We start from the raw sequence: 72,089 nt of genomic DNA, 5'->3' as shown, positions 1-72,089 counted from the left end.
TTTTGAATCCTTGGCTTAACCTGAACAAAAGTGTATACCACAAATTTTTGCTCTACGACGCACCGTTTTCCCGCTACATCGCGATTTATCCGAAACCTACTTTTACGAACTAGTCCTAGGTTTTTCACTCAATCTAAACCAAACCCGCTCTCAAATGTTCTCTGGACACTGAATATCAATAATTATCAAAAAAAAGTTGACATTTTTATTCTCACTCGAAACAGTACACAACAATGTTCAATGCTAATTGAAGCTAAATGCTAATTGGAGCTATAACTTTTGAACGGAATGAGATATCATCACCAAACTTGGTACACACATGTATAAGCTTAATTTGAGGTGACAGTGCAAAAACAGCGGACTTTGGCCACATGGTGGCGCTATAAAGCTTAAAAACCATAAAATGACCCTAACCTTACAACCGTTAGTCCGATCAGCTTGAAATTTGGCATGCAGTGTCTTTGACCAGTTTGCCATGACATATTATAAGGACAATGACACATCTCAAAAAACATGGCCGCCATTAGCCAATTAAAATTGTGCAGCCATTTAGCAAGGTTAACAAGCAGCGATCGGAACGAAACTCGCTGGGTATGTTCGACTTATGGACCTAGAGGTCTGTAAGAATTTTGAAAGAAATCGGCCTCTAGGGGGCGATTTTACGCAATTTTAAGGTGTAATGGGTTGTGTATCACACAACCTTTTGCGCAACCACACAAAATACATATCATATGATAGGCCTGCTCATACCGAACAGTTTGACACTAAAACCACTGCTGTCAGTCACACCGTTCGTTAAATATGCATCAATATAGGAAAAACCTACTTTTGCGAACTAGTCCCTGGTTTTTCACTCAATTGCAACAAAACGAGTGTTGTTAGAATCTCTGGACTGTGTAGATCAATAATTATCAAAAAAAAGTTGAACTTTTCACTTTGGCTAGCTGTAACAGGCTAATTTACAAAAGGGGCGTGTCCACACGAATCTACATGCCTGTAAACCAATAAGGAAAACTCATAACATCACAGAAATTGGTGAGCACATGTGCCATATCAATGAAAAGTAACTTGCAAAGTTTTGTGAAGATCAAACCATAGGTGGCGCTATAATAGCAAAAATAGTCTTAAAAACATGCCAAATGGCTTAAAAATAAAGTAAATGTGCTTCATTTAAACACTATTTCACAAAAACACTTAATCTACATATCAAATGATAGGTCTGCTCATACTGAACAGTTTGACACTAAACCCACTGCTGTCACTCACACCGATCATTAAAAAAACCATCAATATAAACAAAACCTACTTTTGCGAACTAGTCCCTGGTTTTTAGTTCAATCGCAACGAAACCAGTGTTGTTAGAATCTCTGGACTGAGTAGATCAATAATTATCAAAAAAAAGATGAACTTTCCATTTTAGATAGCTGTAACAGGCTCATTTACAAAAGGAGCGTGTCTACACGAACCTACATGCCTGTAAACCAATAAGAAAAACCCAAAACATCGCAGAAATTGATGAGCTCATGTGGCATATCAATGCGAATAAACATGCAAAATTTTGTGGTGATCGGGCAATAGGTGGCGCTATAATAGTAGAAATGGTTCTAAAAACATCATAAAATGGCTTAAAAATGCAGTAAATGTGCTTCATTTACACACCTATCACTGAAATGATTTATAAGTTGTTGTTTTTTTTGCCCATCTTGGATGTTTAAAGGTCTCAAAAACACATATTTTCAATATTCTATCATTTTAGCCACTATAACACAGACTTTTAACTGTCACCTACCATTTCTAACCACTAGATGTCACAACAACACCACTTATTTATTGTTCATAATATTTGCATACCTTTGTTGTTCTACATTTTTTTGAGTTTAAAGTCAGGGAAATTGCATTTAGGATCATTCTGAATCACATTTTGACCTGATATAAACACTGTTATGCATTAAACATCTAATTTGGTCACAGTTAACCTCTTCATAATAATTCTAATAGGTAAAACTGGTTCTATAATTAAACACCTTGTTTTAAAACATATGTAAAGAAAATCACAACTGTGGCAACTAGATGGCAGTAACAGACCACTTATTGTTTATTTTACTGCTCTATAGCACAGAATGTGATGTAATGTTATGTTATGTAATGCATTCTGAATCCCAAATTGACATGAACTGAACACAGTTAATGCATTTAAGATTAAATTTTGTCAAAGCTTGTCACACCTTTTACTCTGTAGATTTTTAAATTCTTTTAATAAAACACAAAATTATTAGTTTATATAGTTATATAGTTTTGTCATTTTTGTTGGGAAGAGCTAAAATAGCCATAACTCATGAATGGATTGAAATATCTACACCAAACTTGTCACACATATGCAAGAGGTTAATCAGAGGTCATAGCATGAAATTCGCAGACATTAGCCACAAGATGGCGCTATACATTGTAAAATCACTGTATCTGAGTAACCATTTATCTGATTAACTTAAAATTTGACATGTCGTGTCTTTGTCTAAGGTGCAATGACTCGATCTACACATTATATCACAGGGCTGCTTATACTGGTCACTTTGACATAAAAGCGGTCACTCGAAATGTTCATTAAAAATTTGTCAATATGTAAAAATCGAAGTTGCTTCTCTGGAGTGTTTAATCAAACGTTTGTTAGCTCAATCTATAAACTTTAACACTCTAATCGTATATTTCGTTGTCGAATAAACTACTTACAGGCGTCCTAACTGCTATATGACCTTACCCTGCTAAACTGCTTGACCCCCGTTAATTGCTGCTTGCAGCTATATTTATTATTATTATTATTATTATTCTGCCGAAGTCACTATTGCCCAGACCAAACCGTAAGGCCGAGAGAGCTGAAACTTGGCCAGATGGTAGTACCCCGGTACACTACGTTCTGGCCAAAGATCAGCCAAATCAGACCATAGGTGGCGCTATGGCGCCAAAAAAACACTTTTTTGACATTTTTGGCCGCTTATCGTTCACCGTTTGTCGTAGACTCAAAAACTTTACATTTTTTGAATCCTTGGGTTAACCTGAACAAAAGTGTATAGCAGAAATTTTTGCTCTACGACGCACCGTTTTCGCGCTACATCGCGATTTATCCGAAACCTACTTTTACGAACTAGTCCTAGGTTTTTCACTCAATCTAAACCAAACCAGCTCTCAAATGTTCTCTGGACACTGAATATCAATAATTATCAAAAAAAAGTTGACATTTTTATTCTCACTCGAAACAGTACACAACAATGTTCGATGCTAATTGAAGCTAAATGCTAATTGGAGCTATAACTTTTGAACGGAATGAGATATCATCACCAAACTTGGTACACACATGCATAAGCTCAATTTGATGTGACAGTGCAAAAACAGCGGACTTTAGCCACATGGTGGCGCTATAAAGCTTAAAAACCATAAAATGACCCTAACCTTACAACCGTTAGTCCGATCAGCTTGAAATTTGGCATGCAGTGTCTTTGACCAGTTTGCCATGACATATTATAAGGACAATGACACATCTCAAAAAACATGGCCGCCATTAGCCAATTAAAATTGTGCAGCCATTTAGCAAGGTTAACGATGAGCAATCGGAACGAAACTCGCTGGGTATGTTCGACTTATGGACCTAGAGATCTGTCAGAATTTTGAAAGAAATCGGCCACTAGGGGGCGATTTTACGCAATTTTAAGGTGTAATGGGTTGTGTATCACAAAACCTTTTGCAAAACCACACAAAATACATGTCATATGATAGGCCTGCTCATACCGAACAGTTTGACACTAAAACCACTGCTGTCAGTTGCACCGTTCGTTAAATATGCATCAATATAGACAAAACCTACTTTTGCGAACTAGTCCCTGGTTTTTAGTTCAATCGCGACGAAACCAGTGTTGTTGGAATCTCTGGACTGTGTAGATCAATAATTATCAAAAAAAAGTTGAACTTTTTACTTTGGCTAGCTGTAACAGGCTAATTTACCAAAGGGGCGTGTCCACACGAACTTACATGCCTGTAAACCAATAAGGAAAGCCCAAAACATCACAGAAATTGGTGAGCACATGTGGCATATCAACGAGATGAAACTTGCAAAATTTTGTGAAGATGAAACCATAGGTGGCGCTATAATAGCAAAAATAGTCTTAAAAACATGCCAAATGGCTTAAAAATAAAGTAAATGTGCTTCATTTAAACACTATTTCACAAATACACTTATTCTACATATCATATGACAGGTCTGCTCATACTGAACAGTTTGACACTAAAACCACTGCTGTTACTCAAACTGTTGTTTAAAAAACCATCAATACAAACAAAACCTACTTTTGCGAACTAGTCCCTGGTTTTTCACTCAATCGCAACGAAACCAGTGTTGTTAGAATCTCTGGACTATCTAGATCAATAATTATCAAAAAAAAAGTGGAACTTTTCACTTTGGCTAGCTGTAACAGGCTCATTTACAAAAGGGGCGTGTCTACACGAACCTACATGCCTGTAAACCAATAAGGAAGAGGCAAAACATCACAAAAATTAGTGAGCACATGTCGCATATCAATGCGAATAAACATGCAAAATTTTGTGGAGATTGGGCAATAGGTGGCGCTATAATAGTAGAAATGGTTCTAAAAACATCATAAAATGGCTTAAAACTGCAGAAAAAGTGCTTCATTTACACACCTATCACTGAAATGATTTACAAATTTGTTTGTTTTTTGCCCATTTTCGATGTTTAAAGGTCTCAAAAAGACATATTTTCAATATTCTATCATTTTAGCCACTATAACACAGACTTTTAACTGTCACCTACCATTTCTAACCACTAGATGTCACAACAAGACCACTTATTTATTGTTTATAACATTTGTATACCTTTGTTGTTTTACATTTTTTTGAGTTTAAAGTCAGGGAAATTGCATTTAGGATCATTCTGAATCACATTTTGACCTGATATAAACACTGTTATATATTAAACATCTAATTTGGTCACAGTTAACCTCTGTGTAATAATTCTAATAGGCAAAACTGGTTCTATAATTAAACACCTTGTTTTAAAACATTTGTAAAGAAAATCACAATTGTGGCCACTAGATGGCAGTAACAGACCACTTATAGTTTATAGTTTATTTTACTGCTCTGTAGCAAAGAATGTGATGTAATGTTATGTTATGTAATGCATTCTGAATCCCAAATTGACATGAACTGAACACAGTTAATGCATTTAAGATTAAATTTTGTCAAAGCTTGTCACACCTTTTACTCTGTAGATTTTTAAATTCTTTTAATAAAACACAAAATTATTAGTTTATGTAGTTATATAGTTTTGTCATTTTTGTTGGGAAGAGCTAAAATAGCCATAACTCGTATATGGATTGAAATATCTACATCAAACTTGGTACACATATGCAAGAGGTTAATCAGAGGTCATAGCATGAAATTCGTAGACATTGGCCACATGGTAGCGCTATACATTGTAAAATCACTGTATCTGAGTAACCATTTATCTAATTATCTAGAAATTTGACATGCCGTGTCTTTGTCTAAGGTGCCATGACTCGATCTACACATTATATCATAGGGCTGCTTATACTGGTCACTTTGACATAAAAGCGGTCACTCAAAATGTTCATTAAAAGTTTGTCAATATGTAAAAACCGAAATTGCTTCTCTGGAGTGTTTAATCAAACATTTGTTAGCTCAATCTATAAACTCTAACACTCTAATCGTATATTTCATTGTCGAATAAACTACTTACAGGCGTCCTAACTGCTATATGACCCTACCCTACTAAACTGCTTGACCCCCGTTAATTGCTGCTTGCAGCTATATTTATTAGGGGGTCAAGCGCGAAGCGCTGAAACCCTATTGTTTTTGTTAAGATTTTTATTATTATTATTATTATTATTATTATTATTATTCTGCCGAAGTCACTATTGCCCAGACCAAACCGTAAGGCCGAGAGAGCTGAAACTTGGCCAGATAGTAGTACCCCGGTACACTACGTTCTGGCCAAAGATCAGCCAAATCAGACCATAGGTGGCGCTATTGCGCCAAAAACCCACTTTTTGGACATTTTTGTCCGCTATACGTTCACCGTTTGTCGTAGATTTAAAAACTTTACATTTTTTGAATCCTTGGATTAACCCGAACAAAAGTGTATAGCAGAAATTTTTGCTCTACGACGCACCGTTTTCGTGCTACATCGCAATTTGTCCGAAACCTACTTTTGCGAACTAGTCCTAGGTTTTTCACTCAATCTAAACCAAACCAGCTCTCAAATGTTCTCTGGACACTGAATATCAATAATTATCAAAAAAAAGTTGACATTTTTATTCTCACTCGAAACAGTACACAACAATATTCGATGCTAATTGAAGCTAAATGCTAATTGCAGCTATAACTTTTGAACGGAATGAGATATAATCACCAAACTTGGTACACACATGTATAAGCTCAATTTGAGGTCACAGTGCAAAATCAGCGGACTTTGGCCACATGGTGGCGCTATAAAGCTTAAAAATCAAAAAATGACCCTAACCTTACAACCGTTAGTCCGATCAGCTTGAAATTTGGCATGCAGTGTCTTTGACCAGTTTTCCATAACATATTATAAGGACATTGGCACATCTCCAAAAACATGGCCGCCATTAGCCAATTAAAATTGTGCAGCCATTTAGCAAAGTTAACGATCAGCGATCGAAACGAAACTCGCTGGGTATGTTCGACTTATGGACCTAGAGGTCTGTAAGAATTTTGAAAAAAATCGGCCACTAGGGGGCGATTTTACGCAATTTTAAGGTGTAACGGGTTGTGTATCACACAATCTTTTGCAAAACCACACAAAATACATATCATATGATAGGCCTGCTTATACCGAACAGTTTGACACTAAAACCACTGCTGTCACTCGCACTGTTCATTAAATATTCATCAACATCTGAAAAACCTACTTTTGCGAACTAGTCCCTGGTTTTTCACTCAATCGCAGCGAAACCAGTGTTGTTGGAATCTCTGGACTGTGTAGATCAATAATTATCAAAAAAAAGTTGAACTTTTCACTTTAGGTAGCTGTAACAGGCTAATTTACAAAAGGGGCGTGTCCACACGAACCTACATGCCTGTAAACCAATAAGGAAAACTCAAAACATCACAGAAATTGGTGAGCACATGTGGCATATCAATGAGAAGAAACATGCAAAATTTTGTGAAGATCAAACCATAGGTGGCGCTATAATAGCAAAAATAGTCCTAAAAACATGCCAAATGGCTTAAAAATAAAGTAAATATGCTTCATTTAAACACTATTTCACAAATACACTTAATCTACATGTCATGTGATAGGTCTGCTCATACCGAACAGTTTGACACTAAAACCACTGCTGTTACTCAAACTGTTCATTAAAAAACCATTAATATGTACAAAACGTACTTTTGCGAACTAGTCCCTGGTTTTTAGCTCAATTGCAACGAAACCAGTGTTGTATGAACCTCTGGACTGAGTAGATCAATAATTATCAAAAAAATGTTGAACTTTTCACTTCTGATAGCTGTAACAGGCTCATTAACAAAAGGGGCGTGTCTACACAAACCTACATGCCTGGAAACCAATAAGGAAGAGCCAAAACATCACAGAAATTGGTGAGCACATGTGACATGTCAATGTGAATAAACATGCAAAATTTTGTAAAGATCGGTCTATAGGTGGCGCTATAATAGTGGAAATGGTTCTAAAAACATGCTAAAATGGCTTAAAAATGAAGTAAATGTGCTTCATTTACACTTTTATCACTGAAATGATTTATAAGTTATTTTTTTGTCCATCTTGGATGTTTAAAGGTCTCAAAAACACATATTTTCAATATTCTATCATTTTAGCCACTATAACACAGACTTTTAACTGTCACCTACCATTTCTAACCACTAGATGTCACAACAAGACCACTTATTTATTGTTCAAAACATTTGCATACCTTTGTTGTTTTACATTTTTTGAGTTTAAAGTCAGAGAAATTGCATTTAGGATCATTCTGAATCACATTTTGACCTGATGTAAACACTGTTATGCATTAAACATCTAATTTGGTCCCAGTTAACCTCTTCATAATAATTCTAATTGGTAAAACTGGTTCACACCTTGTTTTAAAAAATATGTAAAGAAAATCACAACTGTGGCTTCTAGATGGCAGTAACAGACCACTTATTGTTTATTTTACTGCTCTATAGCAAAGAATGTAATTCTGAATCCCAAACTGACATGGCATGAACACAGTTAATCCATTTAAGATCAAATTTAGTTAAAGCTTTTCACACTTTTTACTCTGTAGATTTATAAATATTTTAATAAAATACAAATTTTTCATTTTATACTGTTAGAACATGCTCAATTATAGAAGGGATATGTTTATGCACACCTAAATGGCTGTAATCACATAAATAAATTACACCGTGGCCACTAGATGGAAGTAGGAGATCACTAATAGCTTATTCACTGCTCTTTTTTCATTTTTATTAAGAAGAGCTAAAATAGCCATAACTCATGAAGGAATTAAAATATCTTCACCAAACTTGTTACACATATGCAAGAGGTCAGTCTAAGGTCAAAGCATAAAACTCGTAGACAATGGCCACATGATGGCGCTATATATTGTAAAATCACTTTATCTGAGTAACCATTTATCTGATTAACTTAAAATTTGACATGTCGTGTCTTTGTCTAAGGTGCCATGACTCGATCTACAAATTATATCATATGGCTGCTTATACTGAATACTTTGACATAATTATGGTCAATCAAAATGTTCATGCTCAATCTATAAACTCTAACATTCTGATCATATATTTAATTGTCGAATAAACTACTTACAGGCGTCCTAACTGCTATTTAAACTTACCCTGCTAAACTGCTTGACCCCCGTTAATTGCTGCTTGCAGCTATATTTATTATTAGGGGTTCGAGCGCGAAGCGCTGAAACCCTATTGTTTTTGTAAGAATTTTTATTATTATTATTATTATTATTATTATTTTACTTCTGCCATAATCACTATTGCCCAGGCCAAACCGTAAGGCCTATTGGCTTCAAACTTGGTCAGATGGTAGTACTCCTCACCGCTACTCAGATCCAAAGGCTCGTCAAAATCGGGCCATAGGTGGCGCTACAGCGCTAAAAACAAAAAAAATTTAGTAATTTGGCCGCCATTTCTAAACCGTTTGTCGTAGGCTCAAAAACTTTACATATTTGGAATCCTTGCGTCAGCACGAACAAAAGTGGAGTCACTCAGATTTTCTCTACGACGCACCGTTTTTCCGCTACATCGCGACTTGTCCGACACCTACTTATGCGAACTAGTCCTAGGGTTTTCACCCAATCTGAACCAAACCAGTGTAGAAATGTTCTCTGGACACTGAATAGCAAAAGTTATTGAAAGAAAGTTGAAATGTTGATTTCACGCGAAACCGTACGCAAAAAAGTAACATGCTAATGTAATCTAAAAGCTAATTGTAGCTGTAACTTTTGAACGGATTGAGATATCTTCATCAAAGTTGGTACACACATGTATAAGGTCAATTTGAGGTCACAGTGCAAAACCCGCAAACTTTGGCCTCAAGGTGGCGCTATAAAGCCTAAAAAACTTAAAAATGACTCTAACCTCACAACCATTAGTCCAATCAGCTTGAAATTTGGCATGCAGTGTCTTTGTCTAACGTGTCATGACATACTATAAGGACATTGGCATATCTCAAAAAACATGGCCGCCATTAGCCAATTAAGATTAAACAGCCATTAAACTAGGTTAACGATGAGTGATCAAAACGAAACTCGGTGGGCATGTTCGACTCATGGTCCTAGAGGTCTGTAAGAATTTTAAAAGAAATCCGCCACTAGGGGGCGATTTTGTGTTTTTTGAAGTTGTAATTGATTGGTTATTACACAAAGTTTTGCACAGCCACACAAGATACATATCATATGATAGGGCTGCTCATACCGAACAGTCTGACACTAAAACCACTGATGTCACTCAATCTATTCATTAAATATTAATTAATATATGAAAAAACTACTTTTGCGAACTAGTCCCTGGTTTTTCGCTCAATCACCACGAAACCAGTGTTGTATGAATCTCTGAACTGAGCAGATCAATAGTTATTGAAATGAGTTGAACTTTCCTCTTTTGGGAGCTATAAATGGCTCATTTACAAAAGGGGTGTGTCTTATATTGACCTAAATGCATGTAAATGCATAAGGAAAACTGAAAACTTCGTGAAATCAGGTATGCACATCTGAGATGTGATTCTTAACAAGCATGCAAAATTTTGTGAAGATAGGTCAATAGGTGGCGCTATAACAGTAGAAAAGGTCTCAAAAACACTCATTTCCATTGCTATTTGACCATAATTTGTATAATATGTGTTTATTGTAGACAGCTTTTCACAAATATACTTGATCTGAGATATTATATGACAGGCCTGCACATTCTGATCACTTTGGCATGAAATCCACTGCTGTAACTCAGACCATCCATTTATTATTCACCATTATTTCAAACAATACTTTTATGAACTCGTCCCTGCTTTTTTGCTCAAATTGAACAAAATCATTGTTGTATAAATGTCTGGACTGTCTAAATCAGTAATTATGAAAAACAATTGAACTTTTGTGCATAAATGAGCTTGATATATTTATTTAAAGAGCAGAGTGTGTTCATATGCTTCCACAAAGGATATAAACATGCATTACTAATATAAACCACTAGATGACAGCTCAACACCTCATAATGTTGGTTTAAAGTCACTAAATTTCCATTAAAGATCATTCTGAATCACATCTTGACATGGCATAAACTCTGTTATTGCATTTAAAAGCAGATTTAGTACCAGGTCACCACTTCATTTATGTAGGCTTTATATTTTTACCATTTATTACATTACATCATGGATTTCTTTAGGGTCAGCCTTAAATGTTGGGTTGTCCTACATCTAAATTGCCTAAATGGCTATTAGGTTGCCAAATGCTCGAACCCCGTTAATCGCCGCTTGCGGCTATATTTATTATTATTATTCTGCCGAAGTCACTATTGCCCAGACCAAACCGTAAGGCCGAGAGAGCTGAAACTTGGCCAGATGGTAGTACTCCGGTACACTACGTTCTCACCAAAGATCAACCAAATCGGACCATAGGTGGCGCTATGGCGCCAAAAACCAAGATTTTGGACATTTTTGACCGCTATACCTTCACCGTTTGTCGTAGACTCAAAAACTTTACATTTTTTCAATCCTTGGGTTAGCCCCAACAAAAGTGCACAGCTGAACTTTTTGCTCTACGACGCACCGTTTTCCCGCTACATCGCGATTTGTCCGAAACCTACTTTTGCGAACTAGTCCTAGGTTTTACACTCAATCTAAACCAAACCACCTCTCAAATGTTCTCTAGACACTGAATATCAATAATTATCAAAAAAAAGTTGACATTTTTATTCTCACTCGAAACAGTACACAACAACGTTCGACGCTAATTGAAGCTAAATGCTAATTGGAGCTATAACTTTTGAACTAAATGAGACATCATCACCAAACTTGGTACACACATCCATAAGTTCAATCTGAGGTGACACTGCAAAACCCGCAGACTTTGGCCACATGGTGGCGCTATAAAGCTGAAAAAACATATAAATTACTCTAACCTTACAGCCATTAGTCCGATCAGCTTGAAATTTGGCATGCAGTGTCTTTGACCAACTTGTCATAACATACTATAAGGACATTGGCATATCTCAAAAAACATGGCCGCCATTGGCCAATTAAAATTGAGCAGCCATTTAACAAGGTTAACGATGAGTGATCGAAACGAAACTCGCTGGGCATGTTCGACTCATGGTCCTAGAGGTCTGTAAGAATTTTGAAAGAAATCGGCCACTAGGGGGCGATTTTACGTATTTTTAGTGTGTAATGGGTTGTGTATCACACAACATTTTGCGCAACCACACAAAATACATATCATATGATAGGCCTGCTCATACCGAACAGTTTGACACTCAAACCACTGCTGTCACTTACATCGTTCGTTAAATATTCATCAATATAGGAAAAACCTACTTTTGCGAACTAGTCCCTGGTTTTTAGTTCAATCGCGACGAAACCAGTGTTGTTGGAATCTCTGGACTGTGTAGATCAATAATTATCAAAAAAAAGTTGAACTTTTCACTTTGGCTAGCTGTAACAGGCTAACTTACAAAAGGGGCGTGTCCACACGAACCTACATGCCTGTAAACCAATAAGGAAAGCCCAAAACAACACAGAAATTGGTGAGCACATGTGGCATATCAACGAGATGAAACTTGCAAAATTTTGTAAAGATCAAACCATAGGTGGCGCTATAATAGCAAAAACAGTCTTTAAATAATGCTAAATCGCTTAAAAATGAAGTAAATGTGCTTCATTTACACACTATTTCACAAAAAACACTCAATCTACATATCATATGATAGGTCTGCTCATACTGAACAGTTTGAGACTAAAACCACTGCTGTTACTCAAACTGTTCATTAAAAAACCATCAATATAAACAAAACCTACTTTTGCGAACTAGTCCCTGGTTTTTAACTCAATCGCAATGAAACCAGTGTTGTATGAACCTCTGGACTGAGTAGATCAATAATTATCAAAAAAAAGTTGAACTTTTCACTTTGGCTAGCTGTAACAGGCTAATTTACAAAAGGGGCGTGTCCACACGAACCTACATGCCTCTAAACCAATAAGGAAAACTCACAACATCACAGAAATTGGTGAGCACATGTGCCATATCAATGAGAAGAAACTTGCAAAATTTTGTGAAGATCAAACCATAGGTGGCGCTATAATAGCAAAAATAGTCTTAAAAACATGCCAAATGGCTTAAAAATAAAGTAAATGTGCTTCATTTAAACACTATTTCACAAATACACTTAATCTACATATCATATGATAGGTCTGCTCATACTGAACAGTTTGAGACTAAAACCACTGCTGTCACTCACACCGTTCATTAAAAAAACATCAATATAAACAAAACCTACTTTTGCGAACTAGTCCCTGGTTTTTAACTCGATCGCAACGAAACTAGTGTTGTATGAACCTCTGGACTGAGTAGATCAATAATTATCAAAAAAAAGTTGAACTTTCCATTTTAGATAGCTGTAACAGGCTCATTTACAAAAGGGGCGTGTCTACACGAACCTACATGCCTGTTAAACAATAAGAAAAACCCAAAACATCACAGAAATTGATGAGCACATGTGGCATATCAATGCGAATAAACATGCAAAATTTTGTGGTGATCGGGCAATAGGTGGCGCTATAATAGTAGAAATGGTTCTAAAAACATCATAAAATGGCTTAAAAATGCAGTAAATGTGCTTCATTTACAAACCTATCACTGAAATGATTTACAAGTTGTTGTTTTTTTTGCCCATCTTGGATGTTTAAATGTCTTAAAAACACATATTTTCAGTATTCTATCATTTTAGCCACTATAACACAGACTTTTAACTGTCACCTACCATTTCTAACCACTAGATGTCACAACAAGACCACTTATTCATTGTTCATAACATTTGCATACCTTTGTTGTTTTACATTTTTTTGAGTTTAAAGTCAGGGAAATTGCATTTAGGATCATTCTGAATCACAGTTTGACATGATGTAAACACTGTTATGCATTAAACATCTAATTTGGTCACAGTTAACATCTGTGTAATAATTCTACTAGGTAAAACTGGTTCTATAATTAAACACCTAGTTTTAAAACATTTGTAAAGAAAATCACAACTGTGTCCACTAGATGGCAGTAACAGACCACTTATAGTTTATAGTTTATTTTACTGCTCTGTAGCAAAGAATGTAATGTAATGTAATGCATTCTGAATCCCAAATTGACATGAACTGAACACAATTAATGCATTTAAGATTAAATTTTGTCAAAGCTTGTCACACCTTTTACTCTGTAGATTTTTAAATTCTTTTAATAAAACACAAAATTATTAGTTCATATAGTTATATAGTTTTGTCATTTTTGTTGGGAAGAGCTAAAATAGCCAAAACTCATGAATGGATTGAAATATCTACACCAAACTTGTTACACATATGCAGGAGGTTAATCAGAGGTCATAGCATGAAACTCGTAGACATTGGCCACATGGTGGCGCTATACATTGTAAAATCACTGTATCTGAGTAACCATTTATCTGATTAACTAGAAATTTGACATGCCGTGTCTTTGTCTAAGGTGCCATGACTCGATCTACACATTTTATCTTAGGGCTGCTTATACTGGTCACTTTGACATAAAAGCGGTCACTCGAAATGTTCATAAGAAATTTGTCATTATGTAAAAACTGATGTTGCATTTCTGGAGTGTTTAATCAAACGTTTGTTAGCTCAATCTATAAACTCTAACACTGTAATCGTATATTTCATTGTCAAATAAACTACTTACAGGCGTCCTAACTGCTATATGACCTTACCCTGCTAAACTGCTTGACCCCCGTTAATTGCTGCTTGCAGCTATATTTAGGGGGTCAAGCGCGTAGCGCTGAAACCCTATTGTATTTGTTAGGATTTTTATTATTATTATTATTCTGCCGAAGTCACTATTGCCCAGACCAAACCGTAAGGCCGAGAGAGCTGAAACTTGGCCAGATCGTAGTACCCCGGTACACTACATTCTCACCAAAGATCAGCCAAATCGGACCATAGGTGGCGCTACAGCGCCAAAAACCAACATTTTGGACATTTTTGGCCGCTATACGTTCACCGTTTGTCGTAGACTCAAAAACTTTACATTTTTTGAATCCTTGGGTTAGCCCTAACAAAAGTGCACAACTGCACTTTTTGCTCTACGACGCACCGTTTTCCCGCTACATCGCGTTTTGTCCGAAACCTACTTTTGCGAACTAGTCCTAGGTTTTTCACTCAATCTAAACCAAACCACCTCTCAAATGTTCTCTGGACACTGAATATCAATAATTATCAAAAAAAAGTTGACATTTTTATTCTCACTCGAAACAGTACACAACAATGTTTGATGCTAATTGAAGCTAAATGCTAATTGGAGCTATAACTTTTGAACAGAATGAGATATCATCACCAAACTTGGTACACACATGTATAAGCTCAATTTGAGGTGACACTGCAAAACCCGCAGACTTTAGCCACATGGTGGCGCTATAAAGCTTAAAAACCATAAAATGACCCTAACCTTACAACCGTTAGTCCGATCAGCTTGAAATTTGGCATGCAGTGTCTTTGACCAGTTTGCCATGAAATATTATAAGGACATTGGCACATCTCAAAAAACATGGCCGCCATTGGCCAATAAAGATTGAGCAGCCATTTAACAAGGTTAACGATCAGCGATCGGAACGAAACTCGCTGGGTATGTTCGACTCACGGTCCTAGAGGTCTGTAAGAATTTTGAAAGAAATCGGCCACTAGGGGGCGATTTTACGCATTTTTAAGGTGTAATGGGTTGTGTATCACACAACCTTTTGCGTAACCACACAAACTACATATCATATGATAGGCCTGCTCATACCGAACAGTTTGACACTCAAACCATTGCTGTCACTTACACCGTTCGTTAAATATTCATCAATATAGGAAAAACCTACTTTTGCGAACTAGTCCCTGGTTTTTCACTCAATCGCAACGAAACCAATGTTGTTAGAATCTCTGGACTGTGTAGATCAATAATTATCAAAAAAAAGTTGAACTTTTCACTTTGGCTTGCTGTAACAGGCTAATTTATAAAAGGGGCGTGTCCAGACGAACCTACATGCCTGTAAACCAATAAGGAAAGCCCAAAACAACACAGAAATTGGTGAGCACATGTGGCATATCAACGAGATGAAACTTGCAAAATGTTGTGAAGATCAAACCATAGGTGGCGCTATAATAGCAAAAATAGTCTTTAAATAATGCTAAACCGCTTAAAAATAAAGTAAATTTGCTTCATTTACATACTATTTCACAAAAAACACTTAATCTACATATCATATGATAGCTCTGCTCAAACTGAACAGTTTGAGACTAAAACCACTGCTGTCACTCAAATTGTTCATTAAAAAAACATCAATATAAACAAAACCTACTTTTGCAAACTAGTCCCTGGTTTTTAACTCAATCGCAACGAAACCAGTGTTGTATAAACCTCTGGACTGAGTAGATCAATAATTATCAAAAAAAAGTTGAACTTTCTATTTTAGATAGCTGTAAGAGGCTCATTAACAAAAGGGGCGTGTCTACACGAACCTACATGCCTGTAAACCAATAATGAAAACCGAAAACATCACAGAAATTGGTGAGCAGATGTGGCAAATCAATGTGAATAAACATGCAAAATTTTGTGGAGATTGGGCAATAGGTGGCGCTATAATAGTAGAAATGGTCCTAAAAACATGCTAAAATGGCTTGCAAATGCAGTAAATGTGCTTCAATTACACACTTATCACTGAAATGATTTACAAGTTAATTTTTTTGCCCATCTTGGATGTTTAAAGGTGTCAAAAACACATATTTTCAGTATTCTATCATTTTAGCCACTATAACACAGACTTTTAACTGTCACCTACCATTTCTAACCACTAGATGTCACAACAAGACCACTTATTTATTGTTCAAAACATTTGCATACCTTTGTTGTTTTACATTTTTTTGAGTTTAAAGTCAGGGAAATTGCATTTAGGATCATTCTGAATCACATTTTGACCTGATGTAAACACTGTTATGCATTAAACATCTAATTTGGTCCCAGTTAACCTCTTCATAATAATTCTAATTGGCAAAACTGGTTCTATGATTAAACACCTTGTTTTAAAACATGTAAAGAAAATCACAACTGTGGCTTCTAGATGGCAGTAACAGACCACTTATTGTTTATTTTACTGCTCTGTAGCAAAGAATGTAATGTAATGTTATGTAATGCATTCTGAATCCCAAACTGACATGGCATGAACACAGTTAATCCATTTAAGATCAAATTTAGTCAAAGCTTTTCACACTTTTTATCTGTAGATTTTTAATTATTTTAATAAATTACAAATTTTTCATTTTATATAGTTAGAACATGCTCAATTATAGAAGGGATATGTTTATGCACACCTAAATGGCTGTAATCACATAAATAAATTACACCGTGGCCACTAGATGGCAGTAGGAGATCACTAATAGCTTATTCACTGCTCTTTTGTCATTTTTATTAAGAAGAGCTAAAATAGCCATAACTCATGAATGAATTAAAATATCTTCACCAAACTTGTTACACATATGCAAAAGGTCAGTCTAAGGTCATAGCATAAAACTCGTAGACATTGGCCACATGATGGCGCTATACATTGTAAAATCACTGTATCTGAGTAACCGTTTATTGATTAACTAGAAATTTGACATGTCGTGTCTCTGTCTAAGGTGCCATGACTTGATCTACACATTATATCATAGGGCTGCTTATACTGGTCACTTTGACATAAAAGCGGTCACTCGAAATGTTCATTAAAAATTTGTCAATATGTAAAAACTGATGTTGCATTTCTGGAGTGTTTGATCAAACGTTTGTTAGCTCAATCTATAAACTCCAACACTCTTATCGTATATTTCATTGTCGAATAAACTACTTACAGGCGTCCTAACTGCTATATAACCGTATCCTGCTAAACTGCTTGACCCCCGTTAATTGCTGCTTGCAGCTATATTTTTTATTATTATTATTATTATTCTGCCGAAATCACTATTGCCCAGACCAAACCGTAAGTCCGAGAGAGCTGAAACTTGGCCAGATTGTAGTACTCCGGTACACTACATCCTCACCAAAGATCAGCCAAATCGGACCATAGGTGGCGCTATGGCGCCAAAAACCAATATTTTGGACATTTTTGACCGCTGTTCGTTCACCGTTTGTCGTAGACTCAAAAACTTTACATTTTTTCAATCCTTGGGTTAGCCCGAACAAAAGTGTATACCAGAAATTTTTGCTCTACGACGCATCGTTTTCCCGCTACATCGCCATTTGTCCGAAACCTACTTTTACGAACTAGTCCTAGGTTTTTCACTCAATCTCAACCAAACCAGCTCTCAAATGTTCTCTGGACACTGAATATCAATAATTATCAAAAAAAAGTTGAAATTTTTATTCTCGCGCGAAAGAGTACACAAAAATGTTCGATGCTAATTGAAGCTAAATGCTAATTGCAGCTATAACTTTTGAATGGAATAAGATATCATCACCAAACTTGTAACACATATGTATAACGTCAACTTGAGGTCACAGTGCAAAACTCGCATACTTTAACCACATGGTGGCGCTATAAAGCTAAAAAAACATAAAAATTGCTCTAACCTTACAGCCATTAGTCCAATCAGCTTGAAATTTGGCATGCAGTGTCTTTGACCAAGTTGTCATAACATACTATAAGGACATTGGCATACCTCAAAAAACATGGCCGCCATTGGCCAATTAAAATTGAGCAGCCATTTAACAGGGTTAACGATGGGTGATCGGAACGAAACTTGCTGGGCATGTTCAACTCACGGTCCTAGAGATCTGTAAGAATTTAGAAAGAAATCGGCCACTAGGGGGCGATATTACATATTTTTACTGTGTAATAGGTTGTGCATTACACAACCTTTTTCGCAACCACACAAAATACATATCATATGATAGGCCTGCTCATACCGAACAGTTTGACACTAAAACCACTGCTGTCACTTACACCGTTTAATAAATATTCATCAACATATGAAAAACCTACTTTTGCGAACTAGTCCCTGGTTTTTCACTCAATCGCAACGAAACCAGTGTTGTTAGAATCTCTGGACTGAGTAGATCAATAATTATCAAAAAAATGTTGAACTTTTCACTTTGGCTAGTTGTAACAGGCTAATTTACAAAAAGGGCGTGTCCACACGAACCTACATGCCTGTAAACCAATAAGGAAAGCCCAAAACATCACAGAAATTGGTAAGCACATGTGCCATATCAATGAGAAGAAACTTGCAAAATTTTGTGAAGATCAAACCATAGGTGGCGCTATAATAGCAAAAATAGTCTTAAAAACATGCCAAATGGCTTAAAAATAAAGTAAATGTGCTTCATTTAAACACTATTTCACAAATACACTTAATCTACATATCATATGATAGGTCTGCTCATACAGAACAGTTTGACACTAAAACCACTGCTGTCACTCACACTGTTCATTAAAAAAACATCAATATAAACAAAACCTACTTTTGCGAACTAGTCCCTGGTTTTTAGTTCAATCGCAACGAAACCACTGTTGTATGAACCTCTGGACTGAGCAGATCAATAATTATCAAAAAAAAGTTGAACTTTCCATTTTAATTAGCTGTAACAGGCTCATTTACAAAGCGGGCGTGTCTACACGAACCTACATACCTGTGAACCAATAAGGAAAACCCAAAACATCACAGAAATTGATGAGCACATGTGGCATATCAATGTGATGAAACCTGCAACATTTTGTGGAGATCGGGCAATAGGTGGCGCTATAATAGTAGAAATGGTCCTAAAAACTTGCTAAAATGGCTTAAAAATGCAGTAAATGTGCTTCATTTACACACTATCACAAGTCTGATACAAGCCTATTACTAAAATTATTTACATGTTAAGTTTTTGTCCTTTTTGGATGTTTTAGAGGTCTCAAAACAAATTTTCAATATTCTATCATTTCAGCCACTATAACAGATTTTAAAGGTCACCTACCAAATTGAACCACTAGAAGTCAGCACAAGACCACTTATTTATTGTTCATAACATTTGCATACCTTTGTTTTTTGAGTTTAAAGTCAGAAAAATTGCATTTAGGATAATTCTGAATCACATTTTGACCTGATGTAAACACTGTTATGCATTAAACATCATATTTAGTCCCAGTTAACCTCTTCATAATAATTCTAATATGTAAAACTGCTTCTATAATTAAACACCTTGTTTTAAAACACGTGTAAAGAAAATCACAACTGTGGCCACTAAATGGCAGTAACAGACCACTTGTTGATTATTTTACTGCTCTGTAGCAAAGAATGTAATGTAATGTTATGTAATGCATTCTGAATCCCAAACTGACATGACATGAACACAGTTAATGCATTTAAGATCAAATTTAGTCAAAGCTTGTCACACATTTTACTCTGTAGATTTTTAATTATTTTAATAAAATACAAAATTTTTATTTTATATAGTTAGAACATGCTCAATCATAGAAGGGATATGTTTATTCACACCTAAATGGCTGTAATCACATAAATAAATTACACTGTGGCCACTAGATGAGATCACTAGAGATCACTAATAGCTTATTCGCTGCTCTTTTGTCATTTTTATTAAGAAGAGCTAAAATAGCCATAACTCATGAATGAATTAAAATATCTTCACCAAACTTGTTACACATATGCAAGAGGTCAGTCTAAGCTCATAGCATGAAACTCATAGACATTGGCCACATGCTGGCGCTATACATTGTAAAATCACTGAATCTGAGTAACCATTTATCTGATTAACTTAAAATTTGACATGCCGTGTCTGTCTAAGGTGCCATGACTCAATCTGCACATTATATCATAGGGCTGTTTACACTGGTCACTTTGACATAAAAGCGGTCACTCGAAATGTTCATAAGAAATTTGTCAATATGTAAAAACTGAAGTTGCATTTCTGGAATGTTTTATCAAACATTTGTTAGCTCAATCTATAAAATTTAGGATAATTCTGAATCACATTTTGACATGATGTAAACACTGTTATGCATTAAACATCTAATTTAGTCCCAGTTAACCTCTTCATAATAATTCTAATTGGCAAAACTGGTTCTATGATTAAACACCTTGTTTTTTAAAAAAATGCATAAAAAATCACAACTGTGGCCACTAGATGGCAGTAACAGACCACTTATTGTTTTTTACTGCTCTGCAGCAAAGAATGTAAAGTAATATGATGCATTCTGAATCCCAAACTGACATGGCCTGAACACAGTTAATGCATTTAAGATCACATTTATTCAAAGCTTGTCACACTTTTTACTCTGTAGATTTTTAATTATTTTAATAAATACTACATTTTTATTTTATATAGTTTTAACATGCTCATTCATAGAAGGAATTTATATTTGTGCTCACCAAAATGGTCGTAATCACATAAATAAATTACACCATGGCCGCTAGATGGCAGTAGGAGATCACTAATAGCTTATTTCACTGTTTTTTTTTTTTTTTTTGTCATTTTTGTTGGGAAGAGCTAAAATAGCCATAACTCATGAATTAATTAAAATATATTCACCAAACTTGTTGCACATATGCAAGAGGTCAATCTAGAGTTATAGCATAATACTTTTAGATACTGACCACATTGTGGAGCAATGCATTGAAAAATCATTGTGTCTGAGTAACCTTTTATCCGATTAACTTAATTTGACATGCAGTTAGATATATTCATTCTGGAAAGCTCTTCTGAAAGACATTGTAACAAAAGAAGTACAACAACAAAAGAAGTACATTGAAACAGAAATATGAACGTCACACACATATTTAAGCACATTTGACATTTGATTTGTGTAAACAAATTTGCTCAATTTTAAATTTATCAACTGATAATAAGTTTATAAAAACATTTTTTCATTATTAATCATTGCTAGAAATCACCATTACCACCACTAGAATGCAGCAAAAGAAAACTTTTTGGTTACTAATAGACCTGTTAACTTTGTTAACAGTTTAGAGTCAGTGGAATAGCAATCAAGAACATTGCAATTGTTTACTAAATCACTGTTGTTTTGTTTAAAATGTAATTGTCAAGGCTTACTAATTAATATACAAACATTATTTTTTCCCAGTTTTGTTATATTATGATTATGAATTTACAATTGAGTAATATTATATTTGAAGATTTATAGAGTTTATATATAAATATTACTTGATAATAATGCCATTAATGTAATTATTATAAAACATGTCGAAAAAACTAAATTACTTTACTTTTTTATGAGTTCTTGAATAACTTACAACAAAGTGTTTTCCCACCCCAAAAATACATGTTTGAAACAGACATCAACTAACCTAAATTAATTAATAACTACAATTAAAAGGTTCAAATTAAAGTGAAAAATCATACTGTATTTGGCCTTAACAACAACTAATATTGTGAAAAAGAACAGCAATGTGACTGTAACAATGTGTCAGGTCCAAATGCTGTTTATTTAAAATTGGTCAAGCAGGCAAAATTGGTGCAGATGGTATCATACAGATAATCCAAAGAGTAGTTGGTTTGACAGGTAAAAAGGATGAAGTAGGCAGAAAAATAAATATTTTTGACAAACAAAGTGTGAAAATATGGTAATGTAAGACTAGGAAAATGCTTAGAAATATACAATCTGGAAACAAGAATCAACAACAGATGTGTGTGTGTGTGTTTGTATATAAATATATACATAGTCCAAGCATCAGTCATGACGAGCTTTAGCTGTAATTGTGTAATCAAGAGGACATCTGAAACTGTTGTCAGTGCACAATGGGATATGTAGTTCAGTCCAGTGGCAGATGTGATGTGTTTAGTGCCCTCTAGTATGTCTAGTGGGCACTCAACTGCGTGACTTTGAAATATCCTCCCCACAAGGTGAGACTTCCAGATGCTTTGTGAACAGTTCAGGAGGGAGGTGAAGCAGAGGCAGATGAGTGCAGTGCAGGTGAGTTTGGAGAGTGGAGCTGTAGAGGCCCTGGAGCATGGAGCTGCGGAGGCCGTGCAGCATGAAGCTGCTAAGGTTGTGGATTGTGGAGCTCAAGCAGATTTGGGGGCTCTGGGTCAGAACACACAGGCATGTCAGACAATCCTGGTGGATCAGGTGGCAACCTTAGAGCTTGGAGTTGCTAAGGCTCTGGATTCTTGAGCTGTAGCAGATCTGTGGACTCTGGGTCAGGAGGCACAGGCAGGTCAGATAATCCTGGTGTATCAGGTGGCAACTTTGGAGCGTGGAGCTGTTGAGGCTCTGGATTGTGGAGCTGTAATGTATTTGGGGCCTTTGGGTGATGAGGCACAGGCAGATCAGATAACCCTGGTGGATCAGGTGGCGACGTTGGAACGTGAAGCTGCCGAGGCTCTGGATTGTGGAGCTGTTGCAGATCTGGGGACTTTGGGTCTGGAGGCACAGGCAGGTCAGATAACCCTGGTGGATCAGGTGGCAACCTTGGAACGTGGAGCTGCCGAGGCTCTATATTGTGGAGCTGTAACAGATCTGTGGGCTCTGGGTCAGAAGGCACAGACAGGTCCGACAACTCTGGTGGATGAGGTGGCTCTGGGTCAGGAGGCACAGGCAGGTCAGACATCCCTGGTGGATCAGGTAGCTATGGTTCTGGAGGCACTGGCGATTCAGATCACACAGGTCAATTTGGTATTTTGGGTCAGGAAACATGCGGGTCAGGAGGGTCAGAATCAGAAGTCATGGCAGGTCAGGCTGCTGGAGGTCTTTCAGCTGTGGCTCTGGTGGTGGCAGTAACCAGTTCGGGAAATATATAGTTCAGTTCAGTGGCAGATGTGATGTGTAGAGTGCCTTGTAGTGTGTCTGGTGGGCACTTAACTAGATGAATGTGCAAGCTGCCTTCACATGCTACCAGAAATTTCATACTTCTTGTTCTGAAGTCTTTTAAGTGTGATTTAGTTATTTTTTTTTTATTCATTTCTATTTGTATTTTATAATTACTATTGTTTATTTGTTTGTTTTATAATGAAAGATTGTTGAATTCTTTGTCTAAAAGATTTAGCTTGAAAACAAAACACATTTCAGTATTTTTGTATAACAAATATTGTATTGTCCTTGCATATGACATTTTATGCTAGGAAGCTGGAATTTACAATACTGTCTGGTAGCATGTGAAGGCAGCATTTACTAAAATCCCCATTCATTTATGCTGCCTTCACATGCCACCAGAAATATTTTCATTTTTGTGACTAAATTTATTTTTTAACCAATATCACGTTTCTTATATGGTTATAATCTTGGTTTTAATTTTAATTTATCTGGTAGCATGTGAAGGCAGCATAAATTCCCACAGAGGCTGTCCACTTCTTGTATTCACCTCTGTATCCCCCTCCCCCCATTTTATGGACAGATTACATCGACCATTTTATCACAACACATTCATGACAGCTGAAATATGTGGGCATAATCTCAGTCTTAATTTTATGTAACTCAACATCTTTAATGTATACATGGTCAATTAATGTGCCATATTCAGTTGTTACACTTTTAACTATTTGTGTGAACCCAAAATCCTGCATGACATTATGAATGAAGGATTTATCAAGTAGGTTCTCATTGAAGTCTCCTAGAATTATTTTACCACCTGATAAGCTGTTTATGTGATTAACCAAGTTCATAAAATTGTCTGTAAACAATGGTAAAGTATATTTTGGTGGTCTGTATACGACTGCTACAGTTGTGTTTGAATGTTGTATATTGCACATGAGACATTCAATGTTAATGCATGGTAAATCAACTACAGCAACTTTTATTTCTTCTCTGTGATATATGCCAACACCACCACGATTTTCCTCTTTTAGTTGAGCAAAAAAATCCTGACTTGTGTCATATGCAGTGCTTCGAGGTTTGGAATGGAAATTGTATCCAGCAACAGTGACTGCATGCTCTGAATAATTTGATGTTAGCCATGTTTCCGTTACACATATCATATCTGCTTCAACATATCTGTTATCTTGTCGGATATCTAGTATATGTGGGATTAATCCTTCAACATTGTGTAACATTATAGTAAATTTAAAACTTCCTGTTGTTTTACATGGAAAAATGAATGGAGGCATACTTTGTAGAGCTTTCTCAATGTTGTCTTTAGCAAAAATAACTTTCTCATTAAAATCTTCAATTATGAGTCCATCAATACTTGTCACTCGGCTTAATGCTACATATGCTTGTCCTGGAGCAAATATTTTTTTCATTGAAACAACTGCTTTGTCTAATGTTAGTCCTTGTACTTTGTGAACGGTGCATGCCCAGGCTAATCTTAGAGGAAACTGTCTTCTGACACCACCACTGCTGGTTACCTTCTCTTCCTCAGGTTCAATTGGTGTGCATTTTTCCAGACCAGGTTTTAAACATGGATTTTTCTTTCTTGCTTCTTTACCAACTCGCTCATCATCAAATTCAACATATATTTTTGATGGAAATGTTTCAATTTCATCTTTATAACAAAAGTCTTTAATTGTCCCAAAAACTCCATTTACAAGACCATCTGAAACATTAATGTTTTTCAGTAACATTATTCGAGCATCGACAGCTAATTCAAGTGATTTTTCTAAAGAAGTATTTTGAACTCTGAAATGAAACCCATCTTTTCTTTCCATGCGGCCAGTTTTAGCATTTCTCTCAAAGTCCTGTGCATTGACAATAACTGTGTCAGAGCATACTTTATGTAACATTGTTATGTTGTGCATATCAACTTCACTGTTAGTTGCATAAATGTGGATATCTGAAGATTCATCACCATCTCCTGTTTCACAGTTTTTCAGCATAGTAACGTCTGCTTCAATCATTGGTTCATCTTTTTTACGTACTCTTAAGCGACTTAATAACTCTGCAAATTGTTTATCTTTTTGGCGCATAATTTCTGTAAGTTCTGTGAAACTGAAGTTTGTTTCCCACAGATTAACACAGTTCATTGGTTCAGTGTAAAGTGGTTTTCCTTTCACAGGACCTAGCTGATACATATCTCCACATGCAATTATGGATACACCCCCGAATGATTTAAAATCTCCTGTTTGTTTGATTTGCCTCAATCTACCATGAATATAAACTAGAAGTTTATGATCTACCATTGAAATTTCATCAATTATTAATATTTGAAGGTTTCCAAATTTGACCCTTAAAGAATTAATTTTGTCATCTCCAAGAGGTTGATAAGGCAGTGCAGCGGTTGTTCCAATCGAGAAAGTGCTGTGTATAGTTGCAGCATTAATATTGTAAGCAGCAACACCAGTCGGAGCTGTTAATAAGACATGTGTCTCACCTGGGTTTTCAGATAATTTTGACAAGATGCGAGATGTTTCATAGTGTATTGATTTAATCAGGATAGACTTTCCAACACCTCCAGGACCAGATATGAACACGTGGAATGGATCTGGATTTTCACCTTGTACTTTTGCTAAACACCATTGCCGCACTTTATAAAAGATTTGTGATTGTTTTTCATTCAAAGAACGCATTAAAGCCACTGCATCTTTTTTTGCTATGACAGATGGATTTTGCTCTGTTTCAAAAACACCAGCATTTGGTAGTAGATCAGGTATGACATCATCACCTTCCTCAATTTCGATCTGTTGTTTTTTACTATCTAGACATTCAAAACGCTCAAGTTCTGCTTCTGGACAGATTTGAGCCCAAGCATCTTCCATTTGTCCATATTGTTCTAAATCATCTTCAGCTTTCTGTATGGTCTCTGCTTCTTTTTCAAACTTTGACATGTTTGTATCTACTAGGATTTTCACAGATTCAGTCTGATTTTTTTGTATTGTAACAAATCCAGTGTCATAAAATTCCTTATGGGAAGTAAAATTTGTTGGTTTCAGTTGACTTTGGAAAAAATGAGGCAGAAATAACTCTAAGATACTTTGATAATAATTTTCTGGATTTTTAGTAGGTGAGAATCGAGCATATCGTACGACTGCAAAGTCTGTGCGAGTTCTTTTTCTCACAAACCCCATGTCATTTTCCAGTATTATTCTTTCTGAACAGTTTTCAGATTTAGACAAAACTCTGTATTCTGAAGCAAATGTTGCTAAACACATTTCTGAAAACTCTTCTGTTTTTGGACGAGCTCTGTATCTCTCTGTAATGCTTGTCATCCATATGTCATTACTTTCTCCACATTTAGCTTTTTTATGGATGTTGTTTAATGGTAGACTCATTTTTATTGTGTTACTACCAGTTGGAATAAAAACCACTTTCCTTGAGCCTTGTTTAAGTTTCATGTTAGTCAAACGATAAACACTCTCTTGAGCTGAAACTTCTCTATTATGTAAAAACACACTTCCAAGTTTTCTTAAAGCCTGTTTAGCGTCTGTATTTCCTTGCTTGTGTGCTTCTTTTTGAGCATTTGCCAACAATAATCCCATTTCTCTCTCTGCTTTAGAAATATATGAAATTATATATACTATACATGAGTAAGCATCCACAACAAACTGTATATCCATGTTTGCATTCCAACAACGTAAAAGATCTGGATTATATTGATTCACCCATACATCAGCAGGCTTCCTCTTCAAAACAACAGTTGTTTTCTTTGTCATTTTATTATAAGCAGCTTCAAAAATCTCTTGATTTATACCAATAGATGCAAAGAAAGCGTCAGTTGATTCATACAGAGTGTCGTTGTTCAACAAACATTCTTTTACTTTTTCCATAACAGCTTTAGCCTGGTCTTTTGATATTTCATTAAAGCTATTTGATTTTTTTCCTGTAGTTTTATGTTTTTTACCTTTAGTTTCTTTTTTGTCATTTTCAGTCTGGCTGTTTCTTACGATGAATGTATTTCCGCTGGGTGGTCGTGGAAAGTTAAATCTACATGTAGTGCCTTTCTTTCTGCATGTTTTTGAATGTCTTTTGCTGTGTTGTTGGACACTTCTCACTGTCTCATACATTTCATTTTCATCTTCACTTGGCATTTGACAGGTTACATAGCGGTCAACAAAAGCTACTACTTCATTATCAGCATCTCGGTCCACTTGAGGTGCATTTTCAACCCAAAACAAACAATGTGTATGTGGTGATCCACGCTGTTGGAATTCTATTCGATAGAAATAATCTATTATTTTTCCAATTGGTTCAGCTGGTGACATAATGACATCTTTCAGAAAGCAATGAAACCTGTGATCAAACATTCTGGCAGCAGTTACTGGATTTCGCTGAAGCATCCCACATCTATCTGACCAGTCCAGTTCATCAACGGGAGTTTGACAGCCCTCTTGTTTTACAATAGTTTGCATTAGCTCTGGCCATCGCAGGTCAGCTGATGAAAATGAACAAAACCATGTTGGTATCCCAAGCTGCCGAACCATTGCAAACAAATCTTTTTGCACAGATTGCCAAAAAACAGGACTCCCTCTTATTGGCTTTAAGAATTTATAACCCTGATCAGCATGTAAAATCTTTTGAAGTGAGTCTTTGTTTGTCAGTGTTTCTGGAGTAATCTTTGTATTATTTGTATCATAACCCTTCCTCAAAGCAATAGAAACATTTGAGACAACTTGATTAAGCTCAGACAAATATTGGCCATAAAATATATAATCCATGTTTTGGGCAAAACGTCTATCTGCATTTAAGATTCTGTTGTTTAAGTACCTGGATAGTGTTAATTTTTCAGGTCTTATGTCATGAAAAGTTCCTGTTCCTTTTGGGAAGAGAACCGGAAAACATTTAGCTTCATTAGTTTCATCCATTAACACTCTAACTGGATTGTTGCCTTCTGCTGGAGCAAGTGACATAATGTCATCAAAATGTTGATCTAACATCTCTTGTGCAATGTCCACTGGTTGTAAACATGTATCCATAAACAAACCATGCTGTTGTCGGTCATGAAGGGTTTCATCAGTCATCTCTTCATCCTCATTTTCAGTATTGTGCTGTTCATCAACACACATATCCTGACATACGTCTAAATCAAACTCCATTTTATCACTTTTATCATTGATCTGTTCTTCCTCAACTTTACTCAAAGTATTAATCCAACTATTGTTAAATTTCACGTCTGTATACCACTTGTTTGTTTTGTTTAAATACGAAATTGCCGTTTTTATCCTTTCAGTATGCACAAATTTATATTCATAATGCCCTTTATATGTCAGTTTCCTTTTAAGCTTTACTTGTATCATATAATCATTATTTTCTGATCTTGGTAAAACGTCCACAGTTTCTGTTACATTAGATGGCACGCAAGTCACAGGTCCATGAACTCCATTCTGTCCTCCTCGAGGTAAAGCCAGCATTTTCATGAATGGAATATGCTTTGCTATTAAATGTTGCTCAAGAGAGTTTAAACAGCTTAATTCGACAGGAATAGGGTCTAAACCAAGATTATTTGATACACTTTCAGCAGGAATTTTACCTTCGCATATTTTTCGATCACATGTGTGACAAATCCATAGATATGCAGCTGTACTGTCAATATGTTCACAATTTTGGCTACAGTGTTTGTTACATTTATGAAGATAATTTAGTGTTATACATTTTTCTGCAATAAGTCCAACATGCTCTGATTTTTGAAAATATTTGTTTTTATTGCAGTGTTTGACCTGTGTTTTGAAGCAGAATCGATGACAGACAGAACAAACATATTCAGGACCTGTAGATATTTTTTCTTTGAACTGTTCAATCACAAAGTCAATCTCTTTTCTTTTGTTCTCTGCTTCCTGTTGCCTTATAGTATTTCTCATTTTAATACTTTGAACAAAACTAATATCATTTTTATATTTCTGCTTGTTGTAATCTATTACCATGTTTTTGTGAATTTCATTTACCTTATATTTTTCAATGCTGTACTTCTGCACAGATTCTCTATGTTCTTCATTTTCTCTGTATTTTGTAACACTGTAGTCTTTGACGTTTTCTCTATGCTCTTCATTTACTCTGTATTTTGTAACACTGTACTGTTTGACATTCTCTCTATGTTTTTCATTTTCTCTGTATTTTGCAACACTGTAATCTTTGACAATGTCTTTATGTCTTTTATTTTCTCTGTATTTTGTAACACTATATTCCTTAACCTTCTCTCTATGTTTTTCGTTTTCTTTGTATTTTACACTGCTATCTCTTCGTTTCATTTCTTTCAAATCAATGTCATTGTTGTATTGGAATTTCTGCTTACGAAGCTTACAACGGTCTAAAGAAGGTTTTGAACTTACATTGTTTGTTGGTCGTTCAAGTGATGATGCACAAATACCAGCACAAGTCCCATTTTTTGTTTTCACACATATCACGACTTCATAATGACAGTTATTCACATGTTTTAAATAAATTCCATTCTTTAAATGAGCACGTCTATTTGACAATACTGCTGAAGATGAAAATTTTAGCCATTTCTCTCTAGTGTATGTAAAAATGTCTGCACCAATCAAGTCACAAGCAGCCTGTATCTCAAGTTCGGTAGCCCACGTTCCCAGAAATCTCATTTTGGATTTAGCAATATATTCTGGTACAGAACTGTGTCCATGTCTAAGAAACTTATTATACTTCTGCTCATTCTGCAAAATGTAATTAACAACACTTAGCCGGCATTTTCTGTGTTCAACTTCATTTCCTGTTATGGCATACGTTAAAGCCCTAAAAAAGCAATTTCCATCACCCACAATACTTTTTGTTTGACAAGGCTCAGTCATTTCAATTGCATCTGAATGATATTGTTCCTTTTCATTGTGCACCAAGTATAGCTTTAAGCAAATGTGTTTTTCTTGCTGCATGGTTAACGGACTAAACTGAAAGGAGACACCATCTGTTTGAAAAATGAATTCAACATCACCTGCGTCTTCATTTGTTCGACATGCAGAATGCAATCCCAATTGATGATTTTCACCTGTGCTCAAGTTCGTTGCACAGCTACTACGGACTGTATCAGGTTGCATTTCAGTTTCGTTTTCCAAGACTGCATCACACACGGACAGCTTTACATTTTCAACACGTTCACCATCGGCTATTATACTTGCCTTGACGCCAGTTACCTCAAAGGGACTGTTGTTTGCATACAGTGACTCACCAAGTTTTTTGAGATGGATGAGCAGACACTCCATGTTGGGATAAAATGCCACTAAGCTTTTACCTTCTGTTGCACACGTACCATCAGAGCTGCGTGAATGGGAATCTATTACAGCAAACCAGGAATGTTGTCTCACAACAGCACAGATGTTTAGATTAATATTTACCAAACATGCATCACACATCTGAAAAGCTTGATTCACTGCTTCATCAAGAGACATAGCAAAACCTTGCAAACCTTCTGCATATTCATCAACACCAAAAAGGCCAGACAATGTTTGATCATATTTTATTGAAAATGTACAATCATTTATTGTGTGTGTGTCAGGCAGCTCATCAACGCGTATATAGCCTCGTCCAGGATCGTTGATTTTTCCAGCATTTTTCATGGCGCTGTACAGCTCATCACCATTCAGCAGAACAGAATCCAGATCACTCGAGCTCCACTGCAAAACACTTTTCATCTTACACATCACAATTGCAATTAAACTGTTTGCACCACATTGCTTTCCCATATTCTGGCCGAAGTAGATATCTCCTTGATGGAAAGAGCCTCTGATGATGGAAGTCTGTGGAGATAATTCAGAAACAGCATTCATAGTTATCTCAGTATGTTGTTCAGGCTTAGGATCAGGCTTGGGATCAGAGTAGACTTTAGGTAGAGGGTTTAGAGGAGAGTTTAGGTGAAAGAGACTTTGAGCGTATTTTTCAGGCATTTTTGCATCATTCTTTGTGTCATTTTTTCCTTTGTCATTTTTTCCTTTGTCATTTCTTTTGTCAGAGTTTTTTTTGCCGTTGTGATACACACAACGTTCAGGTATTTCTGCCATTTTTTTAAGAGGTGGCAGGACCTCTTCAGGATCAGCAGCCAGCCGGTCTGCTATCCTCTTCTTGGCAGCCTTGGATCGCTGAGAGCCTTTTGTACGAGGCATCTGCACAGAGAATAGCAAAAATTAATCGCATACTAACAAATCGTAATGCAGACAATTGCATATAACAAGCATGTGATCAGCTTATGACAAAAAAGGAAGATGAGATGTGTATGTATGTGTATATATATATATATATATATATATATATATATATATAGAGAGAGAGAGAGAGAGAGAGAGAGAGAGGGAGAGAGAGAGAGATAGATAATAATAATATATATAATAGATAGTAATAAGACAATTTAAGTTAAATGTTTTGTTTCATCAGATTTAGTGTTTAGCAGTTTAATAGTAATTTAGGTAATATTTAATAGGTTTGTACAGAAGTACTTTAATGTAGGGAGTAACCACCTTCCACTGCCACTAGATGTCGCCACTAACTTGGTTTAGTGCTCTGTGTCCACAGAATATACACTTTCCTGTAATTTAGTAGACTCTTTATTCCATGCGATAAATAAACTACAAGTCAACAATCGAGTAAAACAGTTCAAATTAAGTTAATTAAAAGCCTTAAAATATAAAGTGCAGTTGAATTGAGTAGCCTAATAATCTTCATCATTTCACCCAGAAAATATATAATACATTGCTAAAAAGTTAATTAATTGTACTATCCCTTAAGCGTATTCCCCGTTTTTAATAGTTGTAATAAATTATAAAATTTATAGTTGTAAATTTGTAATATGTAAACTTTAGGTATGAAACTTGGGGTGCCTGGCTGTAGCACTAAATAAGTAACATAAGAACAGATGAATTGCAGAGGATAACAAATGTGTGTCCTGGCTTTATTTATAATGTACATACAGCACACATGGTCGTGATAGGCAATTGTGAAAGCAGAAAAAGTGCACAGCCACACACGCATTCAAAGTGATTTCATAATCAGTAGCTTCCTCAAATGCACATTATAGGACTACATGATATTATGTTAAATACACAATAGCCTAGATAGGTCTAAAATAACATCCCTGAATGACATCAGGAATAAAGCAGTTATTGCTTCTTCTTGTGCACAATGATAAACATGGAAGGGGCAAACCATCAGGTCATCCCGATGAAAATAATTTTTTTTTTAAATAGCACAAACTTATGTTTTAATTTCACATTAACTGGTAATACCGTAAAGTTACATGTCATTTTATTTCTGTCTCCTTCTACATTTATGCCGGTCAAATTTTACCCTTTTATCAATGTGCATAATAAGTACTCAGTCCAAAATGTGTGTGAGTTTCAGATTAAATTATCAGATCATTGATTTTTACTTTGCTAAAAGGTACATTTTTGCATCGCAGGGAACTGTAGCTGTAGCAAATATGCTGCTTCTACCTGCTTGATCAAAGTGGGTTTCTGTATAAATAGGAAAAAGTTAAGACCGAAGCAGGAATTTATTTGGTTACAGGTATTTGGTTTTGCAAACAACATTACAACTTACAACATTCGCAAGCACAAACAGACATGTGCATCTAATGTTGACTTTAGTAATCTACTAACACAGCAAATATAACAAGATGTCAACAAATAATTAAATAAAAAATGTATGCATGTACACTGTATATATGTTGTGTGCACAACAGCTGTGGTAATTGCAGCACATTATATACCCCATAATGCAAAATGTTTTAAAAATGTAAACTATATCACTTACTGTTTCTTGAAGTGCACTTGAAATCACAAAGATAATTTTCTATATCATTTTTATTTATTTATTAATTTTTATTTTAAATGTATTTTCTACCAAATATTGAATTAAACAGGGTTAAAACAAAACTATGCAGAGCTCTGAACCTTAAGAAACTATGTTTGCCTCCACTGCTACAAACAATTAACTATTTCATGAAACACCAGTAAGTCAGTTATGATGAAGTCTACATAGAGCTGAGCAATATGGAAAAAAAAAATTACGATAATCTTTTTTTCATACCAGTCGATATCGATATTTATCACGATAGACGTAAAATCTTTATATCTATCGATTTTATAGGATTTTCAGCATACCAATAACTTTGTGCAGCTGATTTAACACATTTTGTAAAATGTTTTACTGTCTGACAATATAAATAAAATAAGCAAAAGAATAATCTTAATTTAGCAATTACTATTCAAGTTTTCAACAATTAAAGACATAAGTTATTGGATATTATTGTTCAACGTCAGAAAAAATTAAGTTTTGAACAAGTTAAAGGCGAGTTAATGGTCACAGAATTTTCTCCGTTAAAGATCTTCTTTATATCTGCGGATGTTTTCACAAATTTTATCTGACAGACTGGCACGAATATGGGACTAGGACACTCATTTTATAAAGCGCGCATCATGGCGAGATATGCGGGGAGCGTCTCCGTTGACACATGCCTCCTAGTTATTATCCTTCAGATTGCGTTTAATCTTCCGAGGTAATCTAACAATACTATAAGTGCTGCGAATAGCCTGCAAAGACTGTATAGCTCATGCTGCTCAAATCGTGCTTCGTTACTGAATTGAAACGAAACCGTGAACATAGTTTGATGGATTGTTTTGGCGCTAAAGCATATAGCGGGGCTTGTGTTCACCTCGCTTCACCTCAGATGTTATTAATTCTTGTTTATGCTATAGATAACCAACCAACAGAATATACATCAAAATTAAGTTACACATTATACAAAACGAAATTAGTTTCAAAAAGACACATTTTCAAAGAGATATATATATATATATATATATATATATATATATATATATATATATATATATAAATGTATATATAATAATAAAAATGATAATCCCCCCCCAATTGATCAAATTTAAATGTTAAATTAATATTATATGAGACATTAACTTCAAAAATGCAGTATGCACCTGTAGCAAACATTCCAAATTTCAAACACTTTTTAGATAATGTGCAATTTGATTAATACCCACCTAAAAACAATTACTTAAAATAGTGAAATACCAAATATTGAATACTAGAGCTGCTAAACTCTCTCTCTTTCTGAAAGCTTATACCTCAGCGGAAATTACTTTAAGCTCGATTCAACAATTATATATATATATATATATATATATATATATATATATATATATATATATATATAAATATATAAAAGCTTTAAGTGTTCTTTGAGATTGTGTTATCAGTCATATCTTCTGTCTTTTTTTTTTTTTTCTCGTAAGGCACGGCTTTCGAGAATGATGACATGAGACTCTGCTGGGTAGTTGGTTTACCAACACTTGTTTGGGTCTGTAATTTCATTGCATCTTCATAAGGGTGGCATTGTTTTAAATGATGAAACAGGTCTGTGGTGTTTTTTGCTTTTGATTACAAAAGTTGTCTGCAGTTTTCACTGCACGTTGCTGTTTTGTGTTGGATTGCAAAAAAACGAAGTAGCTCAAGACTACTGAAGTCTAGTGACGTTTCTTGTCAATGTCTGTGACCTTTTTTTTTTTTTCTTACTGCAAGTGCAACAAACACTATATGACTGTTAACTTGTATTCTGCATGCGGCACTCGGAAAGGCAGGCTGCAAATAATTAACTATGCATAAACTGCATACTGCGTAAATATTATTGACCAATTATCAAACTGTCATTATCGTATTACCGAAAAAAATATTTATTGTGACAATTATCTATATCAAATTATCGGCCAGCCCTAAGTCTATATCAGGGCTATTTATTTAGTTTGTCATGGGGGCCAGATCATAAAAAGCATCCCAAATAAAAGGCCGGAGAGATATGACTTCAAATATGAGTGAAAACACAACAGCATACAAGAGCCCATATGCTTTATTTTTGCTCCTTAATGCACAGTTCAGACTGCATGATTTTAGCCTTGATTTTGACTCGCTGATAGCTTTTGAGAAATCGCCGACAAATGGCTGAAATCACAGTCAAATTAGTACTCATTCATGTGAGTGACAATCACACAGTATGAACTATCAAGGACACCGACAGCCGTGAGATATTTGACGTGCTAAATGTCTGGAGCTGTCAGGGATTCAAATCATGGCGTGTGAAAAGAGTTTTGACTGAAAATAACAACTGCGATCACCTACAGCCAATGAGAGAGCAGCATCCACTTGCATGGGTACTTGCAGGCCAGCGGGAGCTTAGGGAAGAATTTAAAAGCACTCATTTTCTGTTGATTTGGACCCAAGAAATGGAGGAAAAGCTAGTGGAAATTTAGCAGAAAAACCGTGTTTGACATGTCATCTGAGCTGAGAAATTGCCAATTCCCTTCAAAAGCTAGGTGAGCAAATATGTACATTTCTACCGTACTCTTTATCATTATGTAGTTAATAACGAAACATATATTACGTGACTTGGCATTGTTTCCATGTCACTTCTCACGTGTGTTTGGTTGTGAGTTGTAGTTTGGACAAAGTTGTCGGCAATTCTTTCTATTGTAAACTCATGCAGTGTGTAAGCCTGTCGCCGATCCATGCTACAGTGTAAAAACAGCAATGACAAAACGCAAGCCCAGATAGTCATGCAGTGTGAAAACATCCATGACACGACTACTTTGAAAAATCATACAGTCTGAACATGGCATAGGACACCCATATTGTATTTTTCTACATTAAAATGTTAATATATTGCATTTTGAAATCATATAATATCAGTGCATTACACAACTGGCTTTTTTTTTTTTACAAACACTCAAATGTTGTATTTCAATTAGGTATGCAACAATTTTGGTTGTACGATTATATAGTTTGAAAAAAAAAAAAAACATGGTTTCACGGTTATCACGTCTAATGTAAATTTAAGCTTTATATTAGGCAAGTACTCAAACTGTTGTTATCATCAGAATGCCACGCACAACTCTTATCACTACGGCCCGAGATATTTTGTACTTGGGGAGTCTGGAAGGCACAAGCGCATTGCTTTGCTTGTGCACGCACATTGCCTTGAAGCTTAAGTATCTAAATGTTTTCGGCTGCTCCCGCTACTCAATGTCAGGTGACTCACTCTCTGTGCAGCTCGTGCTATATTAAACAGATACACATCATTTCATAACTATAGCAACCATTTTTCGACTGAACAAAATTTATTTTTGATGTCTTGTTTACACTATTTAAAGGGCCGAAACCAATTGCCTCGCGGGCCAAGTTCAGTCCGTGGGCCACTAATTGAATAGCCATGGTCTACATCATTAACAATGATACTAAACAAAACGAAATTTAATATTTTGTGGATTACTACTGCTGCTGAATGTTAAAATATTTAAGTTTTGGTTATTAGTAACAAGCTGGTGCAAATATTTACATTTACTGTAAATAGACTTTTATTTGAATAAAACTGATAGTATCATATTTATTTAAAACATTACCAAGTACCACAACTTGCAGTTTAACAATTTCCTAAAATTATGATGAACATTTTGCAATTATTTCAACTTACCTTGAAATCTATTCCATTGTTTCATCAACATGAAAAACAAAAACAAATTAGAAATTACATTACAGCACACAAATCTTACAGTACATAATAGATCTATAATCTTAACTGTAGTAAAATAAGACAAAACGGTACAAAAACATTTAGTAAAAACAGATTTTTTTTTTTACATGTACTGAGCTATAGTTTATAACAATCTCTCAACTTTAAATTATTTTAAACATTGTTTTGACAGTGCCATCATTTATTGTCAACATCATACATTTAAAACTTACTTCACCTAAAAGTTTACTTCACCCTAAAATGTACTTGCTATTAACTTACCCTCAAAGGGTTTAACACCTTTGAGTTTTTTTATCCAATTAAACTGTGAAAAATTAATAAAAAAATGCTACATTTTTTTTTTACTTTTTATTTAAACGGCAATGGTTAACTAAACGATATTAATTTCATATAGCGTCAAGAACTTTTCCTATGGTTATTTGATGTAGTTGTTGTGCGGTTTATTCCTACCGTCACAACATTCACACGTGTGCAGCCACACATACATTCACCGGCCACTTTATAAGGTACACCTGTCCAATTGATTGCAAATAGACATACACGTGTTCCTGTTTCTGCTTATCTGCTCACATCAAATGCAACATGCCAACCAAACAGGTAAATATGCTGCTGTGCAGATCAACTATTGCTAACTAATTTAATGTCGACAAACCAGGACTTATCCTAATGTTTTACTCTTGAGATACTATGCAAAATTTGAATATGCTGAGGGGGACTTTTTAGAGTTACAACAACTCAATACTGGCTAATTTAATACATTTTTATAAATGTCTGACAATGTTGACATAATAGGGGACACACCTTTGAAATCCTAAAACATACAAGTCAGTGAAGAATAACAATACCTTAATGAGATCGCAGTAATTCCTACTTTTGATAAAACAAGCGTTTTGTTCCTCATTAATAATACATTTAATTGCAAATAAATTTTAAAGTGTTATTTAGGATAAAGAGAAGACTATATGTGCCATACATTTGTTTTAGATTATAAAATTTTATTCTTTTTTTATTTTTAAACCTAACCGCAATTGAGTGAACCTGTTTTATCCAATGTCTCAATCAAAATCATATACATAATCTACAGTAATTATTGAAAATCAAAAATTAGTCTGTCTACTAGTGCTGAGCGACATACGAAATTTTCAGATCGCCATATCGCCCCTCTGTGTGATCGCCGATACACGATACTATCGCATGGGGGCGCGGCAGTGTTATATATAAAATAATAATAAATATAATATTAAAATATTATATTTAACCATATCTAAACATATTTATTAACCTTTTGGCTGATTTTTAAACTTATTTAATAGCCTATTGCATTTGCATAACGTTTAAATTTGGATAAATCAAACCAATGCAAACCACTGTGCTTTTACAGCTTAAACGGGCTTTGAGACAGAAATTATATCAAACAAGACTCGATGCAACAGATGCAGACTCTGTGGCACGGGACAGGATTTGACGTTAACTTCGGGTTCATGCCGTTATCCTCAGCCCACGGGACTGCCGCAAAATGGATATAATATACATGGATGAAAGCAAATAAAATGACATTTATCTATGCAAGGAAGAAACAAGGATGTATTAAGGTCCTTTCAGACAGAAGGATGGAGGAGTCGCCGCCCGCACATGACTGTTTCTATGCTGTGAAGTTTTCCATGTTTTGCTCAGTTTACCGCGGCGCAGCTTCAGGTCTAATCAATCACAAAAGTAATCATCCACAGTGTCACATTTGTATTTGCTAAGATCTAACACAATGTTGCGCCTGACATGGGTTTATTGTTCTCTGATAAGAGTTTCATTTTAGACATGGCTGCGGTGAGTCGACATTAGCCTATTGCTATAATATTAAACAGACTATTTGACCTAAAACTTTTTACTGAGCTCAGTAAAATGTATTTTGATAAGTTATTAATAATCTGTTCAATAATAATTTAATGCCAAAACGAATGGTTACATACAGATTGTTTTTAATTGCATATAGACAAGTTTAAATAAATAAATAAAATATATTTTAGGCTTAAAAAATAAATAAAGACCTAACATATGTTTGAAAATTAAAAATATGGGTTATTTTCTGAAAAATGCGCATGTCCGTGTTTATCATTCTATCGAATTAAACACAAATAAGACAGGTATATTTCGTGTACTATTTGAAGGAGCAGTCAATGCATGCAATGAAAAAATAGTCTATAAGCCCCCTTAAAACTTAAATAGGCTATTAATAACGGATATAAAAGATAAAAATAACTTGTTTTGTTTTGAGAGAGAGAGAGAGCGTGCAAGAGAGCAATCGAAGTAATTCAATTTTGTCCAAAAGTGTCGGTCAGGTGATGTTGATGTAAACAGTTGAATATCATATTATTTGTAGTTAATTTATTATTATTGATGATGATTAAAATTAGTAATACTATTCATTTTGTTCAATAATCCAATTAAAACATGTAATAGGTCTACATTAGTGCAAAACGAGCTCTGCAATATTTTTGCCTATCGTTGATACACGATACTATCGTCTAGCTGCACAACCCTACTGTCTACTAATAACACTGTAAAACAATAATAACTGCATAAAATATTTATAGAAACTATTTGCTACGTAATCATAAAAATAATAAGCAGAACCTTACCTCCACAAATCAGCTTTCACAACGTTCTGAAAAACAAAAAACAGACAAAAAAGAAACTATTAATGATAAATATTACATGGAGCAAAAATACTGTTTATAAAAATGGTGAAGAGTCAGACCTTTTTTTGGATAAGCAAAAAAGGGAGGAGACAAGTGTCATTTGTTTTTTCATTTATACTAAAATATTACTGCAAAAAACTATTGTCTGTCATTTTTTTTAATAAAACAAGAAAAACACAGCTGAAAAAAGGAAAATATTCTATTTTAAATGGCTTTGCTACTGTTCCTGATAATGCTAAATATACAAGTATAACATCTAGTACAACATATATTTATCTTCAATTAATGGTTCACCAATTCACACATAAAACTTCAGGTTTCATTATAGGTGGATCATTTCTGAAAACCCATGCAGTGACATAATTTGGATAGTTGTTTGTTGCTACCTGTGGGTTACACAATGTTAGTCAGTTAGTTCCATTAAACTGTAATGTTAAGTTTTACCATAAACAAGTGTTTATATCTAAACTATAAACTGTTCTCTCAGTTCTTCAGTTTTATATAACAGTTTGTAAAGAAGAAAGTGTAAAAACTGAATCCCTCTCAATAAAACACATTTGAATGCAGTGCTTATACCTAATAAACATATGCAAATCATTATCATCAATTATTGTTCATGTTATGCGGGTTTGAATTGAGATTACAATATTTTAATGTTTAAAGCAATGGTTTTATGCTGCTTTTTAAAACTGGTTTTATGTTTTATGTCAATAGGGATTATAAAGATAATTTATCTCAAAGGGTTTAACTTTCATTTTAGACAACACTAAATCAGTGATTATGATAATAAACTCCAGGATGAAGATTTAATCTCATAATTGTGTATTTGGCAGTGCAAAACACAGTGAAAGTCAACTAAATTCAGCCTAGCGTTGTCACAATAATGGAATTTATTGCCGAATTTTTAAAAACATCCATCCCCCGCTTTCAGCACTCTTGAGCTCGTTCTCAAACAGCGCTGATTTACCATTGTGTTCACCTGCTCAACAGAAATGACTGATTGATTGGCCGTGAACGTCATTATATCACCGAACTCACTGCTGTTCACAGTGTGAACACATATACAAGGAGCCTTTTAAAGTAGCGATTAATCAGCGGATCGGTCATTTGTGTTTAGCACGTGGACACAATGTCAAATTAGCACTGTTAAAACACGTGCTTAATGGCGTTTACGGGAAATTGACATTTTTAAAATACCGACAATAGTCAGCGTTTATTTTTTTTACTTGCATTTGGCGCTTAACGAGTGTAAACGTTAAGCCCATCTAGACAGAGAAAGAGAACATTGACTCTCTGGTGACCATTGCACTGTTTTCAGATTACTCAATGACCTGCCAATCTGACATGCTTTGGCTTAGATCAAACTAAATACATTGAAGACTAACAGTGTTAAAAATAACAAGATCAACACCACTTTTCTTTAGATTATTTTAAAATCATTATCTTGTAGGCTAATGCAGATCAGCTAAATTTCACTATGTTACTAAAATAAAGGCGTGCCTAAATACGTTTAATCACAAAATACACCCGAAAAACATACAAACAGATTAAAAAAGACTTATACCAACCAAAAACTATCATGGATGACTAATATTAAAACAGATATTGCATAGATTACAGAGAGAGACAAAAAACCGCATGCTTACGCTTCAGCAGGTGGAACAAGGGTGGATAAAAAGGAAGTACGATCTCGTTGTGTTACAATGCGCGCCCTCTAGTGTATGGGAGTTTAATCACGCGTTACTGAAAACTACTAAATGCACCTTTGCCAAAATATATAAAATGGACTTTGCAATTTATATGACAAAATGTATGTCTGTTAAACCTAGAATTTTTATATTACAGTAGTCAATAACTAATTTACCTAAAAGAGATTTGGAGTTTTATGTTTTGCAATGTAAATTATAATCTACAGAACATACACAACCAAATTCAAACACTCAATATTTTAAATATAAGTAAATAAAGATTGCATATTACATTTTACAAGCATACCTATAAATATTAAACATTGTGTTTAATTATAATGTTTATTAAACAATTTTATTATGCTATCAATTATTATCTCCCTTATATTGAAAACTGTGAAGACTGAGTCTGTCTGAAATTATACTGTTTGACCAACAGTATGAAAATCATAACATTACAACTTTATTCAGAAACTGTTTTTACAAAAGAATATAAATAAAAAATCTTTACCTTGAAGTATAAAAAACAAAACAAATAAGAATTAAGCATGACCAATAGCAATGACTCAAAAAATAAAATTAAGTAAATAAAATGAGATAATATATACTTGTTGTATGTTTATATGCTTCAATCCAAATTAAGTAGCAATATTACACAAAATGAGTTCCTACACTTTCATGGACAACGGATTTAAGTACTTGAAGTTTTTAAAGCACCATTTGTTTTAAATCAAGCACCTTTGTAATTCACACCGACAACACTTAGTGTCATAAAGTCCTTACTGTGCTTAACATTTCATTTAAAATTAATATTTACATTAAAAATTCAGTGATGATGTTTTACATTCATAGGTTTCAATGAGAGTTTAATCACACATTAAAGCTATACTAAATGAATCTTTGCAAACATAAAACTATGCAGACTTTTGCATATCTGACACTTTTTTATAATCACACTAATCTTATAATACATTTTATAAAGATGATTTACCTTTAGGCGGCATGATGCAGTGGGTACCACTGTCACCTCACAGCAAGAAGGTCACTGGTTCGAGCCTCGGCTGGGTTAGTTGGCATTTCTGTGTGGAGTTAGAATGTTCTCTCCGTCTTGATGTGGGTTTCTTCCGGGTGTTCCAATTGCAAAATCACAACTGTGGCCACTACACGGCAGTAACAGACCACTGATAGTTTATTTTACTGCTCTGTAGCAAAGAATGCATTCTGAATCCCAAACTGACATATCATAAACATGGTTAATGCATTTCAGATCAAATTTAGTTGAAGCTTGTCACACTTTTTACTCTGTAGATTTTTAATTCTTTAAATAAAACACAAAATTTTCATTTTATATAGTTATGTTATAGTTTTGTCAATTTTATTAAGAAGAGCTAAAATTGCCATAACTCATGAATGGATTGAAATATCTTCACCAAACTTGTCACAGACATGCAAGAGGTTAATCAAAGGTCAGAGCATAAAACCCGTAGACATTGACCACATGGTGGCGCTATACATTGTAAAATCACTGTATCCGAGTAACCATTTATCTGATTACCTAGAAATTTGACATGTCGTGTCTTTGTCTAAGGTGCCATGACTTGATCTACACATTATATCATAGGGCTGCTTTTACTGGTCACTTTTACCGGTCACTCGAAATGTTCATAAAAAATTTGCCAATATGTAAAAACTGAAATTGCTTTTCTGGAGTGTTTAATCAAACATTTGTTAGCTCAATCTATAAACTCTAACACTCTGATCATATATTTAATTGTCGAATAAACTACTTACAGGCGTCCTAACTGCTATTTAAACTTACCCTGCTAAACTGCTTGACCCCCGTTAATTGCTGCTTGCAGCTATATTTTTAGGGGGTCAAGCGCGTAGCGCTGAAACCCTATTGTATTTGTTAAAGTTTTTATTAGGGGTTCGAGCGCGAAGCGCTAAAACCCTATTGTTTTTGTAAGAATTTTTATTATTATTATTATTATTATTATTATTTTACTTCTGCCATAATCACTATTGCCCAGGCCAAACCGTAAGGCCTATTGGCTTCAAACTTGGTCAGATGGTAGTACTCCTCACCGCTACTCAGATCCAAAGGCTCGTCAAAATCGGGCCATAGGTGGCGCTACAGCGCTAAAAACAAAAAAAATTTAGTAATTTGGCCGCCATTTCTAAACCGTTTGTCGTAGGCTCAAAAACTTTACATATTTGGAATCCTTGCGTCAGCACGAACAAAAGTGGAGTCACTCAGATTTTCTCTACGACGCACCGTTTTTCCGCTACATCGCGATTTGTCCGACACCTACTTATGCGAACTAGTCCTAGGGTTTTCACCCAATCTGAACCAAACCAGTGTAGAAATGTTCTCTGGACACTGAATAGCAAAAGTTATTGAAAGAAAGTTGAAATGTTGATTTCACGCGAAACCGTACACAAGAACGTGACATGCTAATGTAAGCTAAAAGCTAATTGTAGCTGTAACTTTTGAACGGATTGAGATATCTTCATCAAAGTTGGTACACACATGTATAAGGTCAATTTGAGGTCACAGTGCAAAACCCGCAAACTTTGGCCTCAAGGTGGCGCTATAAAGCCTAAAAAACTTAAAAATGACTCTAACCTCACAACCATTAGTCCAATCAGCTTGAAATTTGGCATGCAGTGTCTTTGTCTAACGTGTCATGACATACTATAAGGACATTGGCATATCTCAAAAAACATGGCCGCCATTAGCCAATTAAGATTAAACAGCCATTAAACTAGGTTAACGATGAGTGATCAAAACGAAACTCGGTGGGCATGTTCGACTCATGGTCCTAGAGGTCTGTAAGAATTTTAAAAGAAATCCGCCACTAGGGGGCGATTTTGTGTTTTTTGAAGTTGTAATTGATTGGTTATTACACAAAGTTTTGCACAGCCACACAAGATACATATCATATGATAGGGCTGCTCATACCGAACAGTCTGACACTAAAACCACTGATGTCACTCAATCTATTCATTAAATATTAATTAATATATGAAAAAACTACTTTTGCGAACTAGTCCCTGGTTTTTCGCTCAATCACCACGAAACCAGTGTTGTATGAATCTCTGAACTGAGCAGATCAATAGTTATTGAAATGAGTTGAACTTTCCTCTTTTGGGAGCTATAAATGGCTCATTTACAAAAGGGGTGTGTCTTATATTGACCTAAATGCATGTAAATGCATAAGGAAAACTGAAAACTTCGTGAAATCAGGTATGCACATCTGAGATGTGATTCTTAACAAGCATGCAAAATTTTGTGAAGATAGGTCAATAGGTGGCGCTATAACAGTAGAAAAGGTCTCAAAAACACTCATTTCCATTGCTATTTGACCATAATTTGTATAATATGTGTTTATTGTAGACAGCTTTTCACAAATATACTTGATCTGAGATATTATATGACAGGCCTGCACATTCTGATCACTTTGGCATGAAATCCACTGCTGTAACTCAGACCATCCATTTATTATTCACCATTATTTCAAACAATACTTTTATGAACTCGTCCCTGCTTTTTTGCTCAAATTGAACAAAATCATTGTTGTATAAATGTCTGGACTGTCTAAATCAGTAATTATGAAAAACAATTGAACTTTTGTGCATAAATGAGCTTGATATATTTATTTAAAGAGCAGAGTGTGTTCATATGCTTCCACAAAGGATATAAACATGCATTACTAATATAAACCACTAGATGACAGCTCAACACCTCATAATGTTGGTTTAAAGTCACTAAATTTCCATTAAAGATCATTCTGAATCACATCTTGACATGGCATAAACTCTGTTATTGCATTTAAAAGCTGATTTAGTCCCAGGTTACCACTTCATTCATGTAGGCTTTATATTTTTTTCTATTTATTACATTACATCATGGATTTCTTTTGGGTCAGCCTTAAATGTTGGGTTGTCCTACATCTAAATTGCCTAAATGGCTATTAGGTTGCCAAATGCTCGAACCCCGTTAATCGCCGCTTGCGGCTATATTTATTATTATTATTATTCTGCCGAAATCACTATTGCCCAGACCAAACCGTAAGGCCGAGAGAGCTGAAACTTGGCCAGATTGTAGTACTCCGGTACACTACATCCTCACCAAAGATCAGCCAAATCGGACCATAGGTGGCGCTATGGCGCCAAAAACCAATATTTTGGACATTTTTGACCGCTGTTCGTTCACCGTTTGTTGTAGACTCAAAAACTTAACATTTTTTGAATCCTTGGGTTAGCCCGAACAAAAGTGTATAGCAGAACTTTTTGCTCTACGACGCACCGTTTTCACGCTACATCGCCATTTGTCCGAAACCTACTTTTACGAACTAGTCCTAGGTTTTTCACTCAATCTGAACCAAACCAGCTTTCAAATGTTCTCTGGACACTGAATATCAATAATTATCAAAAAAAAGTTGACATTTTTATTCTCACTCGAAACAGTACACAACAATGTTCAATGCTAATTGAAGCTAAATGCTAATTGGAGCTATAACTTTTGAACGAAATGAGATATCATCACCAAACTTGATACACACATGCATAAGCTCAATTTGAGGTGACACTGCAAAACTCGCAGACTTTGGCCACATGGTGGCGCTATAAAGCTAAAAAAACATAAAAATTACTCTAACCTTACAGCCACTAGTCCAATCAGCTTGAAATTTGGCATGCAGTGTCTTTGACCAAGTTGTCATAACATACTATAAGGACATTGGCATATCTCAAAAAACATGGCAGCCATTGGCTAATTAAAATTGAGCAGACATTTAACAAGGTTAACGATGAGTGATCAAAACGAAACTCGCTGGGCATGTTCGACTCACGGTCCTAGAGGTCTGTAAGAATTTTGAAAGAAATCGGCCACTAGGGGGTGATTTTACGTATTTTTAATGTGTAATGAGTTGTGTATCACACAACCTTTTGCGCAACAACACAAAATACATATCGTATGATAGGCCTGCTCATACCGAACAGTTTGACACTCAAACCACTGCTGTCACTTACACCGTTCGTTAAATATTCATCAATATAGGAAAAACCTACTTTTGCGAACTAGTCCCTGGTTTTTCACTCAAACGCGACGAAACCAGTGTTGTTGGAATCTCTGGCCTGTGTAGATCAATAATTATCAAAAAAAAGTTGAACTTTTCACTTTGGCTGGCTGTAACAGGCTCATTTACAAAAGGGGCGTGTCTACACGAACCTACATGCCTGTAAACCAATAGGGAAAGCCTAAAACATCACAGAAATTGGTGAGCACATGTGGCATATCAACGAGATGAAACTTGCAAAATTTTGTGAAGATCAAATCATAGGTGGCGCTATAATAGCAAAAATAGTCTTTAAATATTGCTAAATAGCTTAAAAATAAAGTAAATGTGCTTCATTTACACACTATTTCACAAATACACTTAATCTACATATCATATGATAGGTCTGCTCATACTGAATAGTTTGAGACTAAAACCACTGCTGTCACTCACACAGTTCATTAAAAAACCATCAATATAAACAAAACCTACTTTTGCGAACTAGTCCCTGGTTTTTAACTCGATCGCAACGAAACCAGTGTTGTATGAACCTCTGGACTGAGTAGATCAATAATTATCAAAAAAAAGTTGAACTTTCTATTTTAGATAGCTGTAACAGGCTCATTAACAAAAGGGGCGTGTCTACACGGACCTACATGCCTGTAAACCAATAAGGAAAACCCAAAACATCACAAAAATTGGTGAGCTGATGTGGCATATCAATGTGAATAAACATGCAAAATTTTGTGGAGATTGGGCAATAGGTGGCGCTATAATAGTGGAAATGGTTCTAAAAACATGCTAAAATGGCTTAGAAATTAAGTAAATGTGCTTTATTTACACACTTATCACTGAAATGATTTATAAGTTATTTTTTTGTCCATCTTGGATGTTTAAAGGTCTCAAAAACACACATTTTCAATATTCTATCATTTTAACCACTATAACACAGACTTTTAACTGTCACCTACCATTTCTAACCACTAGATGTCACAACAAGACCACTTATTTATTGTTCAAAACATTTGCATACCTTTGTTGTTTTATATTTTTTGAGTTTAAAGTCAGGGAAATTGCATTTAGGATCATTCTGAATCATATTTTGACCTGATGTAAACACTGTTATGCATTAAACATCTAATTTGCTCCCAGTTAACCTCTTCATAATAATTCTAATAGGTAAAACTGGTTCTATGATTAAACACCTTGTTTTAAAACATATGTAAAGAAAATTACAACTGTGGCTTCTAGATGGCAGTAACAGAGCACTTGATGTTTATTTTACTGCTCTATAGCAAAGAATGTAATGTAATGTTATATAATGCATTCTGAATCCCAAACTGACATGGCATGAACACAGTTATTGCATTTAAGTTCAAATTTAGTCAAAGCGTGTCAAACTTTACTCTGTAGATTTTTAATTATTTTAATAAAATACAAATTTTTCATTTTATATAGTTAGAACATGCTCAATTATAGAAGGGATATGTTTATGCACACCTAAATGGCTGTAATCACATAAATAAATTACACCATGGCCACTAGATGGCAGTAGGAGATCACTAATAGCTTATTCACTGCTCTTTTGTCATTTTTATTAAGAAGAGCTAAAATAGCCATAACTCATGAAGGAATTAAAATATCTTCACCAAACTTGTTACACATATGCAAGAGGTCAGTCTAAGGTCATAGCATAAAACTCGTAGACAATGGCCACATGATGGCGCTATACATTGTAAAATCACTGTATCTGAGTAACCATTTATCTGATTAACTTAAAATTTGACATGTCGTGTCTTTGTCTAAGGTGCCATGACTCGATCTACACAATATATCATAGGGCTGCTTATACTGGTCACTTTGACATAAAAGCGGTCACTCGAAATGTTCTTAAGAAATTTGTCAATATGTAAAAACTGAAGTTGCATTTCTGGAGTGTTTAATCAAACGTTTGTTAGCTCAATCTATAAACTCTAACACTCTAATCGTATATTTCATTGTCAAATAAACTACTTACAGGCGTCATAACTGCTATATGACCTTACCCTGCTAAACTGCTTGACCCCCGTTAATTGCTGCTTGCAGCTATATTTTATTATTATTATTATTTTACTTCTGCCATAATCACAATTGCCCAGGCCAAACCGTATGGCCTATTGGCTTCAAACTTGGTCAGATGGTAGTACTCCTCACCGCTACTCAGATCCAAAGGCTCGTCAAAATCGGGCCATAGGTGGCGCAACAGCGCTAAAAACAAAAAAAATTTTGTAATTTGGCCGCCATTTCTAAACCGTTTGTCGTAGGCTTAAAAACTTTACACTTTTGGAATCGTTGGGTCAGCCCGAACAAAAGTGGAGTCACCCAGATTTTCTCTACGACGCACCGTTTTTCCGCTACATCGCGATTTGTCCGAAACCTACTTTTGCGAACTAGTCCTAGGGTTTTTGCCCAATCTGAACCAAACTAGTGTAGAAATGTTCTCTGGACACTGAATAGCAAAAGTTATTGAAAGAAAGTTAAAATGTTGATTTCACGCGAAACCGTACACAAAAACGTGACATGCTAATGTAAGCTAAAAGCTAATTGTAGCTGTAACTTTTGAACGGATTGAGATATCTTTATCAAACTTGGTAGACACATGTATAAAGTCAATATGAGGTCACAGTGCAAAACCCGCAAACTTTGGCCTCATGGTGGCGCTATAAAGCCTAAAAAACATAAAAATGACTCTAACCTCACAACCATTTGTCCAATTAGCTTGGAATTTGGCATGCAGTGTCTTTGTATAACGTGTCATTACATACTATAAGGACATTGACATATCTCAAAAAACATGGCCGCCATTAGCCAATTAAGATTAAACAGCCATTAAACTAGGTTAACGATGAGTGATCAGAACGAAACTCGGTGTGCATGTTCGACTCATGGTCCTAGAGGTCTGTAAGAATTTTGAAAGAAATTGGCCACTAGGGGGCGATTTTGTGTTTTTTGAGGTTGTAATTGATTGGTTATTACACAAAGTTTTGCACAGCCACACAAACTACATATCATATGATAGGCCTGCTCATATCGAACAGTCTGACACTAAAACCACTGATGTCAACTCATCTGTTCATTAAATATTAATTAATATATGAAAAACCTACTTTTGCGATCTAGTCCCTGGTTTTTCGCTCAATCACCACGAAACCAGTGTTGTATGAATCTCTGAACTGAGCAGATCAATAGTTATTGAAATGAGTTGAACTTTCCTCTTTTGGGAGCTATAAATGGCTCATTTACAAAAGGGGTGTGTCTTATATTGACCTAAATGCATGTAAAGACATAAGGAAAACTCAAAACTTCGTGAAATCAGGTATGCACATCTGATATATGATTCTTAACAAGCATGCAAAATTTTGTGAAGATAGGTCAATAGGTGGCGCTATAACAGTAGAAAAGGTCTCAAAAACACTGATTTTCATTGCTATTTGACCATAATTTGTATAATATGTGTTTATTGTAGACAGCTTTTCACAAATATACTTGATCTGACATATTATATGACAGGCCTGCTCATTCTGATCACTTTGGCACAAAATCCACTGCTGTAACTCAAACCATCCATTAATTATTCACCATTATTTCAAACAATACTTTTAGGAACTTGTCCCTACTTTTTTGCTCAAATTGAACAAAATCATTGTTGTATAAATGTCTGGACGGTCTAAATCAGTAATTATGAAAAACAATTGAACTTTTGTGCATAAATGAGCTTGATATATTTATCTAAAGAGCAGAGTGTGTGCTCATATGCCTCTGCAAAGGGTCTAAACATGCATTACTAATATAAACCACTAGATGACAGCACAAGACCTCATAATGTTGGTTTAAAGTCACAAAAATTCCATTTAAGATCATTCTGAATCACATCTTGACATGCTATAAACTCTGTTATTGCATTTAAAAGCTATTTTATTCCCAGGTTACCACTTCATTCATGTAGGCTTTATATTTTTTCCATTTATTACATTACATCATGGATTTCTTTTGGGTCAGCCTTAAATGTTGGGTTGTCCTACATCTAAATTGCCTAAATGGCAATTAGGTTGCCAAATGCTCGAACCCCGTTAATCGCCGCTTGCGGCTATATTTATTATTTTTTCCATAGGAAGAGCATTATACTGTAAGCTATGATCCAAAACCAACCAGGTACCAGGTGAATTAAATTACAAACAAGAATAACTAAATAAAATAAAAATACCAAGATTAAATACAATGTACTGTTCACAAACGTCACTTTAGAACTAGTTTTTGAGTGATGTCTGAAGTCATGACAAAACCTATGATTTTGCTCACATTTTAAGATTAAAAGACTAAACGGCATGAAATGTCATCAGTCTACAGAGATTTCCAAGTATTTCTCTGTTGCAATCTGAAGATCTCAATAATTAACCTCGAAAAAGCCAAAGGAATACAAACACTAGCAGATTTCTGTTCTGATTGGAATAAGGAAGAGCGCTAAACACATGCGGGCATTTCCCAACAAATGGGCAACCCAAAAGTAAATCAGGGTTTTACAAAGCGTGGCCAACACAAAATACACACATTCCTGATATGCATGGCTGCCAACTCTTACACATTTTGTGTGAGAGTGACGCAATTGACAGAACTCTCATGATCGCACGTCACACATTCCTTTTCTCACGGAAAAAAAAAAAAAAAAAAACATACCATGAAATATTTTCTGTTTTAAGAATGATTGTTTTAAAGACTTTTGTTTTTAGGCTATATTAAGATGTTATTCTCTCCATGTGCAACCGATCCAATGCTGGAGAAAGCAGTGTAATCAAAAACAAACTGACGCGTACAGTAAATGCAGAAAACATACCTCCGTGCCTCTCGCACCGCTCCTGCTTGACGCTTACGTGCTGCTTGCGTTCCCGCTCCAGGTATGAATCCTTGTTGTGAACATGCATGGCGAAAAAAATAGGTGCTGCTCATGTGCCGCTCATGCATTGTGCAACATCAGGCGCCAAGAAGCGCACCCCTGCTGTAAAATGTTCCTCTTTCATAGACTTTCATTGGGATTCTCAGTCTACATAAAAACCAAAGGCCATAATTAAAACGCAATATGATTATTAACTTGATGGATAAAGCAAAAACAATAAGTGAAACACATTTTTACATCCACTAGGTTTACAGATACATGTAAAAATCTGTAATTTTCAATAAAGGAAAGGATTCACTTTCATTAGTGTCATAATGTTATTACAAAATTATCAATTTAAGTTAATAGATGAGGGGGTGCGTTCTATGGCAGGGGTAACAGCCTTTAATGTACAGGTGTCAGCTGAAGTTGACAAAATTAAAGTTTGACTAATATGATGATGATCTTATTTCAACTCAGGATATCTCCTGATAGATTGTTTATTCTTGTATGAAGCAGAAAGCAAGAGTGAATTCAGGGAGTTTGGACTTAATAAACCTAATTATAAGCAATGAGTCGGGTCTAACACAACACACAACAGATAATTCCTATAAAACATAATCTTTGTGGTCTATACAATCTATAGAATTTCATTCTAATGAAATTAATATTCATTAATTTTCCTTCAGCTTAATCTCTGTTTCAGAGGTCGCCACAGCGGAATGAACCGCCAGCTGTTCCGGCATATGCTTTACATAGTGGATGCCCTTTCAGCCATAACACAGTATTGGGAAACACCCATACACATACTCATTCACGCACCAACTGATGCACTACGACCCACTAGTTCATCAATTCCCTTATAGTGCATGTGTTTTGACTGTGGGGGAAACCGGAGCACCCGGAAGAAACGCAGGCTAACAAGAGGAGAGCATGCAAACTCCACACGAAATCCCCAACTGCCCCAGCCGAACTCGAACCAGTGACCTTCTTTCTGTGAGGCGACAGTGCTAACCACTGAGCCACCATGCTTTCCTGAAATTAATGAATTTATGCTAAAGATTTCTTAAAGAATCGTAGCATAGCACTTCAGTTGTATAATTACATTGCTTTCCAGTTACGTTTAGAATTATTTTCTTATTTATTTATAATAGAATAATTGTATAATAGTAAAACTACTTTAATTTGTTATAAATATTTTATATCAAGTATTCATTCAAATAATATATTTATCTTTTTTTATATTTGTAAATAAACAGGGCCGTGGCTTGGTGTTGGGGCGTGGCTTGTGGATATGGGCTGGGCTTAAATTCTCACTCCAAGCTAAAACCAAAAGTTGGCAGCCCTGTGATATGTGAACCTCATCTCACACTCAAAACTACAATTACTATGGTATAAATACAGCACCACAACATACAAGAGAGAGAGCATTTGACTTCACATCAGTCACTTACTAGTTTTATAATAATTTGATCAGGTGTAGTTTTTCTCTTCTAAGGGTTTATCAAGCTGTGTCTGTCTCCATTTTGTGGATGGACAATGTCAACCATCTTTGCTCTGCTCAGTATGACAGGCTAATGGATGCCAATGCGCTGTATCTCTAAAATTATAAATATTTAAAATAGGCACATTCCTTATCAATAAAGTGCATAGATGCAATCTAAACGACTACATTCTAGGCTAAAAAAAAAGGCTCAAGAGTACATTACGTTGTCCAACAGCTCCAATATTTATCAAACTGTAGTCCCCCGCCTGCCATTTGTGTACAACATACAAAAGAATGAAGAGTCTGTACGAGTTCTGACATTGCAGAATATTGCATGGCTATCAGCCAAACAGATTCAAGAACCAGACAGAACTTATTTCTAAAATTTGCATGTATGTAAATTAGGGTTGTAAAGGTATAGGCAGAAGTCATGGTTTGATACGTACCTCAGTTTAGGGGTCACGGTTCATTAATGGTTCAACGGGTATCAAAATACCCAAACTAAAACCTTTACATGGAGCACTGATCATTGATGCTGAAACAGTGGACCAGTCAGGTGGTCCAAGCATTGCCAGCTACAGTAGCAAGTTGACAAGGCAACTGCTTTACTTAATGACAACATGGCAGACTTTTAAAAAAGACACTCCAGAGCAATGCATCTTGTACCTCACTTGATAAACTGCTGTGATCTTTTTTGCCTAACTCTGGTAACTGGCAGATCTGGACTGAATGTATTCACACCTGTACCACAAATACATCTAATATACATATCTCTGACCTTGTGCAAAATAATCATGGTTTTAGTTTAGTAAATAATAACCATGTTTGTTTGTTTTTAAATTTGTTCTTTATGTGTACAATTTATTTACAATGTGTAAAATCTATGTTTGGTGTAGCAAAACAATGGTTTATTTGTGGTTATCGTAGTTTAACCTAAGGTTTAAATAAACACGATTTTCTTTTAATTTTATTTGTAATAAAACAACAGTTCATTTTTGTAAGGAATCAAACGCTGTCACTCCTGTTTATCATTCTTGAGAAGTATTCTTGAGTATGTAAAGAAGTATAGCTTTTGTACTATAACAGCACATTGCCAATTCTAGGAGTGAATGCCTGAACTCTTTTTGGCAGGAGAAAATAAATGAAAACTAAACATATCCCACTGTTAACACCAACCAAGGCATATTCTATGCTCCATATCCCTCTAGATTGACTGATGATGTGTATTAGGTTGCATAATGTATTGCTAATATGGCATACAAAATGGCAAGAGTTTATATGAAGCTGTAAAAGTACATATACCACTACGTACCTGGAAGAATGCACGACCAGGGACTGCAATTCATCTTGCCTGAATCCTTTGTGTCTTGTCAATTTATTTGCTCAGGAATCCCTCAGTTCCATACCACTCCATGCCAAAAGGGAGAGTGGAGACGGTATACTGAAGAAATATTGTCTTCAACAGATTTAAGCTGGAAGAACGGAAAGCAAGGAGAAATGATGAGGGTGATTCAAAGTGCAAAATAAATTAGGGAAAACACTCAACTTTTACCATACTAACAACTTAGGACAGAACTGAATCATTTTTCAGGATGTTCTGGTTTAGAGGTCAATGCTGTGGACATTTCATTCTTGAGAAACTAGTATGAATCATGTCGCTTATCTGACGTCTGAACTAAAGACAATAAACAGATTTCATTCAGAGCCACTAATATAACGTAAAACTGGACTTTTATGAGCACATTGACCATTTACACTAACTCTGCCCAGATGTTTATCCTCATTATACAAATATTAAAGCTCGGCTAGGTTATGGCAGTCCTCCATACACCTCCTGTATTAGCTAATAGCCGCGTTTCCACTATTGCGCCTAAAGCGAGCGAGCCAGGGCAGGCCAAGGCCAGTGACGTTTCCATTGTCACTTCCGGGGCCTAATCGGGCAAAAGTGGGGCTTTCTTGGGGCCACCGGACTTTTTCGGCCCGCCGAATATCTTGGGCCAAGGAGGGCCAGCTGGGGCTTCGGGGCGGAGTGAAAGGAGAGTCGGGCAGTTTTCTGATCGCACATGAGCACATGCGCCAAACAAATAAATAAATAAATAAGGGAAAGAAAAAATCTAGCCTTATAGTCTGGGGTCTTTTTGCGTATGATCACCCTTATGTTTCCCTTTTAAATGTAAGGCTGCTGCATAAAATAATAAAGTACTTTTAATTTATAGTGACGTTCTTTGCTGCGTCCTCCTTTATGTTTCAATAACGCATAATAATCATTACACCATATTAAAAACACAGCAGACAATAAAGGTTTTCAAGAGTTTTTGTCAAGTTTAAAAGGTGTGTTTGTGCACGTTTAAATGCCTGTATGTGTATGTGAGACCGGGCAAGAGCGCTCCCTTCACAACTCTGTTGATGCCGCGAGCGGGCAGATATTGAGATAATACACAACATAAATACAACAGAAAGACATAGAACTTAACAAATTATGTGCTCACTTTCGTAGACTTTAAACAATAAATTGTCATATCTTGATAAAATAGCCTAAACTATATTAAAATATAATTTAAAGAATTACAAATATTGGATATATATAAAATCGCATTAAATAAATAAACCAATATAAAATAAACAAAAGCTAGCTATAACAATGTTGTTAGCCTATATACAATACATAAATCAAACCGTTTTAAAGCCACATATAGCCTAACTTTCATTTAACAAAGACCTATCTGAAAAAAAAGATTTTCGATATTTTCTAAAAACAATAAACACCGGAGAAGGTTTGAAAAATTATTTATAAAGTATTTGGATACGATGATATTAATCAAATTGTGCAAAAAGAGCATTATTTGGGTGAGTGAAAGCAGAATCTTGCCTACCTTTTTTTTCTGTCACCCAGTCCTGCGCAGCGCAGCTTTAAACGCATTGGGGGAAAGTCCAAACACAAAATGTGTTCTAAATCGTCAAACAAGTGTTTATGTTTTTATATGATGTGGTTAAATTTATAAATGAAACTTTAAATAAAGAGCTTTAGTGAATAGCTGCCGAGCGCAACAAATATAGCTATATTTTATTAGGCTACTCGCTCTTGTGCCGGAAACACTTAATACGACGTCTATCAAAACGAGTTATAAAATACATGGCATATCGAGTTATAAAGGAGAATTTCTGTGGCTTTATATTATGGACGGGTGCGCTCACTGTGATGGGTTCGTTAGTGGCGAGAGCACTCGATGCACAATGCCAACAGTCGGTCGGCGAGTAAACAAATGTAATGAATGGAAATACACAGGTCTTTGCTTATAGACATATAATGTACTGCTGTACAGTAACGTGTCATTTGTTTGTTTCGGTTGTCTTCATTTTAATGGTTTTGTTTCGTGATGATTCTATGGTGTGCTTTATCTGCCTCATTCCCGCTGAAGTGGGCGGGTTGTGTGACGTTTGATTCGGGGACGTTCTGTGGGCGGTGTTTGCCTGACGCGCTGTGAGCTACTAGCCCGACAGTGGAAACGCGACATGATTTCAGCCTCATTTCTCAACCTCCCGGGCTATTGGCCCGGCCCGGCCTGATTAAAGCCCTGGCTCGCACTGGCCCGATAGTGGAAAAGCGGCTAATGATTACCAGGATGACCCACTGCATACTACAGAACATGATAAGGGCCAAGCAATAATAAATTAAAACATAAAGAATTGCCCCAAACATAATAAAAAATAAAACCATCTTGAGACTAAAGTCATGTTAATGCGAGATTAACAATTTAGATTGGCACCTATAATGAAAATCAACTTTAGTAAGCTGTTTGAACAGAACTGTGCGTAGGTATGTTTGTCCACTGTTTACTGACGTTAAAATAAGATCCAAATCGCAGTGATTTTAAGGCTCACCGCAACGTGACCTAAGAGTGTGGTTTTCCCTGCCCACCGAATTGATTGACAGGTGCCATGTCTCCATAATATCATGTATACACATGTCCACAGAACATTTTTGTCAAAGAAACCAAGATTAAAACAAAGTCTTTGTTATCAGCTGCATATTAAGAATTAGTTTTATAAGTTTAAAACGTTTTTTTAAGGCAGAGAATGTTTGTAATGAAGAGAGTAAAATCGCTATGTAATTCTTAAATTGGTATAATCACCACTGCCGCATGGTGTGAGTAAACACACATATGTTTGTGTGTTTGTGTGAGCAGCAAGTGGCATTTGTGTGTGACAAATCATTTCAGAAAGGCTTGAATGAACTCCACCACAAATAGATCAAATAAATTTATCTGGTATTTTTGACTAATGACCTTATTTCAGCTTCATCCGTGACTCTCTCTGTCACTGACGGCTGTTTATCTGTAACACATGAGAAGCAGACAAGCAGGTCAGAGTGGTGGGCGGGGAGAAGCAGCTCATTTGCATCAGACAGCAAAATGGGCAGATTCTGGATGCTATAATAAATAATCTAATGAGTATTTTGAGCTGAAACTGTACAGATACATTCTGGAGACACCAAAGACTTATCTTATATCTAGTAAAAAGGTAAAACAAGTGCCCTTTAAATAAAGAAAATAAGACTTTAAAGAAAAAAGAATACTTCTTTCATTTAAAAAAAAAACAAAAACTTTTGTTTAATTTATTATAACTTAAATGCATAATAAAACAACCTTTAACCTTTTAATTTATTGAGTTTACTCTCAGTTTTATTCATACTTTTCTTTTAAATTTAACAAGTTTAATCTTGAAAAACAAAGATTTTTTCTAAATATGATAAGTTTTTTGTGGAAACAACTTTTTAAAATTAGATATATATTTTAAACATAACAGATTTAATCTTGAAATGTAATGAGTTTTTACTCAAAACATAACAACTGTATTCTTAAATTTTAATAAAATTGTTTTCAACGTTTTTATTTAACATTTTTCTCAAAGTTAAACAAGTTTTTTTTCTCTGTTAATTTTTATTTTTATTTTTTTGTTTATACCTAACATTACATTCTTAAAATTGAACAAGTTTAATTCATTCATTCATTTTCTTTTCGGCTTAGTCCCTTTATTAATCAGGGGTTGACACAGCGGAATGAACTGCCAACTTTGATGCTTTGATGTGGCAACCCCTGGTTACTAAAGGGACTAAGCCGAAAAGAAAATGAATAAATGAACAAGTTTAATCCAGCATTAAAATTACTCTAATCTCGAGATGGGTTTTATTTGTGGGTCATTATGCTTGAGCCAAAACTTGGGATGGTTTTATTGTTATTTTTTTCTTATTATTGCTTGGCCATAATGATTAATTTTTTTCTTATTATTGCTTGGCCTCTTCTTAGCATACTGTACAGCCAAGGCAAACATTAATACACCTTTGTTAAGTTTCCATTTTCTGCACAGTGACCCTTAAAGCTGAAACGTCTGGGGTGATTTTAAGATTGCAAAACCTTTTTTTTTATTATTTCTTCATCCTGTCAGTGTGATTTAAATACACATGCACAGCTGAAATGTCTGCAGGGATTTATCGGTATGACGCTTACAAAAGGTTTCTTCTGTTTTTCTCTAAGACAGAGATTTTAGCTTTACGTAAAAACACATCACTGTTTATGTCAGACACTTTCCCTGTAAATCTTTTTACGATATTACCATTTATGTACAGTAGTGTGTAGCTGTTTGGTGAGCTAAAGGATTAAAGGTCATTAAAATTAAAAGAAATATGGAGTTATTGTTATGTTAAAACAAAAACTGTACAAACCTAGGAATGTTTGCAACAAATCTGAGTAATGCCAGCAAATGAATTTTGCATGTATTTTCAAATGATAAGGATCCACTTATATATATATATGATTGAAATGTTGCAGCAACTGATTTTATAAAACAAAACATGATCCTACTCGATTACAGTAATTTGAGTATATCTAATTAGTTACTTTACACCACTGACTATATTTGGCAACATATGCATGTAGTCATCATTGGTGAAACGATGAAAATTATTATATGCATTTGTTTTCTGTTGCAAATCATGTCTTTTTCAACAAAAGAGCAAATAACAAAGGCAGAAGTGCTGATAAGAACAGGGCCTGCTGGCCTGTTTCAGAGGTTTTACTGTGTGGTTGCACATACTGTAGAAGCTCTATCTTCATTGGTCAACGTGTAAGGCTCTGTATTTGGACTTTGCTTACATGGTCAAGACAGAGACAAAACTAGATAGTAACTTTTGAAACATTCTCTTCTTCTCTCTGGCTTCTTGGGAGTGTCAATTCTTTCCCGCAATCTGCCTCTCTATTTTGGGCGCTTAGCGGCCTTTGTCTCTCTGAACATAACATAAATAGCTATTATAACTGCTTTTTTCCACCATTAGTATAAGATTGCAGAAGATTGTTTGTCTAGAAATGTTTTACACCATCACACTGATAACGTTTTTAGTCTTTCCACACACTACTGCTTGAATGGCTGTAGTTAAATAGCCAAAAAAAGAACCAGCCAAGAAAATACAGTAAATGCAAAAGTAAATGACACCGTTGACGTGTGAAAGACAGTTAAAGCTGCTGAAACAGACCAGTTTATATTGAGACTTGGATCTGATGAGTGTGGCTTTTTGGAGTTTAGTTTGAGAGTTAAACACTGGAAATTAAACAGTGGAAAATAGCCTGGTTTTGAGCTTGCCAATGCAACAGCATCGTCCTGTGCTGAAAAACAGAGATCCTCAGTGAATGCTTTAAATAAATAAACTTTACTGCCTTCTCGTTTAATGAATGTATATTGCAACGATTTATTGTTAATGGTTGTTTCCCAATGAGCTAGAGTAAACTGATTAAAGGTACAATGAAGTTTTGAAGCAGTGACAACATAAAATTAGAAAAGTAATGTTTGTTTTTAGCTTTCTCAAACAATCTCATTTTCCATCATTTGTTAATTATTCAATTAACTCACGCCATTGGTTAAGTGACAATGTTGTAATGGTTAGTTTATTACAATATTTGATAAGGGAATATTATTTTTCAAACACAAACACTCACACATACACATATACAACAATAAAAGTGCTGTGTGGATATTAGCAGTCTATTAAATATCATATATAAGGTATCAAATGCCAAAATATATTATACACTTTAAATTATGAAAGGCTGTGAATAATATTAACTTGCATTGTATTATTAACAACAACAAAATGAAAGATGTTTCTGTGTTAACAAGATTCATGTTCAGTTTTCTTACTAAGCTTATATTCTGATTTATTTTGGTATATTCATATTTTTTGGATGGATGGATGGATGGATGGATGGATGGATGGATGGATGGATGGATGGATGGATGGATGGATGGATGGATGGATAGATAGATAGATAGATAGATAGATAGATAGATAGATAGATAGATAGATAGATAGATAGATAGATAGATAGATAGATAGATAGATAGATAGATAGATAGATAGATGGCTGTCAGCTACATCTAAATCAGGTGAACGCTGTAGGAATTACAAAAGTTTGCATATGTGCCTCCCACTTGTTAAGGGACCAAACGTATTCGGATGGAATAATGATCATAAATCAAACTTTCACTTTTTAATACTTGTTTGCACATCCTTTGCAGTCAATTACAGCCTGCTTTGTTTTTTTCAGCCTAATGATTGTTTACTTGACTGATAGTGACAGCTATTTGGATCTCATCTTGACAGTTGACAGTAACAGATGGAAATAGCACACTTGAAATGAACTCTGGACCTTTTATCTGCTCTTTGTAATTGGGATAACGAGAAAATAACACACACCGGGCCATGGAACAGCTTAGAAGCCAATAGTCCAATGACTTTTGGACCCTTAACAAGTGGGAGGCACACATGCAAACTGTTGTAATTCCTAGTGTTCACCTGATTTGGATGTAAATACCCTCAAATTAAACTGACAGTTTGCAGTTAAAGGACATCTTGGTTGTTTAATTTCAAATCCATTGTTTTGATGTATAGAGCCAAAATTGTTAGAATCGTGTCCATGTCCAAATATTTATAGGCCTAACAGTTTGTAGCTCTGGCATCATTAAAATTCACGTCTCAGGCTGCGTTTGATAAGCTACAATGTTTCCTACTGAGACAACAATCATCATTTTCCTTCCTCAGTTATTTTTAAAGTTTATATTTAACTCACTGATGAGGCTTTTTACAGTTTTTCTCGATTGCTTGGATGCAGTTGTCAACTGAAACTCCACATTTTCAAAACAGTTAACACACAGGCCTAAACAGCAGCACTCATGGTCAAAATGACACATTTTGCTTGCAAAAGGCACATACCGTGTCAAAACCTTTACAATATGCAACAAAAGCTAGTTTTACCTTCAAACAGCACAACTTGCAAACAGGTATATGAGCTCTTTCAATTAATCATTACACAACGGACAACACAATACAAAATACAGAAGTCAGTGCACCACCATTGCTTGTCATTGTAGCCTATTGCCAATGCCATTTGTTGTCTTTCTATTTGTGCTGTCAAATTTGCCTTTTTGCAAAGAATTGAATCCAGAATAAGAAATGTTTTGATTACATTTATATTGAATTCATGACAATTGAAAACTGAAATACTGTAAAAACAGACAAAAGTAATAAAATACTGTAAATATTAAAGAAAACACATGTAAACCAATATACAGTCAAATTTATTAGAAGTAAAGGACATAGCCACTATTGACCTCCTTCATCCATGCTGGCACAGAACAACACAGACCTTCTACCGTTTTATAAGGTTTGCAGACTGATTGCTTATTGAAGATTTGTGTGAAGGAGTGTCAAACCGGTGCTTCAGTGAATTCATATTGATGTTGGTAGTTTCTAATGGTTAGAAATAGATGGTTTCTGTTTGGTTACCATAACTAAAACAATGGAGTTTGGACTGCTTGAATGACATCTGTGTTAACTGTTTTGAAAAATGGTGGGAAAAATGTGTCAACCCAATGAGAAAGCGTTTACACATTTGCAAGACCGGTCTTTTGCTCTGCTGGCATAGTGAAAATGAAAATGAAGTGGAACCTAGTTTCTTTAACCAGGTCAAAGCAAACAAGAAAAACTGTAATTTGAAAAGAGGAGCAGATTGTTTACTATGTGTCAATGAGCAATGACTCCACTCAGAAGAGGCATAAGATATACTTAATTTTTATTAGTTTATCATGTTTATTGTAAAATTTTATGCGTATGTTTCAACAAACATATGCAGACTGCTGAATCATGTCAAATCACTCAGGTCAACTGTCATCTGTTCATGCATAGGTTGATATTATTTCCTGACTGTGTTTTCTTTAACATAATTTAAAAATGCAACACAACAGAGCTCCATTGGTCTCTTTTATCAAGTTTAATTATAATTTCTCTTTTATCCACAACAGATCTTGTGAGCAAAAATTAGTTAATGTTACTCTGATGTGTGTGTGTGTGTGTGTGTGTGTGTGTGTGTGTGTGTGTGTGTGTGTGTGTGTGTGTGTGTGTGTGTGCGTGTGCACGTGTGTGTGTGTGTGTGTGTGTGTGTGTGTGTGTGTGTGTGTGTGTGTGTGAGAGAGAGAGTGAGAGAGAGAAAGAGAGAGAGAGAGAGCACTGCATGTCAGATCAAAGCTCATTAATATTCACAACCAATCCAAATATAGTCAATTGTGGAACTTATTATATATTATATTTATTATAGGGGGGTTTTTTGGAGTAACAAGTGAGCATATAAAACTCATATGTTTCTGGAGATTTTTCTGCACTTAAGCCATTTACCTACTGTAACAAGGATCTTTGTGTGGGAAGATGAAGACAGGGTCAGTGTTGAGGTAAGTGACAATTTTTATTTAGTTTCAATGTGTTGGTGACAGCTCCCAATGCACCGGTTGTTGCTCGGTTCTCTCTCTCCCGACTGTTCCTCCCGTTCTCCTTAAGACGTGTGTCTCTCCGGCCCAATCACTAGAATAAAAGGTGTTGCTTATTATTTCTGATTGGCCTGCTGATTAGCCGCCGGGCTCCGAGCATGCTCTCCCCCTTTATTGGGTGTTCGATCATGCTTACCTCTCCACACCTACTATGTAGATATCAGAGAACAATTTGACTTATAAAACCAATGCAGTATATGGCACATATATATATATATATATATATATATATATATATATATATATATATATATATATATATATATATATATATATATATATATATATTCTTTTCTTTTTTAATCATTATTATTATTCCTCATCACGGTTTCACTGGTTCTTCATGGTCACGGGGTTCTGAGCTTTAAATATGGCTGTGAGTGTTTGATCTGAAGGCCCCTCATGATCATTAGCATTATTAGTGGCTGATAGACATCATAGTAATAGACCCATGAAAACCAATGCTCGCCTGCCAAACACAAAAGCTCATGTTCGCCAAGAAACTGTGATATTATCTTTGGCTGTGACCCGATCAAACTGTATTTGTCTTTTCGGACCAAGATCTTCTCAAGCAAGACCAAAATCTGCACTTAACAACCAAAATATGTCAGCTAACCTTATTACCATGTAGTGTTTAGTAATTAAAATGTGTGTCTTGAAAGGCTCTGGCATAAGGGTCTTTTCTGGGAACACACAATGACTTCTTTTAGGAAAACCTCCAGTAGACTGCCTTCATACAAACACTTACCTTTATGTGTAAATGTTTTAAACAACAAGAACAAGAAAACTTTTTTAATTATACTGTATTTGTTACAAACTCTATATGGTGTCCTCCTCACAGGTGATCCACTTGCTAACACACTGCCTGTCCAAAAAATATATGCACACTATAATATTTTATAGAACTGCCTTTAACTTTGTGCAATGTATTCACTATGGAATCCTAACAATACGTTTCTGCAATGTCAGGAACATTTATTCACATCCAGAGTTGGATTTTTCAGCAAGATGCATTAATTATGGGAAAGTTGAACCTCTGCACAAAGCCCACATTAGCCTTCCACCTTCCACCATGGGCAAAAGTTGTTAAAGTTGTTAAAATGGCTTAAAGATTTACTCATGTGTTAGGATTTAATCCAACATAATCAAAAATGTTGAACAAAACCTTGTTACCAATCACATTTGAGTATTTATCAATTTCTGAAGGGAATGAAAGTCCAGAAAAGAGAGCGAGAATGTGTCTATCCTGGGCCTTTTTCTTCAGATCCCAGAGTTATTGTTGTTTTCTTGCAGGACACATTTAAGTCTGAGTAAAATCCATTCCTACAAGTACCTTTCAACCTCCCACACAAGTTAAGGCTCCATGTGAAGTGATGTTCCATGCCCCAAGAGCCAGTTTCTTCGACCACTAGCCTCTTGCAGTTGCTTATGCAAGGTGTGCGTCCACAGGAGAATTATTCCACGTCTATTCTTCAGGCTATGCTCAGCTGGGCTTCGTGGGGAAAGACCTGGCCACCATCTGCTTGGATACATGCCTCAACTCAAAGCCTGTCTCCAGGCTGGGACCCCAGTTGTCAAAGCAATGTCATGGTCCTCAATTTTATTTTACTAATAAAATTTTTGAACTGCACTTAGAATGGTCTGTCACTTAGGACCTGCCTTGGGATACCCTAACAGGGTCATTTAGCCCCTGACAACATAGATCCTATGATCATTCAGGCGCCTCCACCATAAGGTGGCAGTTCAAGGATAGGTGTTCCGCTCATGTTGTAGATTTTTTTAACAGACCGTAGACATTTACCCTAAAATTCAAAATATTGGTGAAAAATCGAAATGGAAAATTCCTTTTTATAAATTCTATCGTGGTCCACTCAGTGGCTCAGTGGTTAGCAGTGGTCGCCTCACAGCAGAAAGGTTGCTGGCTCTAGTCCTGGTTGAGCCAGTTGGCATTTTTGTGTGGAGTTTGGATGTTCTCCCCGTGTTCATGTGGGTTTCCTCCCGGTGCTCCGGTTCACCCCACAGTCCAAAGACATGCACTACAGGTGAATTGAATAAACTAAATTGCCCAAAGTGTGTGTGTGTGTGTGTGTGTGTGTGTGTGTGTGTGCGCATGTGCGTGTGCATGTGTGAATGAGTGTGTATGGATGTTCCCCAGTACTGGGTTGCAGCTGGAAGTGCATTCGCTGCACAAAACACTTGCTGAATATGTTGGCGGTTCATTCAACTGTGGCAACCCCTGATGAATAAAGGGACTAAGCTAAAAGGAAATGAGTGAATGAATAAATTCTATCCTATTTATATAGATTGAGCCCTATTTTTAGATTTTTTTACTGATTCATTTCAGAGTTTTTGCATGTTGTAAAACTAGAGAAATTATTTAAAAGTATAAAGAATAACCCATAACCATGTCAATTCAGATCATTTATCTATCCCTTTAAATCATTTTCCAGAATCCTAAATACTGTTGTTTAAAAAAACAGCAGGCTGTTACCATGTTTACCACGCCACAAACACCTCAATGGCTTGTTTTAGCACTTGCCTGTGTTTGAGGATGCTGTCAGAATGCAAACACCACAGGCTTTGCTTGAACTGTACCTCGCACTGCAGCTCAACTCTTTGAGGCCTGTGTGAAATGCACGTTTTAAATGCTCAAATTTACTGTGTTGTGACAGCAGTGTATTCTGACAAAGCTTTAAAGGATGGACAAAAACTTCTATTCATCTGTTTGTCTGTTTATAGAAATGGGGTAATAGGAATGCTTATAAATTTTGCCGTTATATTTTAAAATCACCCTTGACTCAGATATTTATGCCAGGATGCACCATACTGTTATATGATCTAAAACAGTCTATTTATGACACATTGAGCATTACTTAAAGGGATAGATCTGCCAGTTTTGTTTTTTTTTTTGATGAATACAAAGTGAAGTTTAGTTTTAAACTAATTTCGAGAGGAGCATGTGCTCATGATTTACCCAGCTGGTCCACATTAACTAATTATGATCCTCCAATCAAAGGATCCCAAATCACTATATATATCCTCATTTCCTTTCTACAACTATCTTCGTCTGGAAGAAAGCTTCCTGCTTCTAAAAAGCTTTAGCTCTAAAAGCTTTTACAGCATTGCACTTTTTAGCCCATCAATATGGAAATAACCAACAATATCAACAACTGCAACCAGAGCCCTGCTCTCCCTGAGACTTCAGCCACTGCAATGAAGCCAAACTCCCACCGCTCTTAGCGGTCCACCTGTGGTAACGTAGTATGCTTTAAGGGGAAACTTCACTTTAAGGAGAAACTACTCTCCAACAAGATTAAACATTTCTTATGTCTTTAGAAAAGCAAGACTCTCATAAATAAAAAAAAAAAAATAATAATTTAAACCATTTTAAAAGACACAAACACTATGGATTTAACGTCCTCCTATAATCTGTAAACAAGCAGAGATTATAACAAACCAAATAAACCCACCTTTCAAGCTTGCTGTCTGTTCACAGGTCCATAACATTTTAACAGCCTGGCTGATTTGACTGCAAGGATCAAAGCAATCTTATCCATAAAACTTTAGTCCACAACATGTTTACATGTTGATAAACATACATGGATACACTGCTGTCATCCAAACTTGTTGCTGGAGTGCTTTCAGTACAGTAGTATCTTTCAGACAAAAACACTTGTATTATGGTCTAACAAAATGGCTGCCGACCTTTTGATTGACACTTCATTGAGCCAATAGCTGAAAAGAGAAGTGTCACCATCCAAGAGCTGTCAGAACATGAGATGGTCCCGCCCTCTCTTACGATAGTTATGAATAGACTTGGTTGCAAAGACTTTGTGAATGAATTGGGCCAATTATGCTTCTGATTTCATTCATGCTAAGATTCCAAATGTAATGTTATTTAATCAATCAGATTAAAGTAAAGCCCATAGTAAACATTTAATTGACACAGTTTAATAAGTATGTTCAAGTGCAAATTAAATGACAACATCATTTTAGAAGTTAAATAAATAAATAAATTAAACAAATAACTAACATAAATAAATAAATAAACATACATATAAGTAAACAAACCCTGCCACTTCCAATAGCTTTTAACTTCTAAAATAAAATTACCCACCTAATGACAATAAGCATCACATTGATCATAGAAGTCCGATCGTAATATGTCACAGGAATTTAAACTTATCACTTCACCTACTCCACTTTAAAGAGGTATTTTTAAGATCACCAGCCAAGCCATGCTCAATATCCTTGGCCCTCCACTATCCTGGGGGGGGAATGAACGTCTACCAAAACATTTAAAACACTATCTGTCTGTCGATTCCTCACCTCGCTAGAGAACTGCGTTCTCACCACTAATTTTTCTGATTTTCTCATTTCAGGTCTAACCTATGGATTCCACCCGGGCACCTCAGCTCTCCCTTCCTATCCTAATATTCAGTCAGCTTTTGCTGATTAAACCAGAAATTGTGGATCATCTTATTTAAAAAGAGATCGACAACCACTTTATGTTTGACCATTCTCTGCCCCACCACTCAAGGTTTCACGCATTTGTCCCATAAGCAGTGCAACTCGCGAATTCTCCATCACTGGCTTCTTTCTAACAATCGCAGAATCCCCCACCTTATCCAACTTTAGATGATATTCTAATCACCCCCCCACATTGCCTCCAGCCAAACACCTAGAGATCACCAAAAGGTTTTCGCCAATCTAGGTATTCTGCTCGCAGAAGGCTGGACCCAATACATTTATCGAATTTCTAGGCATCAACTTCGATTTGCTCAAATTCCGAGCTTCTCTTCCTAAAGAGAAAATTGGCTGAATAATTTCTCTTTCTCTTGTATTATAAGAAAGAGACTTGAATTAAACACATACTGTTATCTATCCTCGGCCACCTAAAATTCACAGTGCAAATTTACCTCAAACTTGCCTACTCCAGCTCCCTACCACAAGTCACGATTTAAAAGGCACAATTTCTCTCTCAAAACCCACCCACAATGAACTCCGCTTATGGATTGCTTCCTTAAGCTATGGAACGGCTGTTCCTTCTTCTGCAGAGATTGTTCGCACCCCCATTAGATATTTGTCTATTTACTGGTGCTACCCCATCAGTTGGGTTCCAAGGGTACTCAGAGGCCACTGGTTGCCACCACATGGCCCCCCCAATCTATTTCCACTCTAGAAACCATTGTTCATCAGCTTTCTTCAAAGTGTACCCAATAGTCGCTGCCGCCATACTATGGGGAGACGAATGGTCCACCTCTAGGATTCTCATTCATTGTGTTGAGGAAGAAACAATATAATGCATAGACAAAGGCGTTCCTACTCTCTAAGCTTTAATGCTACTTTTAAGATGTCTTATTTGACATTAGTCAATTTATCATGTCTGCATAATACGTGTCGGGTTGCAAAACCAAATCACTGACTCTCTCTCATTTTCTTTCCAGAAACTTTGGTCACTGGCTACAGAAGTGGACCCCAACTCAACGCCTGTCCATCCCTTTCCACAAATGACGTTACCTTAAGCCACCCCCATTATAACCTCCACCAAACTCCATATCACTTACCATTAAAGTAGTAGCCTTCAGACCCTTCAGTCACACATCACAGCATGAAACATTCAAACTCAACCCTCACTCCAACCCACCATAGCAGATCTAATTTTGTGTGATGAGGAAAGAAAGGGTTTCCTCGTCCTGCAAAGTAAGATAGATCTATTGACAAGAACATTTCATTTACATCTTCAACATTCCTGCCCTCACCTACCCAGTCCAAACTCTCTAGTATACCTACACTCGAGGATTAAGAAACAAACCCCCTAGCCCCCCTTTTTACTGATGACGCTAATCGTCCAGTATCACATCTCTGGTTCCAGAAACACCTCAAAGTTGTCCACCTCTCAGGATTTCCTCCCGAACCAATCTCCAGCCATTCATTCAGAATTGGCATTATTAAAAGGCTTTCCCAGATCCAGACCCTTGGTCACTGGTTCTCTGAAGCCTTTCAAATCCTACATTCGCCTTAGTCTTTTTATCTCAAAGAACCCAAGTTGTTTCTTTTAAACCTCTCAGCCCAATCTTGGCCACCCCTTTATTTTCAAGCCAAAGCCATCTATCTGTCCATCCCTAGCAAACCCCCTTACGGCTCAGACTCCCGCTGGAGTAAATATGAGCCTCAGCTCTCGCAGAGCTTAACATGACCCTCTTTCTGTTCCCCCTGCCAGCATTGAGTTCCTCTGCTGTTTCCTCCTAGTTCTTAACTCCCTGCCTTTGACTCATGTAATCTCCTTGCTACATCAGCATCACCCTAAGCTCAGATTTCGCAGGGGTCAACATGAGCTTTGGCTCTGACAACAGCCTACCCTATCACCCTCTCCTTTCTGTTCCCCCTGCCAGCATTGAGTAATTCCGCTGTTCCCTCCTAGCTCTTTACCCCTTGCCTTTGGCTCTCTGGTAACCTCCTTGCTCCATCTGCATCACCCAAGCTCAGACTCTCGCAAGGGTCAACACGAGTTTCGGCTCTCGCAAGAGCCTCACCTTTCACCCTCTCCTTTCTGTTCCTCCTGCCAGTGTTGAATGCTTCCACTGTTCCCTCCTAGCTCTTTACCCCTCGCCTTTGGCTCTCTTGTTACCACCTTGCTCAATCTGCTTCAAGCTCAGACTCCTGTAGGGGTCAACACAAGTTTCGGCTCTCCCAAGAGCCTCCCCTTTCACCCTCTCTTTTTCTGTTATCCCTGCCAGCGTTGAGTACTTCCGCTGTTTCCTCCTAGCTCTTCACTTCTTGCCTTTGGCCCTCCCATAACCTCCTTACTCTATCTGCATCACCCTAAGCTCAGACTCCTGCAGGGGTCAACGCAAGCTGTGGCTCTCACAAGAACCTCACCTATCAACCTCTCCTTTCTGTATCCCCTGCCAGTGATAAGCACTTCTGCTGTTTCCTCCAAGCTCTTAACTCCTTGCCTTGACTCTCAACTAACCTCTTTGCTCCATCTTAGCATCACCCTAAGCTCAGACCCCCACAGGGGTCAACACGAGCGTCGGCTCTCGCAAGAGCCTCCCCTATCACCCTCACCTTCCTGTTTCCACTGCCAGAAATGAGTGCTTATGCTGCATCATTTTATTTATTCTGTATCGTCATTCATCAGTATCTACATTTTGTTTAATCTGTATAGTAGTTCATTAGCATTACATGTTACCATATTCTGTAATTTGCATAGTAATCTCGTTACCTCCAACAGCTCTCCCCTTTTTCTTTCCCCCCTGTCAGCATTGTATGCTCCCTCTGCTTTAGTATCTTATTGCATAATTTGTATATTCTGTATAATAATTGTTGGATATTTGTGTTTCTTACAGCTGCTCTCCCCCCTTTTTCCTGCCCTGCAGCATCAAGCACCTTTGCAGCTTCAATTAATTTATTCTGCATAATGGTTTACTGTTATATCTTGTATTGTATCATTTGCATAAAAATTGTATAGTACATCTGTTACTTCAGCCACCTTGCCCATTTCTTTTCCCATTCCAGTGTGAAGTGCTTCCGCTGCACCAGTTTATTTGTTTTCTATATAGTTATTGATAAAATGTCTATATTGTGTTCATTCTGCATAGTAGTCCATTTGTATTTCATGTATTTTATTGTGTATTTCTGGATAATAATCACGTTACTCCCAGCAGCTCTCCCCTTTCCACTTGCCAGAATTGAGTGCCTTACTGTTTTTTACCAGCCCTTTACTCATTGTCTTTGACTCTCATCCAACCTCCTTCCTCCACATTAACATCACGCTAAGCTCTGACTCCCACCAGGAGTCAATAGGAGTTTTGGCTCTCGCAAGAGCCTCACCTATCGCCTTCACCTTCCAGTTTTCCCTGCCAGTGTCGAGTGCTTCCGCTGCATCAGTTTATTTATTCTTTATAGTTATTCACCAGTATTGGCATTAACATGTTTATTCTGCATAGTAGTTCATTAGCATTTCATGTTCTGTATTTTGCATAGTAACCTTGTTACTTCAACAGCACCCCCCTTTTTCTCTCCCCTTACCAGCGTTGTGGGCTCCCGCTGCATTAGTATCTTTCTTATTGATTATTTTGCACATTATGCATAGTAATTGTATAGCATATTTTTGTTAATTACAGCTGTTTTCTTCTGCCAGCGCTAAGTGCTTCCGCTGCTTACTGCATTTTATTATGCATAGTATTTCCCTAATGTTTCATGTTTTTTTTTTTATTGTTAATATATTAAATCTGTGTTAATACCAGCTTCCTTCCCCTCTCTTTCTCCCTGCCAGTTTCTAGCAACATGCCAGCATTGAGTGCTTCTGCTGCATAGCAGTTGTATATTCCATACAGTAATTTATATAGCATTGTTTCCTCCAGCTTCTCTCCTTTGTTTACCCCCAACAGCTTTTTATGCTTCCGCTACCAAATCTCTTCCCTCCTCATAAACAGCCAGCTCCACACCCTTCATTATTACATCTCACAAACCTTCTCTTAAGCACTGACTCCCGTAGAGGGCCCATTTAAGCCCCAATTTACACACGAGTCTCCACCCACCCTCTAAGCCACTCAGACTCCCTTAGACTTCCTAACTTTATTTCTTTGCCACCAAACCCACCCTGCCCTTCGCACACTCCCTAGAAAGCTTTTCCCCCACTTTTTATCAGTTCTTAACATATATATCCAGCAGCCGGATATAGCACTTTTTCTTTGCACTTTGGGGAGTTCCCCTGTAAACACGCGGCTGCTGTCCCGAGCGCTTATCATTGGCTTTTTGGGGAGTTTGAGATAGACCTGAGCTCAATCTCCACTCGCCCTGCAAAAGGGGGGGAGCCCTGGGCTCGAGGATCCCTTGAGCTCAGGGCTCTCTCCCGGGACAGCATGCCAAACAAGCTATGTATAAATCATGAGCTAAGTGTGAACTCTTGAAGTGAAGTTTAGTTTTAAACTAATTTCGAGAGGAGCATGTGCTCATGATTTACCCAGCTGGTCCACATTAACTAATTATGATCCTCCAATCAAAGGATCCCAAATCACTATATATATCCTCATTTCCTTTCTACAACTATCTTCGTCTGGAAGAAACCCCCCTCCTCCCCTTCTTCCTCCTTTATCCAGAATGGGCGGCACGGTGGCCCAGTGACTAGCACTGTTGCCTCACAGCAAGAATACCAATGGTGTTGGGTCCTCGCTGAGCCATCTGGTATTTCTGTGTGGAGTTTGCATGTT

At 36.0% G+C, this 72,089-nt stretch overlaps 1 protein-coding gene and 1 long non-coding RNA gene across 2 annotated transcripts; one reads left to right on the top strand and one right to left on the bottom strand.

Annotated features, from left to right (window-relative positions):
* The first annotated feature begins 22,226 nt into the window (after positions 1-22,226).
* Positions 22,227-28,209, top strand: LOC147837999 (uncharacterized). Its single transcript, XM_087310225.1, has 3 exons — positions 22,227-22,684; positions 23,002-23,334; positions 23,386-28,209. The coding sequence occupies exons 2-3, from the start codon at positions 23,053-23,055 to the stop codon at positions 23,539-23,541; spliced, it is 438 nt and encodes a 145-aa protein (XP_087166351.1). The 5' UTR covers positions 22,227-22,684; positions 23,002-23,052; the 3' UTR covers positions 23,542-28,209.
* A 2,864-nt stretch (positions 28,210-31,073) lies between these two features.
* LOC147837998 (uncharacterized) lies at positions 31,074-37,182 on the bottom strand. The gene is made up of 2 exons (XR_015525476.1): positions 37,106-37,182; positions 31,074-31,733 (listed from the first exon to the last, which is right to left on the bottom strand). It is a non-coding gene; the product is annotated as an uncharacterized LOC147837998 (long non-coding RNA).
* Between the last annotated feature and the right edge of the window lie 34,907 nt (positions 37,183-72,089).

This window comes from Danio rerio, chromosome 24, assembly GCF_052040795.2.
Source record: "Danio rerio strain M-AB ecotype USA chromosome 24, GRCz13ab, whole genome shotgun sequence".
Classification (NCBI taxonomy): domain Eukaryota; kingdom Metazoa; phylum Chordata; class Actinopteri; order Cypriniformes; family Danionidae; genus Danio; species Danio rerio.
Note: the sequence above shows the minus strand (reverse complement) of the source record. Positions and strands in the feature narration are given on the sequence as shown.

Coding starts and splice junctions, on each gene's coding strand:
- LOC147837999 (XM_087310225.1), top strand. CDS start 23,053: ATGTATTTGGGGCCTTTGGGTGATGAGGCACAGGCAGATCAGATAACC. Junction 23,335..23,385: donor CGACAACTCTGGTGGATGAG/GTGGCTCTGGGT, acceptor CTGGTGGATCAG/GTAGCTATGGTTCTGGAGGC.